We start from the raw sequence: 68155 nt of genomic DNA on the forward strand, positions 1-68155 counted from the left end.
TGGTAACTGCCGCTCCATCCAGCACTTGAGAGGCTAAGAGAGGACAGCCTGCCCGAAGTTCAAAGTTCAAAGCCTGCCTATTCTACAGTCAGTTTAAGGCCAATTTAGTGAAACACTCAAAGAGAGGGCTGGGTGTGGCTTGGTGATATAGCTGTGGCCTGGGCATGCACTGCTTGAAGGACTGTGTATATGGCTCAGAGGCAGAGCTCCTACCTAGAATCCCACAGTGAGGGGCTGGAGTGTGGTTCAGAGGTAGAGCCTCTGCCTAGAATTCCCCAGTGAGGAGCTAGGGGTGTGGCTCAGTGGTAGATCCCGTGCCTAGAAGCTCCCACGACTATTCCTAACAAGTGTAAGTCTCTGAGTTCAAGCCCCAGAACTAAACCTAAACAGGCGAGCACATGGAGCTATCCTGATAACACACACCTGAGATTCCAACACTTAGGAGGCTAAAGGCAAGCCTGGGCTACATAGCAAGATTCAAGCCAACCTGGAACAATACCAAGGCCCTATCTCACCAACAAGGTAATAAACCTAAAAATAAAGGCTATAAGAGAAAGAGAGAGTAGCGTCTCTATTCTATCCTCGGATTTAGTAAGTTCTGTGGTAATCATACCAGGAAGACTTAGAGGAGGTGCCCAGAACCACCCTCTGTTCTCAGACTCCTCGAAGTGCACTTGCTATATGGCAAAACAATCCTTGGAGCACAGCTTCCATTTCTGTGCAGTCCCTGGAGGAGCCCTTTGGCCCTTGGCCCGAAGCTTTGCCTGAGGCCCTAGACAACTACTAGCTTGGGCCCAGAGTCCCAGCCTGCCAAAGGTCTCGCTGCATGCCTGTAACCTCAGCATTAGCTGAGGTAAGAGGCTCTTGAGTCTGAAGCGAGTCTGGCTTATGTAGGAAGACCCTGACTCCACAAAGGGGTTGGCTGGCAGTGGAGAGATGACTCAAAGGTTAAGAGCACTGGCTGCTTTTTCAGAAGGCGAGGGTTCAAGTCCCAGCACCCACATGCTAGCTCCTAATTATCTGTAACTTCAGTTCTAGGCGACCCGATGTTCTCTTCGGGCCTCTGTGGTAACTGCATGCATGTATGTAGCACACAGACATACATATATTCAGATCCAACATACACATAAGATTCAAGAATAAATGAGAAAAAGTTGAGACAGGATCTCTCTGTAGCCCTGGCCGTACTAGAACTCACTCTGTACATCAGGCTGGGCTCAGAATCACAGAGATCCGCCTGACTCTGTCTCCCTAGTGCTGGGATTAAAGGTGTGCAGCACTATATCCAGTGGTGAGTCTATTTTTAAAGAGTGTTTGCCATAGGTAAGTGTTGCTCTCCCTTGGTCAGAGAAGCCTTTCTGCGGTGAGTAGCAGTTAATGCAAAGACTCAGAATTGGTTAAAGTGCTGGGATGAAGTGGTTTTTGAGTGCTCAGCCCTAAATGGGACATCGGCACCATTCCCTCTCCCCCCTGAACATCACAGAAGAGGCAGAAAGAATGTCACAGCTGGAGGAGGAAGGACGTGTTGGGAAATGCTGTCTCCTGGACGTGACGAGGTGACCGCACTCCAGAGCTCAGTGGCTGTGGTTATCCATTCGCACAGGGGTCAGTCAACAAAATCAGCCCACAGTACAGCAGGCAGGACCGGATAGAACTAGCGGGTTACAAAAATAATTAAAAAAAAAAAAAGCAGGATATGAAGATAGGATGGAGTCATATTGGAGTCAGGGTCTCACTATGTAGTTCTGTTTATGAAACTTGATATGTAGACTATGCTGGTCTTGAACTCACAGAGATCTGCCTGCCTCTGCCTCTTGCTCCCAGTTCTGGGATAATGCCTGAAAACCATCATGCCTACAAACTTCAGATCAATCAGTCAATCAGTCAGTCAATCAAAGCTACTCTCGGGTTGGAGAGAAGGCTCAAGCCGAGTGGTCACTTCCTGTTCTTGCTGGAGGCTCTGTGAGAGTTCTCTTCCCAGCACCTGTGGTTCACAGCCACCTGACTCTAACTCCAGCGGCTCCTTTACCTCTGGTTTCTAGAGGCACCTGAAGCCATACACGCACACAGAGTTACAATACAAATAATATCATCTTTAACAACAACAACAAAAGCTTTGAGGAGGGCTCCGGCAGCTTGGTGGTTTCCACAAACGAAAGATGGCTGCAGCACATGTCCAAATCACAGATTTATGAGCATACTAAGCCTAGTGCTGTTTTAAGCCATGAAACATCGGGGTGACTGATCATGCCACAACAGGCAACCTGTATTTATAACCATTGTTACTCTAATCCCACCTGATGAGCTGGAACTTTGGCTCTAAGAACATCCGCCTCAGAGCCCTGGAGTCAGAAACCAGCCAGGTGGGATTTGAACTCTAGAAGTCAGTCGTGGAACCTGTCACCTTAACTATGACATCATGCCATCCCCATGTGCTCTGGTCAGCCAGGGCAGCTTTATAAGGATGAGTGTGAAGACCTCGTCTGTGTATCTGACTGTAGGGCTCTGGCCTCTTCACCTCATCTGAGAACATTTTTTTTTTTGTATGCTTTTGTTTTTGCACTAACGAGGCCCACACTGGCTCCAAGTTCACGGTGCTCCTCCTATCTTGGCATCCCAAGCATTGGGATTTCAGTCAAAAGCCACCATGGTTGACTCGGGGTCTGAGTCTTCTGTTGCTGGGTGGGATACAGGGTCTCCTGCACGCTAGGCAAGTGCTCTGCCACTGAACGACAGCCCCAGCCCATGAGTTTTTAATATCTTATTGGTCTACTCATCCCTGAACAGACAAAAGTCTCTAGCCTCAGGCTTTGTGGGGTGCCAGTCTCAGTGGGGATCCTCGCTCGGAGACTTTAGCAAACCCTCTGCAGCCATGAGCCCCTGTCTCCCTGATATTCCTCCAGCACTCATCTGACTCCATCCTGGGAGGGTTCTCCCCACCCAGCCCTCCTCAGCCTGTACTACGGTTGCTTCTGCCAGCATCCATTCCTTTACTGTGAAGTCAATGGCTGGGATGTGACTCAAAGGCCCAGCCTCACCCTGCACCGGGCCTGTCACATGGGGGATTTAGGTAGACATTTGATGAATGAATCAAACAAGTTGTCCAAAGAATGAGGAAAGAGAGGCAGTGTCTTGGAAAGGCACAGTTTTATTGTGGAGTATCAGGGAGGGTCTCAGATCCTCCCCACCTCCTTCAGCTTGGCCACCAGGTCTTCCGTGGTCTCTACCTTTACTCCTGCTAAGCGCTGAGGGGGCTCCTCCACACTGATCACGGAGACCTTGGAGGTCAGGTCCACACCCAGGTCTCCAGCCTTGATCACTTCAATCTTCTTCTTCTTGGCTTTCTGCACACAGCAATCAGTGGCTCAGGGAGCTGCGAAGCCCTTGCCTGACCCAACCTCCTCCTGGTGAGTGGTTCATGTTTGAAGCCATGCCTGTTGCCAGAATCTCTCAGGACTTCTCTGCAGGCCGGGAGTGTGATTTCTCATAGCTAAACCTGATGCAGTCTGTCCCTTCAGGCTAGGATGCCCTAGGAGGCTCTGCTACAGCAGAAGATCTCCCTCAGTGACCCATCCTAAGCTCCTCACAGAGTCCAGGACAAACAGATGTCCTTTTGGCTGTGACGACTCCACAGACTGCAGCTGAGCTGACCTACTGAAGCTTCCCCATTGGCTGGCTTGATCCACTGAATCTTCCCACTGGCTAAGCTGATCTACTGAAGCTTCCCCATTGGCTGGCTTGACCCATTGAACCTTCCTACTAACCACGGTGGCACACTTAACCTTCCATACTGGCCAAGGTGACCTACTAACCACACATCTTGGTCAAGCTGACCGAAAGAACTCACCTTGCTCGCTGTGAGGATTTGGAATCAACTTCTTGGTGACCAAGAGACCTTAGCTCCCTCCAAGATGTTCTAAACAATGACTTCTAACTCACAAAAATGACCATGTGCCAAGACTAGATGAAGTCTTGCTATTTACCCAGAATTATCTAGTGGACTCCCACTGGCTAGGATGTCAGGAAGAAACCCTCTGCTGTATGCAGAGACTTTTTTTTTTTTTTTTCGGAGCTGGGGACCGAACCCAGGGCCTTGCGCTTCCTAGGCAAGCGCTCTACCACTGAGCTAAATCCCCAACCCCCGAGACTTCTTACCACTTGTAACCCTAATGGGTCCTCCTCTTGCTACACTAGCCCATTAACTTTTGCCACTGGTAGAGGTGACCCTTCCCTTTGGATCTATATCCCTGTGCCCTTGTCTTGTGTCATCCAATCACTGAAGAGGCCCAAAGTCGGTCCCAGTGGCTTGCCGCCAACCACTCACCATGATGTTGGGCAGTGTGGCATAGCGAGGCTCATTGAGTCTTAGGTCAGCAGTCACCACAGCTGGCAGTTTCAGGCGAATCGTCTCCAGACCCCCGTCAATTTCCCGTTCCACTTTTACCTTGTCCCCCTCCAGTGTCACCTGAGAGGCGAATGTACCCTGGAGGAGACAGCATCGGAGGAAAGTGAATTCAAACAGGCACTGAGCAGGCTTTGGGCTCCACTGCTGAGCATAGGCAGAGAAGTGAACTGAGGAGACTAAGGCACATGACGAGAGTCCTGTGATATGTAAACTCAGGGTCCCCCCCAGCACTGCAAACCCTGGTGGTAGAGAAGGAGCTCATCTTCACTTCATTCAAATGTGGCATGGGGCTAGAAAGGTGGCTTGGAGGTTGAAAGCACTTGGCTGCTCTCGCAGAGGTCCTGGTTGGTTCCCAGCATCCATATCAGGTGGCTCACAATTGCCTTGTACTCCAGCTTCAGGGATCTGATGTCCATTTCTGGCCTCTGTAGGTACCTGCACACATGTGCGCATAACCCCTCCCACCCCAATCTTACCCCTCCCACCCCACACATACACATGATTAACAATAAAATAAATCTAGAAACTAGAGAAATGGCTCAGTGGTTAAGAGCACTTACTACTTTTCCAGAAGACCTGAGTTCAATTCCAGCACCCACATAATGGCTCACACCCATCTGCAAGTCCAGTTCTAGGGAATCCAATGCCACCTTCTGGCCTCCAAGGTCGCCCTCACAAATGCACACAAGCACACACATATGTGTAAATAAAAAAAAAAAAACTTTCAGAGATAGTGGGAGAAAGGCTAGAGCACACTAGACATGTCACTTCCATGAGTCTGCTTTTTGTTTTACACTGTTTCAGCCTGTGGTCACCTCTGCTACTCTAACACTAGCTACATTTATCGTTTTCCTAACATGATTTGTATGTGTGCGCTTATAGTAAGTACAGAGCCCACATGGCCCAGAACAGGGTATTGGACCCCTTGGATCTGGAGTCTCAGGCAGCTGCCTGATATGGACACTGGGAAGGAACCGCGTTCTGACCTCTGTCAGTGCAGCCAGTGCTCTTAACTGACAAGTCATCTTTCCAGCCCTCGACATTCGTTCTCTAACCCTGAACCAAGTTTTCAATTCCGCTGTGGAATCAGGACCTTGAAGACCGAAGATGTAGTTCAGTTGGTACAATGCTTGCCTCGTATGCTCAAAGCATTCCATCCCCAGCACCACACAAACGGGGGCTATGGGTACATGCCTGTTACCACAGCACTCAAGAGGTAGAGGAGGGAGGAAGATTTAACAGTCATCTCTGAGATCAACCCTGCGGTGGTTTGCCCTGGAGTTATCTGTATTTTGATGCTAATTCTGCTGCCCTAAGAAAGGCTGCCTAGTCACCTACTCAGGACTCAGGTGACTTCACCAGAACCTTCTCCCAATTTAATTTGTAAAATACAGGTGAGGGCAGTATAGGATAGAACGAGGCCTGTCATTGGACGAGAAGGAAAGATGGGTGAGAGAAAAGTTTGAGGGAGTAGGAGGAGAGAGTAGGAGATGGCAGAGTAGCTGCAGGACAACATGGATGCTGACGTTAAGATCCTGCACTGTACCTTTACAGGTTGTGATGAATGTTCTTAGGGGATGGATGTGCACCAGGCTTTGTACGTTTAGGTGGGCCATTATATCTTATCAATTAGATCAAAGGTTACTGTGTCATGTGTTCTGTCATGTGCAGATTTAAGTGTAAGAGAGTGTGTGGTGGCCAACTCCGTCACTCGGAGTTGGGATGTGTGCTTCTGGCAAGATATCTAGCGGATATCTTGGGGCACTGCTGTGCCGGACCTAGAACGGGTAAAAAGACTGTGTTTTTTTCTTTTATATTTTTACAACAACAGAACTCAGGTGGTCAGACTTGGTAGCAAGTGCCTTTACCTGCTGAGCCATCTCACCATAACCTAATTAAATAACTGAGGTGCACTATCATGACTCTGGTGATGATTCCATAGGTCAGCCCTGTGTCAAAATGTGTCAGGCTTTGAACTCTGTGTTTGTATACATGTGCGAGCAGACTGGCGCATTTGGGATCCGCTGGACAACAGCGGTGTCTTCCTCAATCATGCTCCGTCTTATTTTTAAATTTTATACTTTGTGTGTGTGTGTGTGTGTGTGTGTGTGTGTGTGTGTGTGTGTGTGTGTGTAGAACTTGGGGGAGTTAGTTTGCTCTCAGCATGGGGGTCCAGGGGATCAAACTCAGATCAGGCCTGGCGGCCCCTTTATCCACTGAGCCATCTTTCTCTCCACCTTACTTTCTGAGGCAAGGTCTCTCATTGCATATCAGACACTTTAAGTGTGCATAGCTCACTGTAGGCTCCTGATTTCTCAGTAAAGCTGTTGCAAAAACCTTGATGGTCTAGTAACTGGCCAACATTTAAGTCTCTTCAGAACAATGTTTGATCCAGTCCCTTTGAGCAGAGACCTGAAGCACACAGCCTTGAGGAAGCCAAGAAGCAAGTTGTGGGAACAGCACCCCGGGAAGTGAAGACCGCGGGTGCAAAGGCCCCAGAGAGCAGCGAGCTTGGAGGATGAGGTCAGGAGCTCCTTACCCCAGCCTCACCTGTGGCCAGTCCAGAAGTCCGGCTGTCATCTGACCTGTCTGGTTACAGTCATCATCAATAGCCTAGCAGGAAGAGAGAGGGAGGGAGAGAGAGGAGTTTATGATGGTGGCTGGACTTATGCCAGCCCACTTAGACTTCTTATCAATGACGGTTCTCAGCAGGAAAGACTGGAAGTAATTTATTTAGCCTTTCTAAGCTGTTCCAGCAAGTCACATAGCTTTCAAGTGACAGGCGATATGTAAATGAACATCTATGGGTGTACCAATAAAACCTCATTGGCAATGCAAATGTTGCCTGGGGCTATAGATTACTGGTCTGGCATGATTTCCTCCCTGGGACCAAGAAAATAAGCAGCCTGGTGTCCCTTTTGACCTCTGTACAGTCACTCATTCACCTAACTTCCAAGGCAGCCAGGACAGGTGCCAGCTCCAGCAGGAACCCAGAGGAACAAAAGCCAAGCCAGTATGGACATTCTATCCACTCTCCCCTCCTCACTCCACTGATAGGTTCTGGGAGGGGCCCAGGACTCCAGCTGAAACTTGAAGAGGAAGCCCTGCTGTTCCTGGAGCTGCTAAATGCCAGGCTACCAACAGCTGGTTCCAGGGACACCTGGACCCCAACCCTACCAGGACCTGTCTCTTTGGTTTGTTCTTGGGTTCAGCACTTGGCCTCAGTTTAGGGAATTCTCCCATGACTGACTCTCTGGCTACTGGTAATGTGTTCTGTTATCTGATTCTACAGTGCTGGCAGGATTCCCATGTCCTGCACCCACATCCTCTCTCAGGGCTGGCCTGGTTTCCTGGGGCCCTTCCCCCGTCCCTAGGGCACCCCCGCCCCCAGCCATCTCCTTAGCCTCCTGTACCCAGCCTCTATGCCCCATTGATCTCCTCCTGTCTTGTCCTTCCTCTGTCTCCTTTCTGCCTGTGACTCTTCCTACACCCCCTCCTTCTGCCATCTCCCGTGATACCACAAAGCTTATCTTTGTGAGAAGAAGGGTGGAGGCAGCTCCCACAGGAAGGTGAATGTCCCTGGATCTCCAGAGGGGAGTGGTGAGCCAACCAGCAGCAAGACAGCCTCTGTGAGCCCTGATGTGGCCCTGTCATCAACTTGGTCCACTTCTACAAACTGCAGGCCCTTCACCCTGGCCCCAGAGGAGATCCTGCCCCTCTCCTGCTCACAGACCAGCTGTGACTCACTACTGCCTACGACAAACACGCTCAAGTAAGCTTCAAGGCCAGGCCTGTCTCCTGAATTCCTACCTTTCCCTGGCGTCTCTGCCCCTCAGACACACAGACATGTTCTTTGGTTGTCCCCAGTCTCCCCCCCACCCCCAAACACACAGTTATCAAGCCAGATGCCGCAGCACGCTCTTAACCTGTTACTGCCCCTACACTATGCCTGGCTTGGGCCAGGCCTATCTCACCCACATGAGCCTGAAGCACAGATTGTTGGATGCCTGTGTTGCCGGCTCACGCTCTGTCAGTGGAGATGGCAGGGTCCTCTGCTACTTGACCTGGTTGTGTAAATTGCTGGGCCTGAGCCTGCTGCAGTGTGGTCTCACACCCATCCTAAGCAGGGTGAGGGGTGGGTAACAGAAGGCCTGGCACACCAACCTGCTTGCCCAGGAACAAAAGGTCCACCTTCTCCTTTTCAGCCAACTTGGCCAGGACCCGGGCCACCTGCAGGGGGCCTAAGTTTTCTGCCTCTGCCCCTGGCACTTCCACGTGGATGCCTCTGTCTGCGCCCATGGCCAGAGCAGTTCGGATGGTCTCCTGAAAAGGGCAGAGCAGTTAACTATACATATATCATGACGGTGACATAGGTCGAGGCCCCAGCCCTCCTCCCTCAGACCCAGGATACAGGCTACAGCCTTCCTCCCTCAGACTGAGGGAGGTTCAGGCTCAGCCTCCTCTTTCAGACCGGGGGATGCTCAGCCTCCTCCCTCAGACTCATGTGTCCACTCAGCCTCCTCCCTCAGACTCATGTGTCCACTCAGCCTTTTCCTTCAGACTCAGGGTTCAGGCTTTCAATCCTCCTCCCTCAGACCTAGGAGTTGTGGGAGTCACACAGACTTTTCACTCACACTCAGGGTCCCTGAGCACCTGGCACTGTGAGGGGCCACAGCTGACAGCAATGATCTCCTTCACCAGCTTCTTCTCCTTTAGTCGCACAGCCTCTTCCACTGCAATCTCACAGAAGGGGTTCATGGAGTGCTTCACACCATCAGTCACCACTCCAGACTTGTCAGGCTTTACCCGAATCTGTGTAGCAGACAGGGAAGGCACAGGATCAGGGAGGAGGTTAAGGCCAGGGCCGTAGTGCTGACCCTTGCACACCCAGGTCAGCAGAAGTCCACAAATAGCCAAGGCGTTCTTGTATTAGGGTCATGGGTTCCAGAACTCACACATGATGCCAGGCCACCCTCTCATTTCTCATTCAGATTTTACTAAGCAGCAGGGACACTTGACACGGTTGTTTGGACACTGTGTCTACTCTTGGGTGTGTGTGTGTGTGTGTGTGTGTGTGTGTGTGTGTACGTTTTATATGCTTCAGTCCCAGTGAATAATACCTACCAGGATACCTCCAAAGAAGTGCATCCAACAGCCAAGTGTGGTTGCACACATCTGTAACCTAACACTACGGTGGCTGAGGTGGGAAGTTCAGAAGCTTGATGGCTGGCCAAGTAGTGAGATCAGCCCAAAACAAACAGTCATGTTTACTTGCCTGGACCTGAACTCAGGATGTGGGCACAGTGCTCCCTTCAGAGGCCCAGGGAAGAACTGGCTTATTACATTTGTGTGTTCTTTAGACTTGCTGTTCTTCCAGAGGACCGGAGTTCCACAAGTGCCTGTACCTCCAACTCCAGGGGGATCTGACGCCCTCTTCCCGGTCTCTACATGTTCTGTACTCACATGTACACAGACAGATATAATTAAAAACTACTTTAAATATTATCGTTGTGTGCTCGTGTGTGCCTTCGTGTGCCACGGTACACATGTGGAGACCGATGGACAACTCCACTTCCCTCTGACGCTAGGATTTCAGGTGTGTGTCATTAGATGCACCTTGTTCCCAGTGCCCTGAAGAAGTACATGGAGACGATACTGCCACCCACCATGAATGGAAGGTCGCCATGTAGGAGTCCTGCTCTGAGCCACTGTACTGAACATCATGCGTTATTCTAGCCTCAGAGACCAGCTCTCATCCTCTCCCATACAAACAGTGCCTGGCTGACAGTGACACAGTCCTGCAGCCCCCGAGTTACTACCCGATGGTTTCTAGGAGTTTCTAGAGTTCGGAGGAAAGGTAACAGGGGCCTGAGAAAGCTGTTAGAGAAGAGCTCAATTGGATAGTGGCCCCTAGGCTAAGATCTGAACAAGGACCGAGGCTGACCAGGTAAAGTGTGAGGAATGGTATTCCAGCGAGGTCGGTAGCAGGTGCTAAGACCCTGAAGTAGAAAGAAGCTGGGGGGGGAGGGTAGGCAGAGTCAGAGGAAGCCAGTGTGACCAGAGTAGAGCGCAGTGGCTTCACGGTAGAGAGGCCAGCAGTACTGAACTATTGTGACTGTGACAGGCACCAACGGCCTTCCAAAGGCACGTGAGACAGGGCTTGCCACGCTCCCAGCTTCTCATTGGGGATTCGAGCAGAAGTTTGTGCACACAGACATTCTGCCAGTTAGCTACATGGCAGTATCTCTTTTTACTTTGAGGTAGCGACTTACAAATTTGCCCCTACTGGCCTTGAACTTGCTCTGTGGCCCAGGCTAGCCTTAGAGTTGTGACTGTCATGAGTGTAGTAGATAACAGATATGGTTTTGAACTGTCCTGCATATCGCTAGCTGGGCAGCAGATACTTGTCCACAAGCCATCGAGAACTGTCTTACAAGGTCACAACTAAAGCCCCAGGGCATCTGCCCGTGCCCTTAGACACACCATCGCAGAACATGCAAACAAAAACCTTTGCCTTAAAAAATAAAATAAAATAAAATCCAGGCAGGGCTGAGGAGGTCGCCTCATTGGTACTTTCCCGGCATGCATGAAGCGCTGGGTTCCACCCTCAGCATTAGGTAAACCAAGCGTGGTGACATGAGTCAGACCCTACTGCAAAGCAAACAAAAAAGCACTATGTGAGATTTCCTCTTTAAGACAGAGAGGCCACTCCCTCCGCAGCAAAGGCCTGTGCTGGTGACTGGAGAGAGGCCCAGGGCTGACCTCACTTTGGCTACCCTAGGTAAAAAGGGCCTAGGAATCTGCTAGGTCACCTGCTGAGTGGGACAGACAGACCTTTTCCAGCTGCTTGCTGGGGGTTAAGTCGGAAAACAATGGTTGGCAGGTCTGCAGCGGTGTCTTAGTTTTCTCTGTGGCAGGGCTGAGGTTTCAGCCCAGCATGCCAGCAAGCACCCCACCCCTGAGTGGCGTCTCCAGCTCTCTCCCTTGCTTGTATTTTAGGTTCAGGGCAGAGCTCTGTCCAGCATCTTAAGCTTCGTTCAGTTCATGCAGGCGACTCTGCCCCAGGATCTAACTCGCTTTAACAGCCTGGCTGCTTGTAGTCTGTCCTGTAGGCCAGGGAGCTCGGTCACTGTTATTGCCCCATTGAAGCACCTGAGGCCCAGAGATGCCAAGTGCCAACCGTCACCCAGGGAGGTGGGACCAGAGGGGCGGGGCCTAACTGAAGACTGTCTTGGAAGCAGGAGGCTCTATGGAGTTAGCAAGTGTGTCTATTGCCACTACTTCCAAGATGGGGAGGGGTTTGGTTTTTGAAGGAAACTCCTGAAAATCAGCTGTGTCTGAAGGTTGTGCTGAGAATATCAGAACTGTGAAGAGATTGTAATATAGGTCCAGAGGTTAATTACCTTAACTTGGGCTAGTTCTAGTCTAGTCTTGGCCCTCCTTTGTGCCCGAACTAACGTCCGTGCTTAACAGATAAAGGCATTTAGAATCTATTACCTCAGCAGATCACTAGCTTCCATCAACCCAAAGGCTAAGAATGCCTCCGCGTAGCGTATCTTGGGCCTATAGACGCTTCCCTCATCTCAGTGCACCTGCTCTCTGCTGTAGCCAACACAAACTATCTCTTAATCCCTTTAAGAGATCGAACCCAGAGCCTGTTGGTTCACGGAACTACATCACCACCAGCAATGCGCTCCCCTGTTTAATTTTGACACAGGGTCTCAGTATGTTGCTCAGTATGGCTTTGGATTCATGGTAGCTCAGGATGGGCTTGGACGTTTGGTGTTCATGAGGAGGCTCCCTGGGTGGATGGGATTATGGTGCTGGGCGGTTTCTATTAGTAGAATGTGGGGGTGCACACCTAGAATCCCAGTATTTGGGAGTTGGAGGCGGGAGAGCAAGTTCAAGGCCAGTGTAGGACACTTAAAACTCTTGACTCAAACAAAACAAAACAAAAACAACTAAAGACAAACATAAAGGAAACAGAGGCCCAGTGGATAAAGGTGCCTCCTAATACCCTGACTTTGATCCCCATGATCTACATGTTGAAAGGAGAGGACTGATTCCTTCAATTTGTCCTCTGACCTCGGCCCATGTGCTTGCTTGTACACACACACACACACACACACACACACACACACACACACACACACACACTAATTTTTTTTTAAAAGAGAGGTTTTTAAATGCAGTTTCCTGGACCCTTGACACAGTGCATAGACTTCCCTTTGGGTCTGTGCCGCACGCTTAGCAGAGCTCGATGGGAAAGGGCACCTGTAGGGCACAGAACAAGCAGAGCAGCGAGGCCTGATGGGAGATCACACACTGGCAGCACGCACCAGTGACAGCCTGGCTACTGCGGGGTCAGAGCACTGAGCAAATAAAGAAGGTCTCCTGCTGGTAACACTAGGGTCTGGGGCTGGGGGGTGAAAACGAGGGCAGTGAAGGAAAGGTATGGGAGCCAGTGTTTCCTTAAGCACTAAAGGGGTGGGGTGGCCACTGCACAGGTGGGCACATGCTACCTGGGTTGGGAGGTTCTTTTCTGGGCCTCCAGTCTTTCCCGGTTAACTCAGAGGGCTAACCCTCATGGAAAATGTGTTCCTGGCCAGAAACAAGCACCTCACGAAGTTGCTGGATACCTATTAGCACTTTCTTTCTCCCTGCTTGGGCAAGCACTGGTTATATTTTAAGGAAGTTGCTAAAGAGACTTCCACTACCCACCACCCAAATCATTAACAGCACTCAGTGCTCACCAGGCACCGTTCCAGTGACTTCCTAAATCCAACAATCAACTGTGGTGGCACTTGCCAGTAGGCTATGGCGAAGAGGCACAGATAGGAGGATGAAGGGTTCCAAATCAGTCTGGGCTACACTTTCGAGCCGCTGAGATGGTTTGATAGATAAGGGTGTTTGCCGCCAAGCCTGATAACCTGAACTTGATCTCTGAGAGCCCACTCACTTGAGTTGGCTTCTGGTCTCCACAGTAGTGCTGTGGCATGTGCATGACCCACCTTAAATAAATAAATAAGTAAATAAATAAATAGCACAAATTAATTAACCCTCACAAAGTAGGTACTGCCACATAAGCACTACTGCCAAGAGGAAGAGAATGAGGCCCAGAGGTTAAGAGCACTGGCTCCACTTGCACCAAACTGGGGTTCAGTTCCCAGCATTCACATGGTGACTCACAACCATCTGTAACTTCAGTTCCAGGAGATCAGATGCCCTCTCCTGGCCTTCAAGAGCAGTGCGTGCAAATACCGCGCATAACATATTTACAGGCAAACATTTATGCATATAAAGCAAAAATAATTTTAAGGGCTATTTTATCACTGGGACGAACCATTCTGATGGTATGTCTGCAGCCTGAGACTGTTTCCACTGTGAACACATCAGACACTGTTTCCCCGACAAGATCTCAAACTCCGGAATGCCGATTTAAAAAGTGATGCTGGTTACATGGTAGGAGGATGGGGGTTGGAAGGGTAGGACCTCTGAGCACCATGATCTGCAGCAAAGGATCACAGAAGGCCTCAGAAAAGGTGATCTTAGAACCAACACCATGAGGGACTGGGTGATACCAGGAACGTTGAATTGAGTGAGACACGGTTCAGTCTGTAAGGAGCTGCCAGTCTGGAAGCGGGGGTGCAGGTGGCACACTGGGGTAAACGAGAGGACCACAATGTACTATGGAAAGGGCTGGTAGGACAAGACTGGGGGGCCTTCAGGAAAGAGGAGGTTCATTCGATGTTGACGTAATCAGCTGGTCATAATTGTCCAGACAGGAGAGAGATGGTAGAGGGTACAGCAGAAAGGACATCACAGCAAAAGAATCAGCTGACACAGAATACAGGCTGGAGGTCTGGAAGCGGAAAGGGGAAGAGAAGGTCCCAGGAGGGTCCCCAAATAGCCAAGGGTCCCCAGAACCAGCCTGAGGAGGTGGGACGTTGTATGGAGAGTGATGGGGAGCCAAGACAAGGTCAGCCCTGTGTGTAGGAAGTTCCCAAGGTTGGATGAGAAAGTGGTGGAGGGGAGAGCCCAAGATCTCAGGGGGAAGGGGAGAGCCCAAGATCTCAGGGGGAAGGGGAGAGCCCAAGATCTCAGGGGGAAGGGGAGAGCCCAAGATCTCAGGGGGAAGGGGAGAGCCCAAGATCTCAGGGGGAGACTGGAGCTAGGTCACAGGTGAGACGAGGGCTAATGGGGTAGGGCCTGGGGCTGGAAAGGAAACAGTGGTGCATTAGGTTTGGGGCTGAGAACGGAGAGTCCATCAGTTCTGACATTGGGTGTTAGAGGAGAAAAGGCGGTATCAAGAGTCAGGCTAGGCAGGTCTGACTCACTGCCCTTCTGAAGGAGGGTGTCATCAGACACTGGATGTGAAGGAGGAAACCCTGCATAGTATGGGAGGGAAGTGCCACTGACCCCAAGGAAATGGGGGGGTGGTTGACACCATGCTGTGTTTGCCTTTAAACTCTTGGCTCACACTGGAACACAGCCTAGATGACCATGGGCAGGCTTTGCACTAGGAGGTGCTGGGATTAGAGCTCATTCTAGGTGCTGAGGGTGCTGGGTGTGGTGTTGCAGGCCCAGCATCAAAGCCAGTTGAGAGGTTGAGGATGAAAGTGTCTGAGGCCAGCCTGGGCAATTAAACACCTCAGAATAAGATGTAGAGACCCAGGAGTGATAGTACACACTTGTAATCCCATCACTCAGGAAGTAGAGGCAGGAGGACCAGGAGTTCAAGGCCATCCTCGACCTCACAATGAGTTCCAGGCCAACCTGGACCAACTACGACTGTCTCTAGGGGCTGGAGAGTTAGCTCAGTAGTTAAGAACACTAGGCACTCTTTCAAAGTACCCAGGTTCAATCCCCAACACGCCCATCGGGCAGCTCAGGATCACCTCTAACTGTGGCTTCAGGGGCTCTGATGCTCTATTCCAGCTTTCACGGGCACCTATACTTCTATGTGCATATCCACACACACAGGCATAATTAACACTGGGGACTGGAGAGATGGCTCAGTGGGTGAGAACACTTCCAGAGGACCTGGGCTTTGGACATGGTATCTCACAACTGTCTGTAAACCCTAGCTCCAGGGTATTTGACACCTTCACACATGCATGCATGCAAGCGAAACACCAATGCACATAATAATGATAATGATAATAATAATAATAATAATTTTAAAAATAAAATGGAAAAAAGACTGGAGCTATGGCTCAGTGGTACTGGCCTGGCCTAGCATTTGGAAGGTCATGGTTTGATTCCCATCAGCACACATAAATACATACATACATACATACATACATACATACATACATACATACATACATAAATGGTGGTTGAGTTTCCCAGGAACCCACATGTATCTCAATGAGTCTGGCAGCACCATCTCTGTCATAGGCTGTTAGAAACAACCTCAAGCCAAGCTGCTTTTTCTCTAGCAAACAGGCAGACAGCCAGACTTGCCTGTACTCCTGACACTTGCTGTTTACCCAGCTGGGGGTGCAGGGAGGGGGGTGGGCATCTGGCAAGTAACAGGCCTCAAGCCTCTGTTTCTAAGAGTACAGAAGATGTACAAAGGGATCAATCTCTGTACAGGAATCGTGTCTGCTGGTGCTTTGTACCCACTTCAATCTCCGGGTCTGTCTCCTGTCTCCTGTCTCCTATCTCATTCCTCAGTTGGGGTGTGTGGATGGAGGTATTAAAATAAATGTTATAGTCAGTTTTTACCAATCCCTGAGGTCTCTTGGGTGCATCCTCCATATGCTAGGAAATTTCAAGAACCCAGAGGGAGATCTCAGGACAGTGGAGACACACAAACATGACTTGCCACCATCTTTTTCAGTTCAGGTTAGGCCAAGCACTGAGAGACTGGCCTGGGAACCCAGTCTGATTCAATGCTGGCGATAGCAGCTTCTCACTGGGGGAGAAACCAGGTCCTGGGGGATGGGGTGGGGGGTGGTGCTGCCCTCAAACAGCTCATGGACAGTGAAATGCCTGACACTCGGCTGCCTTCTTGGTCAAGCTGGCTCCTTTGAACTTGCTTCTCCAGCAAGCACAGCTCTCCTTTTCTTTCTAGATAAAAAAATTTCAAGCATCCCATGACTATATGGGGGAGGCAGTTTCTGAGTCCCATGGAACCAGATGGCTCCCCATGTAGCTGTACTTGGAGGGCAGACAATGCAGCCTGGAAGGTAAAGATGGATGGAATCGCAGGCCCCACATAGAAGTCTCTATTCTGCTTCTCTCTTGTGAAGTGACTTCTTTGTGCCTCAGTTTCTCCACGTGTTAAATTGGGACTAATACTCCTCCAGACCACAGTAATCAAGGGGCTGAGAGAGAGGGAAAGAGGGTCGTGACCTCAGAAGGATCTGATTGTCAAAAACGCACAGCCCTTGAATTTTGCTCCAGGTATGACTGACGTCGGGTCAAAGGGCAATAGAAATTGACATTTGAAAGGCTCTCTTATGTGGGGTACGCTCCTGATCTTGGGCGTTCATAGCTGCGGTCTCAGGGTGCTGGGACCTAGTGGGGGTGGGGAAAGTCACCTTCACGGCGAAGTCGATGACCCTCTTGACAGCCACGAGCGCGCGCAGCTCCGCCATCTTCACGCAGCAGTCTCTGGCCGGATCGGGTTGCGCTTAATTCAGACAGCCGCACACTCCGCCCCATATCTGTCTCTGCGCCTGCGCGCCGCAACACCGACCAATCAACCGCCGCAAAACTCAGAGAAAGCCAATAGAAAACGGAATTCAGGGGGAGAGGCGGGATCCAGGGCGGGCCGCTGGGTGGAGGGGGCGTTGCACAGAAGTAGGGGAAAGGGCATTCCTAAGAGTGAAGTCTGCTGAGGGTTTGTTCACCCTAATTTTCTCTGCAACTCCTGTTGTCTCCAGATCTGCAATTCACATCTAGGTTCCTCCTTTCTCAGCACCCCCAAGTCCCCATGTCCGCGATCCCACACTCACATCGTGCCTTTTTTCCCACGCCTTTGTTTGTTTGCCTCCGCATTCTTCCTGCGGATTCTCTCCTGTCCTAGCGTCTACACTTTCCTTCCCCGTGACTTCCCAGTGTCCGCTCGTCCCCACCTCCTCCCTGGCGCCCCCCTCCACGTCCTTTATGACTCCCCCGAGTCCGGTACTCTCTCCCTGTGCCCACATCCTCTGCGCCTACGTTCCCTAGGACTACCCGGTGTCGGTTTGTCCGCACACCCTCTCCCTACTTCCGCATCTCCTGCAAATCCCCGGGGTACACACCCCGTTCCAGAGTTCACGTCTCCGTTCCTACCCTCCCATATTCCTTCTGACCTCCTTAACTCTCTACAAGCCACTTTATCCGTGTCCCTGTAGTCTTCAAGCTTATGTCTCTACGTTCAGCAGAAAAGCACGCAGGGACGATGCTAAAAGCCATTCCTTTATTCTGCCCCAGGCAGGCCGCATTCACAGGCACACTGGGAACCCGCTGATGGCTTCGGTGCTCTGCATGATCATGTCGGCAAGCAGAAAGCAGAAGCCTGGCAGGAAGGGAGTGCAGAGCCGGGGGAGGAAGGTGGGCCACAGGGCGGATGACTTGGCCTGCCTGGCAACTAGGGATGGGGGCTCCAAGGGCGTCTCTACCGGGTGTGCTGGAGTGCAGGGACAGGGAGGTCCCTGGAAGTCATTGTGGGCTTTCCTGGGAGAATAGGTGACTGGGAAGTTTCTGGGGAGGGGAGTCCTCTAAAGGGTTAGTCTCTACCCTCTTCCCCTCGTGCTGGTTACCCGCAATAAACGAGAAGGGTAAAGCCAACCATCCGAAAAAGTAGGACCAGGAGAAGAAGACTTCTGGCTTCCAGGCATTCTTTGCAGTGTATACGGTCAATGCAATCAGCAGCAGCAGCCCTGGGCCACACCCGCCCTTCAGGTGAGTGTGACCAGGTAGGGACTACACCCAAGCCCACCCTTCAGAATCGCCCTTGTCTTTGACTTGTAAAACCACGCCCAGATTCCCTTTAGCTCCACCTTCGTGGGCTTCTTCCCCCTCCTTTTTTCTTTTTCTTTTTCCTTAAAAATAGATTCTTCCCATAGACAATATACCCAGACTACAGTTTCCTCTCCCTCAACTTTTCCCAGCTTCCCTCTCCCCAAGACCCACTCCTTCTCCTCTTCGGAAAAGAGGGGACAGTCAAACAGAGCAAAACAAGATACAATGGGACAAAAGAAAAGTCCATTGAGGATGAATAAGAGAACACAATAGGAGGAAAAGGTCCAAGAGCAGGCATAAGAGTTAGAAACATTCCCTACTCCTACTCCCTCTGTCGGCTTCCATCAGCTACAAAATCCCTCCCCCAGCACACATTTCTAACCTTGCCAGTCAGTCTTTCTAGGCCCAACTCCTTCAGAATTGTCACCACTACCACCACCACCACCACCACCACCACCACCACCACCACCACCACCCCTCCTACATGGGGGTAACTGCCTTCTCACCGCTGAGGAAAAGTAAGACAATGGTATTTTGGCTACGTAGTGACTCGGCCTCTTGACACTGAATCCTTATCCCCATCCCCAAAGCTACGATACTGAAGGCTGCTGCCAGCACCATGCAAGCTGTGGTCACTGCCAAGGTGTCTGGAGAGACAGGGTAGCATCAGCTAGACACCTTGCTGCCATGAAAGAGCTCTTCTGGCCACCCTTGCCCCACCACAGACACACACACACACACACACACACACACACACACACACACACACACGCCATGAGCATCTAGAGCTCATCTGTCTCCATTTTGAAGCAGGTGTTCAAGGATGTGGGACGGGAGAGGGCAGCAAGGCAGGTCTGGGGAGAAAGGGCCTTGAGGGTAGAAGACAGCTGGATCTGAGCCTGGGGTGGAAAGCCCATCTGGGGGTGGGGAGTGGGTGGGTAGGGGTGGGTTCTGGAGTGTGGTCTGGTGTAAAAGCAAGTGAAGGTCTCACTCTGGCAGGGCATGTTGGAGCAGACGCCATGGGTACACTCCTGCCATAGGCCACTGTGTCCCCCTTGTTGTCGGGTCCAGTAGCTGGTAGTAGTGGATAGTACTGTGAGGACGCTGCTCAAGAGATTAAGCAAATTGCCTCCAGTCTGAAGGCTCTTCTTCACCCCCATGCCAAGGAGGCAGCTGCCAAGAACACCACAGGTAGGACTGGCTCTCGCGGCTCCTCAGGAGGGAGCTCTTCCATGTCAGAAGGCCTCCCTCCCTCAAGCACTCCTACCCGGCAACCTCAAGATCCCCCCAACGCCAGCCACTTGCCTGGGTTCCTAACCTTAAGGAAGCTGAGGCAAGAGCTCAAAAGACCAAAGCCAGATCTGGGCCATATAATGAGTTCTGGGCCAGGCTGACTACAGTGTGAGAGCCTATCTCAACTAAAACAAACAAAACCAAACAATACAAAATGAAACAGGAGCTAGGAGTGTAGCTTGGTAGGAGAGTGCTTGCCCAGCATGCACAAGGCCCTAGCACAGTATAAAGCAGGCACCTGTCCTCTCAGCCCTTGTGGGGGGATAGGGGCAGAAGGATTACAAGTTCAAGGTCATTTTTCACTACATCATGAATTCAAAGCCAGTCTGGGCTATGTGAGACTCTCACAAACAAACAAAAACAAACAAACAAACAAAAAAATGTCCCAATATCCCATGACTCCAAACTACTGGCCTCTTCCTCAACCTAAGAACTTATGACCCCTCTAAAACACTCAGTTCTGCCACTGTCCCTACCCCCACCCCACACCTAGCAGCTCAGTGACTAACTTCCAGGCATTTCCTTCCTCCCTTTGAGGAAGGTGGCCCCATTGGCTCAGTGCCCTCCCCAAACTCGACCCCTACACATACACACACCAGAAAATGACTTACAGCCTGGTCCCCTGGGACAGAGAGCCCACGGGGTTGGGGGAAGGGAGGATGGTTCTCTGTGAGGCCGCAGAGATTCCAGAACCCTCTCCCCTAGCAGCCTTTTAAAGGGACACCCTCCCCCAGAAGCGTGCTCATTTTTGGTCTCTGTTCTAGACTTTCTTTCTGAGAGTTGTGTAGAGTTTCTCGCTATGTAGCTCTGGCTGTCCTGGAACTCACTCAGTAGATCATTCTGTCCCCAAACTCACAAAGATCTGCCTGCCTCTGCCTTCCAAGTGCTGAGATCAAAGACAGGGGTCACTACACCCGTCAGGATTGTTGTTCTGAAGCAGGGTTATTTAACTCTGTAGCCCATGGTGTGTTCAAACCATCTGAGTTGCCCAGGTCGCCCTTGAACTTCCGGTTCTTCAGTCTCTGTCTCCCTGGTCTTGGGATTATAGGCACGCGCGCCACCATTCCCAGCTTTTTTGTGTTCCGTTCTGTTTGGCTTTCAGTCAGCCTCCCCGTGTAGCCCTCAGCTGGCCTAGAACTCGCTATGTAGTGCAGGCCAACCTGAGACTTGCAGCAATCCTCCAGCCTCAGGCTCTCAAGTGTAAGGAGTGCACCACCAAGCCCAGCTTCCCTTTCAAAATTCCTATTTAAAACTTCCTACTTTTAAAGTAAATTGAATTTTATCTTTAGAATTTTTTTTTAAATTAATTTATTTTATGTGAGTACACTGTTGCTTTCTTCAGTCAAGCATAGCAGAGGAAGGCGCCGGATCCCATTAACGAAGGTGGTGAGCCATCCTGTGGTTGCTGGGAATTGAACTCAGGACCTCTGGAAGAGCAGTCGGTGCTCTTAACCACTGAGCTGTATCTCTAGACTGTAGAATATTATTTTTAATTGTGTGTAGTGTGTAGTGTGTAGTGTGTGTGTGTGTGTGTGTGTGTGTGTTAGAACCGATACTCCTTTGGCTTTGAGCTACCCTAATGTAGGTGCTGGGAACTGAGCCCTTAACTTCTGAGCCTAGCTCCAGAGGCTGTCTTAACAGAGTGATAGCTCAGAAAGCAAGTTTGGGACTGGGGCCTCGCTGCTCGTCTGCAGTCCTAGCACCTGGGAGGATGAAGCAGAATTGCCTTCAGCTTTGAGCCAGCTTGACCTGCGTGTGAGTTTCAGGACAAGAGGAACAGTTTGAGGAACAAGAGGAGGAAGGGGAGCGTCAAAGCTGCAATTACTGCATGGCTGACTTAAGATGTTCTAGAAGCTTCTCTTCCCTTAACCACCGTGGTATCCCATAAGCTCTCCTGGTTCCCAGTTCTCGGTCTGTGACCTTTCTTCTCCCACGAAGGCCGGGCTCAGCCTTCTTCTCCACTCCCCCTGGGAAATGCTGAACTCCTGTTGCTTCTTTCCAGTAGAGCCTTCCTCTCCTGAAGGACAGTGACTCTGCCATCTGAGAAAGTAACCGAACTGTCGCCTTTGGCCCCAGGTTCCTCATCTGATCCCAAGATGGGAACCTCACCTGCTCCTGGCTCTCCCCCATGGCCGCTCAAACACATGGACACCAAGATCATGGGCTTCCACCAAACCTGTTACGGCTCTGCCATCTCACTCTGTCAGACCGAAGCCTCCGGTGCTTTCCTGGCTTCCTTCGTGCCTCTGACCCCAAGCCCTGTCCCTTCCTAGCTGCTCTCCGACCTTCCAATGTCCCCTCCAGGTCACGGGAGGGAGACCTGTCTCACATTGGGGACACTTCTCCCTGCTTACAGTTATTGCCCAATTTGCCACCATCCTTAGGAGAAAGTTAGTTGCGGCAATGGAGGCCATAGTTCCTGTCTGCTCCTCTGTCATAAATTCCCACCACACCCCACCTTCCACATTCTAGCGACAAATCACCCCTTTCTGTACCCTCTCTGTCATCGCACTCCTGTGCTAATGAATGCTTAATCCTACTACCTGAGAGGCTGGCAGAGTAGGACTGCTGTGAGTTCAAGGACTGCCTGGCCCCTTAGTGAAACCTTGTCTCAAGAAGTCAAGAGTTGAGGACGTAGCTAGGGTGGTCGACAGCTCGCCTTAGCAGGCAGGAGGCTCTGCGTCCCATCCTCTATGTTTAACCGAAAATGACTTGCCTGGGCTTAGTTTTTCTCCCACATCCTCAGGCTGTGGCTGTCATCTGCCTGTGACAAAGGCTGGTGGTTAAGAGAGCTTGGGTGTGGTGCATATCAATGTCCCCAAGAGTGGACCCACAGAGAAGGGTGGTCATTTGGGGAAGAAAAGAGAAAGATAGAAATCAGGAGAAAGAAAGACACTAAAGACAAGAGGGAGATTATGTCCACACAGGGCAAAATAAGCTGCAGGTCTGTAGGTCTGCATGGTTCTCACCCTCCTTGAGAGCTTCTGTGTCACCCACCATAGGCTCATGTATGGTTGGCTAAGGTGCTGGGGATGCAACTTGGACTTCATTCATGCTCAGCAAATCTCTACAACTGAGCCATAACCCCAGCTCTCTTTTTAGTTGTGCACCTTGAGGCAGGGTCTCACTCTGGTGCCCTAGTGCCTTAGCCAGCCTCGAACTCACTATGTTGCCCAGGCAGTCTTTGAAGTTGTGATGCTCCTTGCTCCAGCCACCTGAGTAACTGGGGTGAGAAGCCTGGCTAGGTCTAGGTCTTGGCTAAACTGATCTTGGAACAATTAGATCTCGGCATGCTTTTATTGAGTGTGTGAAGAAAGCAATGGGGGATAAGGCAAGGTGGGAGGGACGGAAACAGAATTCTGCCTTCCTTTTATAGCTTCTGAGAGGACAAGGCTCCAAACATCCTGCTGACCCTGATGTCCTTGGCTTCTGTTCACAAGGTTTCGTACTCAGTCCGACGGGTTCTACAGTGAGCACCCAGGCTCAGGCAGCCTGGTGTGGAGACAGGGGGGAGGATGGGAAGTTAAGTACTTGAGTGCCCTGCACTTTCCTGCCCCAGCCCTCATCATGGTCCTCCCCCAGGCAAGAGGGTAGAGTAGTCACCTGCACAGAGGAAAGGGATGGAGGAGACCCAGCCTAGGTAGAAGGACCAGGAGAAGAATGTCTGGACCTGGGGAGATGGAGGCTGGCTCCATCTCTCGCTGGTGTACACTGCCATGGCCACTATGATGGAGAGAGCTGGGGACAAGAACAAGAGACAGCTGAGCTGGTTTGGCCACTGCAGGATTCACCAGCCCAGGTGTCCCAGTGCAGCCCAGATCCTATTCATACCTGCAGCAAAAGACAAGACAGTTGAGACCATAGGGCCACGGCCAGGAGCAGACAGGGATGGGATGCAAGACAGAACCAGGAAGGTCACGGACACCAGGCCCCACAGGGCAGCCAGGATACAGCAGACCTGTGTCACGTGGATATAACCTAATGCGAGACGATGATTCTGGGTGTCCATTCCCACTAGACATACCCACCGCCAAAGAGCCCGTCGCCCCTTTACCTGCTACTTGAATCCCTGGGCTTGTTGGCCAGAGGCCAGAGTGGGCAGAGAAGTTGGGGCCGATGGCCACTATCCAGAAGTCAGTGCTCAGAGCAATCAGTGAAAAAATCAGGCCCAGACAGCCAGCAAGCAGGGCCAGGGACCGGTAGGGCTCCATGGACACAGCTCTGGGTTTCCACTTCTTAGGGGACAAAGACACAGATGACCCAGAGTGTTGGCTCTTAGAAAAAGGAAAAGGCCATGCACCTGGACTTCTAGTCCACTGAGCCAGAGAAACAGCCAGCAAGCAGTGACTTTGTCAGAGAATCCTCTGTAGCCTTAGGCCTGGTGTCTGGTCAGATTCTTCTCACACTCCCTTCCTGAGTGGCTTCCCTTCCCCTCTCGGATTGGCTCCTCTCCTGTGTGGTGGGGGAGGGCCCTACTGAAGTCTTTACTTGCTGGCTGCTCTGGGGGTGTCTACCCTCGTGGTCTAGGTAGTGGTTTAGACTATTGTCACAGGTTCTCCACAGTTGGAGACAACTGATTTCCTGGAAGCCCTTAGGGAGGGACTTGGAGGGGGTGGGCAGAGGTGGGAGGTGGGCTAATCATACTAGGGTATGAATTAACTGAAAGGAGAGATGTGGCTGAGGAAACAGTTGTGTCACACTTTCCTGTGGTTTTTGCACTCCTAGACTCTAGCATTAGAGTTTACAACAGTAATGGGGCAGTGGGGTCAAATCACCAGCCCCATAGGAAGAAGGACTTGAATAAGTGTGAGCAGAGACTCCACAATCCTAGTCAAAGCTTCTGTCCAGGACAGACAGGATTCCAAAAAGCTTGAGGAGGAAAAGACCTTCCTACATTCTCATCTAACAGATATAGTGAGAAGTCACACCACCTCGGTTGGACCCTCCAGCATAGGTGTCTTAGCACCAAGATGAGGGTGAGAAGTGGAAGACAAAGTGGCACTTGGGGGCCTCTGCGTCATGTCCTCCAGTAGTGGGAAACACCTCAACAGGCAAGTGCAAAATGTTTCCGCCATCTCTTGATGTGACAGCATAGGTCTGCCTCTCCAACACTCAGGAGGTCTGAGGCTGGAGGATCATGAGTTTAAGGATAGCTTGGGCTACATGAGACCCTGACTTTCCAAAAAAATAGGTAAAATAAAATAGAGAGGGGATAGAGCTGTGTGTTGTCTCTAGTGAGGGGGCCTATCCAGGGATCAGAGGAGAGATAAATTGCCTGGAGCATAGGTGGGTGAAGAGCAGGTAAGCTTTGTTCATCCTATAATCCCACACATCCTTTTCTAGACATTAAACCATGGCTATCTCCTAGGTAAGGACCCATTTATCTTGTTCCCATCCCTGTAGAACGGAGGGATGAGGCTACCATATCAGAACACGCTGTTTCCCACCCCAGCCTGCTTTTCTCTAAATCAACCCTTAACGACTCACACTTTGACAGTTTCACATCAGTTTTATTAGATTCCCAAATGGCTCTCTAAAGGAGTTTCTGTTTTCTACCACCCCTCAGTGCAGGTGGAGGCTTATGTCTTCGTCTCAGTTCCCTCCCACTTGACCCTACTTTTCCTCCCCACACAGGACAGAGGGGTCAGGGGCTAGAATACAGGACTGCGCCCCCTCATTCCCTCAGGAACCAGGACTTCCGGCCTCTAGGTCCTCCCCTTCCTCTTCAATGTCCTCGTTGTAACTTCCGGCTGCAAGTTTCGCCCCAGGGCTCAGCGTGGGGTGGATAGGCGCCGGCACTCATGCATCCGGTAGGCACACATGTAGAAAATTCCTGTGTGGACAGACATCTCCATTGATAACCCTAAACCCTCTTGGCCTATCTTTCCAGCCCGAAAGAATCCTTATTTCCTCCCTCCGTTAAGGTCATCAGACTCCTTAGAGTCTTCCTTCAGAGCTGTGTAGGATACCTTGTCAACTCACTCTCTGAGATTGCCTGCCGTGCCCCAGGTTTCAACCTTCCCACCCCTCTGCCTCAGTACCTGCAAAGAAGGTCATGAGCAGGGCCACCCAGCCCAGGATGTAAGACCATGAAAAGCGCCAGTCCCCAAAGCGGCGGCCGAGGAAACTAACGGTGACTCCGGTGTAAATGGCCAAGGCCAACAGGACGAAAAGGGCTGGGGAGAGAGAATGGGGTGGGATGGAGTTGGGCAGGAGAATTGGAGATAAGAAAGAGGGAAGGTTGATGGGGGTGGGGGCAGTCGTATGAGTGAAGGTGATATGGGGTTCAGTAGGAATGGGATTGGGTGAGGACAAGGCTGGAAAGCACAAGAAAGCGTTTGAGTTTATTTTCTGTGGATTCTAGTAGGGGGCGGGGGGCTACGTCCTTGCAGTAGGATGTTCTGAGTTATAGTGCACCTTAATTACTCTAAAGGGCTCCTTGGATCACACTAGAGTTTGTATGAACCAACAGGTGGCTCAGGGTGCCCAGCAGAAACACCCACCAGGGGATGTTTGAAGAAACACGTCAAGCTCAGTGTCTCTCTCTTGGCCAATGCAGTACATAGTGCCCAGCTACTTCTTCAGTGTCCTGAGGGCCATCATTCTCCCCATCATGAGGAGAATGGACCAAATCTCTGAAACTGTAGGCCAGTCTCAATTAAATGCTTTCTTTCATACGAGTTGTAGTCATGGTGTCTCTTCACAGCAAAGACTAGGGCGAGCTATTAAGATGCTGGGTCTGAGATAGCAGGGCTGCCTCTGGGACAGAAGGAGCTGGGGGTTAGACACAGTTTGTGGGCAGTGACCTCATTTGTGATGGTTAGTCTTCTCTGTCAGCTCTACTAGAGTTAGAATCACCTAAGAGAACCCCCTTTGTCTCTGTCTGTCTGTCTGTCTGTCTGTCTGTCTGTCTCTCTCTCTGTCTCTCTCTCTCTCTCTCTCTCTCTCTCTCTCTCTCTCTCTCTCTGTGTGTGTGTGTGTGTGTGTGTGTGTGTGTGTGTGTGTATGCGTGCACCAGCCACAGCACTTGTGAGGAGGTCACAGAACAAATCTGTAAGATTTTGTTTTCTCTTTCCAGTACTTGGTTCTGGGGACATAAACTCAGTTTGACAGGCTTGACAAATGTCTTTAGCTACTGAGCCATCTCACCAGCCCCTCCAGAACATTTTAGCTAAGGTACAATATCCACTGTGAATGTGGACAACAGTATCTCATGGGCTGGGATTATGTACATCAAAAAAAAAAAAAAAGTGAGTTGAGTACCAGCTGTCACCTCTCTGCTTCTTGGTCATAATGGTCTGTGCCCTCAAGCTGTGAACTGAACTGTGAACACCTCCTTTAAGTTGTTTCTTGTTAAGTATTTGGTCACGGCAATGAGAGATGCCAGGAAATGTACCATTTATCATCTGTGTAATGAAATTCTGACAGGTCTTACCTTATATGTCTCTTTATTTGTTGGTCCTGAGCTGAACATCTATAAAAAGACTGTAACTGTAAGTGTAGATTTTTCTTAAGTTCTATGGGGTGTTAGTTGGTATTAGAGCCCCTGCCTAGAATCCCCGTGAGGGGGCTGGGGGCGTGGCTCAGTGGTAGAGCACATGCCTAAAATCCCCCAGTGAGGGGCTGGGGGCGTGGCTCAGTGGTAGATCCCCTGCCTAGAATCCCCATGTGAGGCTGAGTGTAATTCAGTGGTAGAGCCCCTGCCTAGAATCCCCCATGAGGCTGAGGTACCAGTGGTAGAGCCCTGCCTAGAATCCCCCAGTGAGGGGCTGAGACTGAGAGCAATGTAAATCAGTGGTAGGTGCCTGCCTTCAGTGAGCTTTTATTCTCATCCCCAGGACAAAAGAGAGAGGGGCTGGAGGCGTGGCTAGGAAAGAAAGGAGGAATTCGTGGTGATAGCTGAGCTTTTAGTCTCATCAGTGACAAAAGACAGGAAAGGGAAAAAGCCTCAAAGAAGAAAGGAAAGTCAGAGGTGTTGGGTCTGGGTCTGAGAGAGGGAATGGGGTGGAGAGAGACCAGAAGTGGGTGCTGGAATGGGATTGAGGAGCTGGAAAGCTCGGGTGGGGAATGAAGGGTGGGGTCACTCACTGGAGGCAAAAAACATGATGCCAGCAGAGAAGGGCCTGGAGAGGCGTGTGAAGGTTGATTGCTGCGCAAAGGCCAGGACACCCATGATGATGCCCGAGGTGGCACACAGGGCAGACAGGATCATGAAAGCCCGCGTGGCATTCCAGTATGCTGTGGGGACATAACACAGTCACTCCTGCGCTGCTACCTCTGGGACCATCATGCCTTGTTTCTTCCATGGATTTAATTCACCACTTCCCTCTTTGGACCTGGCACACTTCCCTGCTACACCCATACTCATCCTCCAAAGCCTCAGCTCTCAAGACCTCTTCTAGGAAGCATCGTCCTGATTGTGACCACTGTCCTCACCCTCTGCTCTGGGTTCTAACTGTCTCTTTTATTTCACCCCCCGCCACTTGACTTCTCCCTGAAAACAGGGGCTGGCTTGGTTCTTGCTGTGAACACTCCCAGCATAGGCTGCCTTACACATAGGCCTCATGAAATATTTCCCCACATGCTCTTGACAATGATCTCTATCTTACGGCTCCTTTCTGTTCCATTCATTATACTTTGCTGTATCTGAAAACTCCTGTCCTTTTAACTATATTTATGTGTCTGAAAAGACCAGGGCTGAAGTCCTCACTCTCTGTTGCATCCCAGCCCCTGATGATAGATGTTTAGTAACCATTTTGAGACTAGGTCTGTTGTAGCCCAGGTTGTCCTTGAATTCATGATGTAGCTAAGATTGACCTTGAATTCCTCATTCTCCAGCCTCCACCTTCCAAGTGCTGGAACTACAGGCTTAAGATACTATGCTTTCCTCTGTAAGACAGGCTCTCACTACATAGCCCAGGTTTTCCTGAAAGTCTGGGTCCTCCTGATTCTCCTAAGTGGTGGAATTACAAGGGTGCACCACCATGTCTGCATCTTGTCCAATCCTTACACACGGCCAAACTGCCCACCAGCATTCCTGGGAGAGAGAAGGGGCATAACCCATCGAAAGTACTTGAGCTAGGTAAGCACTGAGTCGGTTAAGCTGATTACTGTTGTTTTCAGACATAAAACTCAGTAATTATAATTAATATATATAGAAAATCTTGTGCAGTGTAACATGTATTATGATATATTAGCTTATCACATGCTGTGTGATTCGATACATTAAACAAAACATATTAGTTGTTACTAATTTCCCATGTTATAGCGAATGTACTATGTAGACTAGAGCATATTATTCATTAGTGTTATATATTCATACCTAGTATATACTATGTAATATATTTCTCCATGCCACTCCTCTTCCATCATGTGTGCCTGTGCCTGTTTATGTGGTGCATGTGTGTATGTTCAAGCTGAGTCTTCTTTCTCAGGACCTCTCCACCTTGTTCATTGAAACACAGTCTCTTGCTGGCCTGGAGTTCACCAAGTGGTCTAAGCTGGCTGACCAGTGAACCCCAAGGATCTACTTCTCTCTCTGATGCTTCAAGGTTAGAATTAATGTACCTTTTATTTATTTGTTTGGGTGACAGGCAATCCTCTTGCTTCAGCCTCCTGGTTCTGGAATTACAGGTATAAGCCATCTTACCCAGCCAGCTGGCTAGCCTGCTTGCCTGCCTACCTGTACGCCTGTCTGCCTGTCTGCCTGCCTGCCTGGTTTGAATGAGACTAGACCCCATAGACTCATATATTTGAATGTTTGTTCTCCAGTTGGTAGAACTGTTTGGGAAGGATTTGGAGGTGTGGACTTCTTGAGAGGAGGTATGCCCCTAGGAGTTTGGACTTTGAGGTTTCTAAAGTCCATGCCAGGCCCAGTGTCTCTCTCTCCCTCCTACTTGTGGATTAAGATCTGATTGCTCAGCCACTGCTGCAGCACCTGTCCTGGCTGCCTGCCACCATGCTCTCCATCATGATGGCCATGGACTCTAACGCTCTGAAGCTGTAAGCAAGCCCCAACATTCTTTGTTCATAAGTTGCCTGGGTCACAATATTTTGTCATAGAAGTAGAATAATAAGATGCTTCCTAGCTATCTATCCATCTATTCACCTATCTTTTCCTGCTATCCTATTATCTAATTTGTCCCACCCTTTCTTTCTTTCTGTATGTCAGTCTGTCTGTCTATCCATCCATCCATTCTATAGCCAATTTTTCTATCAATCAGTCTTATCCATCATATTTCTGTCCTATCTATCATCCATCCACTCTATCATGTATTTCTTATCTATGTATCTATGTGTCTATCTATGTATCTATCCAGTCACTTACCCATCTACCCATCATCTTCCTATCCTATCTATATCAATCAATCAGCCAATCAATCAGCAATTAATCAGTCTATTCATCCATCCACGGATCCATATATCTATAATTACATGACCTGGTACACAGTAGAGAGGAAAGAGTCTTTCATCTGCCATGCAGCCCATTAACAGCCTCTCTGGGCCCTGTCCCTAACACTATTTATTGGCTCATAGTATTTATTTATTTATTTGTTATTTAATTATTTGTATTTTGAAACAGGGACTATGTAACCTGAAACTCACAATCCTCCTGTCTTTACATCCAAAGTGCTGAGATGACAGGCCTATACCACCACACCCAGTTCATAGCTTATAAAAAAAATGTTTTAAAAAAAGTGAGGCGACTCAGCCTCGTTGCTGCCTCTGCCACCCCACTCACCCAACCACAAAACCTTACACCTTGTCTTTGCAACTAGAAAACAATCCAGAGATGTAAAGCCATTCCACCCCCTGCTGAGTATCCTAGAGCCAGAAACTGTGCCTCTCTGAGCTATCATGCTCTCCCTCAGAATGCCAGGGGTGATGGTGTGAGGCTGTGCTCTGGGGGAGGGCTAGACCTTAGCACCATGCAGACCCTGGTCTCAAGGCTCACCGATGCTCTCTGTCTGCAGGAAGCACTTGTTGCCCAGGCAGTAACGCCACAGGCCCTGGTGTGCGAAGGACCCTGACAGCCGGTACTGCATCCAATGGTCCGTCGCTGTGGCTACCACCAACAGGATGGTCCCCACCCAGGCACAGAAGAGGCCGCCACCCATGAAGCTGTACATGGTGATCTGTGAAAAGGGGAGAGCTGAGGTTATAAAGGGTTATCCTGGGCATGAGAGAGGAGGGTTGGTTTCTGGACCCTTGAGTGAAAGGACGGTGGGGGAATAGACTTATGGGCCTCAAGGAAGAGAGCAGGGGTGGAGACTGGACTCTTGGATCTGAGGGAAGAGGGCAGGTGCCTGAACCCCTGGGTCTGAGGGAGGAGGGCAGGTGCCTGAACCCCTGGGTCTGAGGGAGGAGAGCAGGTGTCTGAACCTCTGGGTCTGAGAGAGGAAGGCAGGTGCCTGGACCCCTGGGTCTGAGAGAGGAAGGCAGGTGCCTAGACCCCTGGGTCTGAGGGAGGAGGGCAGGTGCCTAGGCCCTGGATCTGGGTCTGAGGGGGGAGGGCAGGTACCTGCTCCTGGGTCTGAGGGAGGAGGGCAGGTGCCTGGACCCCTGGGTCTGAGGGAGGAGGGCAGGTGCCTGCCCCTGGATCTGAGGGAGGAGGGCAGGTGTCTGAATCCCTGGGTCTGAGGGAGGAGGGCAGGTGCCTGAACCCTGGGTCTGAGGGAGGAGGGCAGGTGCCTAGACCCCTGGGTCTGAGGGAGGAGGGCAGGTACCTGCCCCTGGGTCTGAGGGGGAGGGGCAGGTGCCTAGAGCCTGGATCTGAGGAGGGGGGAGGGCCAGGTGCCTGAACTCCTGGGTCTGAGGGGGAGGGAGGTGCCTGGGTCAGGTGCCTGGACCCTGGGTCTGAGGGAGGAGGGCAGGTGCCTGGACCCTGGGTCTGAGGGGGAGGAGGGCAGGTGCCTGCCCTGTCTGAGGGAAAGGGCAGGTGCCTGGACCCACTGAGGGAGGAGGGCAGGTGCCTGTACCCCTGGGTCTGAGGGAGGAGGGCAGGTGTCTGAATCCCTGGGTCTGAGGGAGGAGGGCAGGTGCCTGGACCCCTGGGTCTGAGGGAGGAGGGCAGGTGCCTGGACCCCTGGATCTGAAGGAAGAGGACTGGACATCTGGATTCTTCATCCTGACCGGAAGATGTCCATAAGCCTCTATTGGCTCTTGGAGAGGAAGGGCTGGAGCTGGGATTCAAGTTCCCAGGAGAGAAGGGCCTGGGAGCCTAGTCTTCTTGGGTAGGGGGCTGCTGGTCTCATGCTGGTGCCTACCTGAGTGGCAGAGTCTGTTCTGAGCCCTCCTTCTGCCACAGTCCCTCTGTGGATACTGAGCCGAGCCAGGTTGCTGGCATCTCCGCCTCGTGGTCCCCCCCAAATCCCTTAAGCCTCCCCACACAATGGCTCCACGGCCCAGCAGCTTCCAGCAGGCAGAAACACAGCGGCAGCAGAGGTCCCAATGGAATTTGCTGAAGCAGGGGACAAAGGGGCCCCATCAACCTCTGTCTGTGATCCTCCCCATCTCCCAGGCTTTATTCCCAGTCCCCACCCTGGGTATCCTGAACTTTGCAGAAAGCACAGCCCACACAATGAGATAAGAGTAGACATCCTTTTATTGTTCAACCTGGACTTCCCAGCTCGAGGGACAGGAAGCAGCAACGGTGGGGGTGAATACAGGTGTCTAGACATGTCAGGCCGAGGTGTTCTTTGTAGGGTAGAAGCCCTACAAAGGGTTTGTCAGAGCTGGGCTGGGACATAGCAGATACTGGGCTGGAGTTGAGCTGAGTGCTGTTGTTAAATGAAGGTGAATATGAGATATGGTGAATGCAAAGTGATAACCAGGAAGTGTGGAGTGAGCCCAGGCTAGTAGCCTAACCAATCTTAGCAGTCGACTGACAGAGAGAGAAGGACTGGTGTGACTGGTTTTAAAACAAAGCAAATGACGGGAATGACGGGAGGCCTTGTACACCAGCCCTATAATCCCAGATACCTGGAAGCTGAGACAAGAGAGTCGCAAGTTCAAGGCCAGCTTGGACACGTGTCGAGACTCTCTCTCAAGGTAAAAATAAAAGAGGATTGCAATTTACTTCAGAGTTTGACTGGCACCCTGGAGGCTAGCACTCAAAACAAAACAAAACAAACAAACAAAAAAACAGCAAATAAACAAATTAGGAATGAGAGGGGGTTTGGACTGAAAGCCAAGAAGTGAGTGTGCGTGTGTGGCGGGGGTGGTGGTGAAGATGGGCTGACTGTGGAATGGAGAGAGAAAGGGCTTCTGGGCGGGGCTTTGGTCTGGAAATGGGGTTGGAGCAGCCTTGGGAGCTGGAAGAGTAGCTAGGGTTGGGATGCTGTGGGTCTGGGCACGTGAGTTTTCTGTCTAGGACTGGTTTGGGCTTTATCAGGTAATGTGCAGGAGGCCTTCAGAGGTTGTAGTCTGGGAACTGGGGAGACTGTAGGAATGATATTTCTCAGGGCGCCTCTGTATGAAGAACGCTGGACCCTGGGAACATCCCTGCTCTTCAGTGTCCTAGTAGTCTGTCTCCCAGTCTTCCGACAGTCCTCCAGCTTCCTTCTGTCCATCCTGGGATGGTGATGTCACTGGTGGAGTACTGGGGCCAGCCCCAGGTCCCCCTGCCATGCTCCTCACCAGCTCTTCAGCTCTTCCAGGGCCCCTTTGTGACTGTGCCCGACCCCTGCCCCAGCCCCGGGAAGGCCTGCGCCGTACTTCCCAGCCCCCACGGGCCTGGCCGGATCTCCTGGGTGGCCTCCTGACTGTGTCTGGCCCGCTGTGGCTTGGCTGGGCAGAGCAGGAGCAAGGTGGTAAGGACTGCTGGAGGTTGTAGGTCCCCAGGAGAGCACTGTGTAGGAGGTAGGACAGGGTGTCTAGGCGGATGGGGACAGTGACAGAGGCCAGTTGCTCTGGGAGCCCCAGGCGGGTTGGGTCTAGGGTGCTCAGGAGTGAGGGTGGCAGGGCTGGAGTGGCTGAAGCAGGGCATGACTCAGTCCCAGCTGAAGGCGAAGGAAGGTTGTCCCTAGGAAGATAACAGGGCAGTCAGTACGTCACCATCTGCCTGGTACCTCTGCACAGTCTCCAGGAGACACAGTACCTGTGACTTCCTCCACTCGCTGTCTTATTCCCTTTGCTGATTAATCCCAGGACCCCAACATATCAGTTTCAATTTCCAGCTGCTGTGTCTCAGGCTTACCTTGGTGATTATTTTACTTATTTGAGACGAGAGCTCATGTAGCCAGGCTCTGTAGTTGAGGATGACCTCAAACTTCTGTTCCCTCTGCCCCCATATCTGGAAATAATCTTGCTCAACAGTCAGCCACCAAAATCCTTGAGAGAATTCTAGATCTTAATACCCGAATCTGTCTATTTGGTTTTCAAACGATACTTTCAGTTCAAGGCACTGCTCACTCTAATATTCTCAGCCCCCTCTTCTTAGCAAGGCTCTCTTTCCTGGAAGGTCTTTATCTCACTCACCCATTAAACAAAGCCCCGTCTTTTGGCTCGTCCATTTCCTCAGCCTCACCTGACGTCTTTTCCAGATCTTTCTAGAACTTTAACAGGAAAGGGAGGGGCAAAAGAAGGAAGAGGGCAGGGCCTACAAGTAAAGGGGGCAGTTCTGGGGCGTGGCTAGTAGCTAATAGCTTCCCACCTAGATGGAAGACAGGGGCAACCCATTTAGATCCAGAGGACCAGGGTAGGACTCAGCAGCTCTCCAACACCAACTCTTGTCTCTTGGACCTATAGTTCTAGACCAAAGACTTCCTACCTCAAGCTCAGGGATCAAGTCCCAGCCTTCCAGGAGTCCAGGCTCTAGTCGTCCTCCCTCAGACCCTCACCTTCCTCACTTAGATCCAAGGATTCAGATCCAGCCTCCTCCATCAGACCCAACCTCCTCCATCAGACCCAGGTGTGTAGACCACAGACTGCTCCCACAGACCTAGGAATCTAGGCCAAGACACTTGCGTCTCCCTCTTTATTTCTATTGTCACTCTCAGGATGTTCTTAAGACTGTGACTTTTAGACTGGGGACCCTAGGTCACGGTAAACCTAGGCATCCGATAAACTTAGTCATCCTATCACATGTGACCTCTAACTTTGCCTAGTTTCTTTGCTTCATTTCCCCATTTTAGAAATGAGGTCAATGTGATTGGTTTTGGTGAGACTCTTAATAGTATAGGTAAACACTGTCCTTGCTGCTATTATGGGTCTGGGGTCATTCAGAGTCTGGCCGTTGATAAATTTTGAACAAAGAGGAGGCTTTTATTCAGCCACTGGTACTAGGTATACATCTAGGACTTGGGATCCCCAAATACAGCCCAGCCACATCAGTCAGGGAATTGTGAAGTCAAGGAACATAAAGTTACATTCCGTTTACCTACAAGAAGAGAGTTATCTGGAGCAAAACAAGCTTTTGTTTACAGAAGCAAAAGTAGCAGTTGACCCATTATCTTGTATAAGCATCAATTTTGCTAGAAATTGTACATGACCAGGCAATTATGAGAGCAACCTTTAACAGCCCTCGACATTGGAGGTCTAATTTTCCTTCACAGCTCTCTGCAAAGCAAAAGCACAATATTTTTAAGACTTTTAAACATAAGGTGAGCCATCAACTTAGCTAATGTTAGCCAGTATTCTGCCATTCGAGATTTATGTTTATTTTCAATTATGTGTATGCCTGTGTGCATGTATGTATGTGTAAGTAGAGTAACTGCAGAGGCCTGAAGAGGGGGTCAGATTTCCTGGAGCTGAAATTACAGGGAAAACTGAACTCAGGTCCTCTGAAGAGCAGCAAGGGTCCTTAACTATTAAGTCATCCCTCAGCCCCTTGGCTGGAGACATTGCAATCCCTTTACTGCCACTGCAGTTTGTTGAGAAGCTTTTGCCCTTCTCTCTGTTTACTTAAGAAATATTTTATTGGAAGTTGGCCATGTTGCTACCATTATAGTAGTGGGATCAGGAGTTCAAGGTCATCCTCAGCCACATAGGGAATTCCAAGCCAACTTGGGCTACCTAAGACTCTGTTTCAGAAACAAAACAAAACTCAATCAATCAGAGTATCTGATGATATTAAATCAGGGTAACGAGGGCATTGAAAGGTTGCATAGAGAAGGGCGTGTAGGAAGGTTCTAGAAGACCTGGGAGTTGACGGGTCTAGTGGACAAAACAGCAGGTCTCTGGTCACAGCAAGCATAGGAATGAGGAAAGAAAAAGCTAGAATTTTTCTTTTTTCAATTTAATTAATTAATTTTTTTTGGAGGGGGCAAAGGTTTGTGTAGCTAAGGATGGTCCCACACTCACTATGTAGCTGAAGACGAATTTTGGGTCTTCCTGCTTCCACCTCCCATGCCATGTATGTTTTATGTCATGTAGGGGGTTGAATGCAGGATGTTGTACATGCTAGGGAAGTTCTCTACCTACATGCTACATGCCCAGCTGAAGATTTTGAACCTTTGAATTTTTTTATAAGTTGTTTTTGTGGTACTGGGAACAAAATTGAGACCTCTTAAAAAAAGAAAACCAAAAACACCTACTTTACAAATATGGTATTTTCCTATATTATTTGTGCAGCACATTTGTGCAGAGCCTGAGAGAGCCGGAAGACGGCATCAGATCATCAGATCCCCTGGAAGTTGGTTATAGATGATTGTGAGCTACCAGGTGGGTACTGGGACTTGAACCCAGGTCCTCTGCAAGAATAGTAAGTTCTCTTAAACACTGGGACATTTCTCTAGTTCCAAACTTTGCAGTCTCAGCAAGTGTTCACCCAATGTTCTTCTGTTCTTCCACTAGCTACCCTCCCCCATTCTGTTGCTTCCTTTCCCTATGTCCCTCTCCTTTCTTCTCTCCTCCCTTCCTCTCTCTCCTGAATCTCACATAGCTCAGGCTGTCCTCGAATTTGCTGTGTAGCTGATGATGATCTTGAGCTCCTGATCCTTCTGTCTCTTGTCTTTCCAGTGTGCATTGCAGTAAATAGTCTCTCCCTTCCTCTCTCCCTCCCTTTTCTTCCTTCTTTCCTTCCTTTTTCCTACCTTCCTTCCTCCTTTCTTTTCCTCCCTCCCTCCCTCCTTTTTTTCCTCCCTCCCTCCTCCCCCTCCTACCTTCCTCCTCCTCCTCCCTCCCCTCCCTCCCCCTTCCTTCCTTCCTTCCTTCCTTCCTTCCTTCCTTCCTTCCTTCCTTCCTTCCCTATCTGTACCATTGGGGTGGAATCTAGCTTCTGGCATGCCCAGCAAGCCCTCTACCACTGACCTGTATCCCTCAGCCCGATTTCACTGGAAGAGAATGGAAGGGCTTGGGCCGTATACAATGGTAATCCTAGCACTGGAGAAGCAGATAGAAGCAGACAGCGACAAGAGGGTTAAAAGTGACCGATGTAAGGTCTAGATCTTCCTGGGCCACACAGGCAGACTCTATCTTGATGACAGACATTTTGAGTGATTTCAAGCTCATGGCGACATCATTTGACTTATCCTTTGAGAAGGGCCCTTGCCTGTGGAGAATGAGTTTTGATGTGTAGTGAACCTGGAGGCTGAAGGCCAAGTTGGGAAGTGTTTGGGAAGCAGGCCATCCCATTGCACTGCTGGAGTGGGTACCCCCAAAACAAAGACAGCACAGTCTTTTTGTCGTTTGTCTTCTCAGTGTTAGGGATTAAATACAGGACCTGGCACATGCTGGACGGTCACTGTCCCACTGAGCGAAGCTTCAGCTCCTCTTCTGCTCCCTGCTCTGCTACTTCCCTACTGTATGAGCTTGAGCAGCTGCACAGGCTCTGGGATCCTTGTGTGCCCATCGCCAGACTGAAGGGGTTTTTCCTGGCTTATTCTTTTTTCTTCTTTTGCTACTCTCCAGGTTCAGCTCTACTTGGAACGAGGGCAACTCTCCATCTTGACTGTCTATGTACCTCGTTCTTTAAAGGCAGCTTCCTCCCCTTGGTTCTGATTCTGGCCCTGGGTAGGTGGAGGCCGTACCTCCTTGTACCCAGGAAGTAAGCTGTACTCAGTTCCTAATCTGGGTAAACCATTAAGCTTGGGTAAGTACGCCAGTAAGCAGCTCTGGGGTTTGCTGCAGACTCCAGTGACTTTTTGCTCTGTCCTTGAAAGCAGAAGCAATGTCATTGGTCAGAAGGATTTAGAAAGTTCACCTAAAAGTCATTGAGAGGGTCCCAGAGGGTTTAGAAATCAGCAGAGAAAAAGATCCTGGGGACTTGGCTGTTGTGGGTGTGACCTCCGGCCTGCTTGCTGAAGTGAAGATTCCTCTCTTCTCACTATGCAGAGCCGCGTGACCCCTGAGCCAGATTAGTTACTTCTTCAGCTTTGAAGCTCTTGCCTTATTACAAGGCAGTAATATACAGGGGGCTCAGCACGCTGCTTGCTGCTTGTTCTGGACATGGGTGTCTATTTTAACTCTTTGTCCATGCACGGGTATACACTTCTGCCGGAGGTAAAAGGATAGCCTCAGGTATCATTCTTCACTTTTTTGAGACAGGTTTCTTTTTTGACCCTTAGGACTCCAGGTTTCTCACTAGCTCCTTAAAATTTCAAATGGGCAGATTGAACATCAGAGGCCCCAGCAACCTCCATCAAGGACTCTGGGGATCTAGGTCACCCTCAGTCTCCATCTTGAAGGCTTATTACAAGGAACAGCAGCCATCTGCTTGTGTTTTTAAACTCCTTTAACGCGCGCACACACACACACACACACACACACACACACACACACACAGGGTGGGGGACGTGGGGCACACAGTTCAGACAACAGTGTCAGATCAGCATTATCTGGGACGGTGGAGGAAGCAGCTAATTCTCTCTGACATCCGGGACGGAGAATGTTCAGGAGCTCTTGATATAGGAAAAGATGGACAAGTCAAAGTTGCCACTAAGATTTTGTGTCAGGGCATCTGAGGGACAGGGAGGGGATGGTAAAGTAGGTGAGCTGTGCAGGAGAAAGTATCCTCTGGGGTGGGACTGGGGGTGGGGTTGCCCTTTGGACAGTGTTGCTGACTGGTATGTTGGGGCACGGCAACGTATGCTGTGCTGCCCTCTAGAGGCAGAGGCCATTGGTGCAGGGGTGAGAGCTCTCACTGGGGCCCAAGTCCTCATTTTTCTCTTCAGTTGTCTTCTGAATGGGACAGGGAATGGAGCCACTGTCACCTTCTCCTGCTTCAGAAGCTGTTTTTACATCCAGAAGAGAGCGTCACAAATTGCGTAACTTACAAATGGAAGATCCGTTCTGCAAAGTGCTAGAAGGTTCAACACCTGGCAAGGAACCAGCGTGAACCTGTGTTAGGTGGGTAGGGAGGTTATAGGGTTTGGAGTGAATTTGAAGTCAAGATGTGAGACCTCTTGGTATATTCATTCATTCACTTATTTTTTAGGTTTAATTTTTGTTTTGTTTTGTTTCGAGACAGGGTCTCACTATGATAACTGGATGGGCTGGAAACGCTCTCTGTAAAACGGTCTGGGCTCAAGCTCAAAGATATATGTCTCCCAAGTGCTTGCATTAGTGGTGCATGACACTACTTACTGTGCTTCATTTAGGAGAGCCTCACATAGCTTACTCTGGCCTCGAGCTTGTTATGCAGTAAAAGATGATCTTAAACTCCCCATCTTCCTTACAATAGCACACCTATCATGGCCTCTTTCTGTGACACTGGTGATCAGACCCAGGTTTGCACACATCCTAGGCAAGCACTTCCCTAACTAAGCCGTGTTCCCCACATACACCAACAAGCTATGCGCTATCATACAGTGGTGGAACTGGACAAGTTGTGCGGTGGTATTCTTTTGTTCCTGTTTTGTTTTGAGGCAGGGTTCCTGGAATTCCCTATGTGTACCAGGTTGGTCTCAAACTCACAAAAAGCCACCTGCCTCTGCCTCCCAAAGATGTGAGCCACCATGCCTAGAAAGAGGACCTTATTCTCTTATCAAGAGACAAAAGATTCTGCAATTCCCTCTTAGAGAAGCCCACACCCATGCTCTCGGGTATTTTGTCCTTCCTTCTGAGTCTCTTAATTCTAGTGATAGTGATTAAATTGAAATACCCAATGGAGGGGTTGATGAGATGGATCAGTGGTCAAGAGCCCTGGCTGCTCTTCCAAAAAACGGACAAACAAACAAACAAACCTGGGTTTAGTTCCCAGCACCCACATGGCAGCTCACCACCACCTGTAACTCCAGTTTCCGGGATCTGATGCTTTCTTCTGACTACCCCGGGCACCAGACATGCACACACCAAACTTCCAGATATGCAGGCAAAACACTCAGATCCATAAAATAGTGAATAAATCTTTATTTACAGCTCTCCCTAAGACAGAAAGATTGAGCTGAAGCCAACCATGTCTTCCTACTTTTGCTCCAAGGAAAGCCCATTTCTGGATACTTTTGACCCTTGCAGAGGGTCAAAAACCCAGCTTTCACCAAGAGAGGCTACAGTCGTGGCCGTTTGGATCAAGAATCACTTATCCCTTTAGTGGTCATTGTATCCCCCAAGACTTTGCAGAACAAGGCTAAGAAGTGGGAATGGAATAATTAAAAAGCACTTTCAGAGTCAACCAGTCTGTTCCTTCTAGGGTCAAGGGTCATGGTGAAGCAGTTTGGATGGGAGAGAGCAACTGGAATTTGAGCTGAGCTTAAACTTTTGATTTAGGACTGGTGGGCTAAGCCTTGCTGCCCGTTCTATTCATCCTATCTCAGTTAATTCTCCCCTCCCTTCACTGGGTCCCAGGGATAGAACTCAAGTCATCCACCAGCTTGGCAGCAGGCGCTTGTGCCTGCTAAATCCTCACCAGCTCTGGGCTGACTCTTAAGGATATCAGAGTTGGGTTTGGGATATGGCTCAGCCAGTAAAGCGCTTGCTTAATATGCACAAACCCCAGGCTCAGTCTCCAGTACTCCATAAACCAGGTGTGGTGGCCCATGCCTGTGAACCACCATTTGGGAGACAGAACCAGAGGGCCGGAAGTTCTGGGTTATTGTTTGGTTTTAGGCCCCAGGACAAGGGACTGAGATGCATGTCTTACGTGCCAAAGGACACCTGGCCTCCATGTTTTCCCAGCATCCTTCAGTCTCTACCTGGTAGACCCTACCTTCAACCATGAACTTTCCAGCCAGGAGGCTAGGCTGCCCTTCCCCCAGAGGCTCTTCAGTATACACTCCAGACGGTTTGGTCTCCGAGCTCTCCTCTCTTTTCTTCTCATTCTCTCCTCTCTCTGTGTATGTACACATACCCTTTCTCTCTTTTCCTTCTTGCTCCCATCCCCGTGGTGACTTCCCTGGCCTTGGTCCTTGGGGCAGGTGAACTCTTCTGAGAGCAGTTCCCAATAAACCTGCAAGTCCTCTAGTCTAGTCTAGTCTAGTCTAGTCTAGTCTAGTCTAGTCTAATCTAATCTAATCTAATCTAGTCTAGTCTAGTCTAATCTAGTCTAATCTAGTCTAGTCTAATCTGTCTTGAATTGGCTCATTTCACTGGTAGAGAAATACTTTATCAGATATCTTCTGCTACATGTGTAGCTTGAGGCCAGACTACATGTATGGCATGTACATACATACTTATTTACACACACACACACACACACACACACACACACACACACACACACATACACACACGCCAAAAAACCAGCCAGACATGGTGGCACACTCTATTAATTCTAGCACTGAGGAAGCAGACTAAGGAAGATCTCCATGAGTTCAAGGCCACCTTGGTCTATCTAGTGGGTTGCAAACCAGTGAGGGCTATACACAGGGAGCTTCTGTCTAAAAGTGCAAACCAGCCAACAAAAAGGAACTCAAAAGAAATAAATCACTGGTGAGTAAAAGACTTCATAAAAGGTGATAAAAACAGAGTCTTTAAAAATTATGTTTTGTATCTGAAGGTCAGAGGACAACTTGGGGGAGTCAGCTCTGTCCTTCCAACAGGTGGGTCCTGAGGATTGAACTCAGGCCTCTGGGCCTGGTGAGAAATAGCCTAATCTGCTAAGCCATCATGTTAGTCCAGGAAAGAGTTTTAACAGAACAAGCCTGGATCAGCCATTAGCAAAATAAAGCTATCTTGTGCTTACATGTCTTGAAGATATTGGTCCCTGATAGGCTGGTTGAAGAGGCATCATGGTGGTCCCTTGAGTTTAACCTGGGTTTCCTGACTCCTGGGCTGGTGTTCTTCTCCACCCCCACCATTAACACAACACTGCTGGTCCTGGAGAGTTCTGGGCAATAGCACTTTTCCCTCAAGTCCTAAGCCGTTATTGCAAAAGTCATGACTTTAACACATGTATTTGGAAATAACTGACCTCTGCCTAAGTCTGTTCCTTTAGTAACACAGACTTACAAACTTCAAGGCAAAAGAGACATTCAAGGGGAAGTTTCAGAGTTTCAACTAGAGTATAATAGGATCTCCCATCCTTATGTTCCTAATGGACACCCACCCTGCTTTTTGTGGAGGACCTTCCAGTGTCCACCCTACAACTTGTCATGTTCACCCACTCTAGAGTCTAGCTGAGTCTCTCCCCACACCCACTGTGTGTGTGTGTGTGTGTGTGTGTGTGTGTGTGTGTCTGTGTGTGTGTGTGTGTGTAAGAGATGATGTCAGGAATAATCTCCAAAACTCTTCTACCTGATTCAATGAGTCAGAGTGTGGTGGTTTGAATGAAAATGGTCCCTATAGGTTCATATGTTTGAATACTTGGCCCCAAGTTGGTGGAACTACTTGGGAAGAATTAAGCAATGTGGTCTTGTTGAAGAAGTTGCTGGAGGAGGTATGTTACTGGAGACAGGCTTGAAGTCTCAAAAGTCCACATCATTCTGATGTAGCTCTCTGTTTCATGTTTCATGGCAATAGAAAAATAACTAAGACACAGGGTCTCTCGATCAAAGCTAGCAGCATGCCTGCCTGCCTACCTGCCATTATCCCTGCTATTATAATTATGGACTCTTAACCCTCTGGAACCATGAGCCTCCAAATTAAATGCATTCTTTCACAGGTTGTCTTGGTCATGGTGTTTTGTTATAGTAATAGAAAACTGAGCATGCTTTTGGACCAATGTCAACTTGACACACAAGGTAGAATTATCTGAATGGACAGAACCTTAATTGGGAAGATGCCTCCATTGGATTCAGCTATATAGCATTTTCTTAATTAGTTATTGATGGGAGAGGGTCAGCCCTTGGCAGTTGATCCTGGGTTCTATAAGAAAGCAGGATGAGCACACCATGAAAAGCAAGCCAGGGGTTGGAGATTTAGCTCAGTGGTAGAGCGCTTGCCTACCAAGCGCAAGGCCCTGGGTTCGGTCCCCAGCTCCGAAAAAAAAAAAAAAAAAAGAAAAGCAAGCCAGTAAGTGGCACCTTTCCATGGCCTCTGCATCAGCTCCTGCCTCCAGGTTCCTGTGCTGTTTGAGTTCCTGTCCTGATTTCCTTTGATGATGAACAGAGATATGGAAGTGTAAGACAAATAAACCCTTTTCTCTATAACATGATTTTTGGTTCTGGTGTTTCCTTGCAGCAATTTAGAAACCCTAACTAAGACACTAAGATACGAAGAAAGAGGCTCTAATTGATCAGTGTACCTTTTATTTCAATATTTAAGATGACCGACTTCTTGCTTCATCTTCATTGAAGATGGGTTTGGGTGGGCTTTTTCTCACTGAAAGCAACAGTTGAGTGGGACTTTGAACACTTCCATAGGCTTTGATGAAGGCCTGTGCCTCCCTCCACCCTAGTATGACAGATGGCATCTCGGTGTGAGTGCGTGAGAGAGAGATAAGACATGGGAAGATCAAGAGAGCTTGGCAGCCAAACTTGTAACCTCCTGGCTTGAGAACTGGTCCACTCTGTGGGACCAGCATTGACACCTTCCAAAGGCTGTGCAATGCCCCAAGACCTAACACTTCACACATCACCTCTCCCTCTGAATGTAAGCCTTTGAGAGACACACTTAGAACATACCCAAACAGGAGCTGTCATCTTTAAAAAATTGTTTTGTACATCTATTTATTAACTTATATGTGTCTGCACGCAAGGGCGTGAGCCATAATGCTCATGTGAGGAGTCAAAAGACTGTTTGTGGGAGGTCACTTCCACCATGCGGATCCTGGGGATCAATCGAAGAGTTCATCGAGCTTGGTGGTGAGCACATTTAACAGCCCCTGCCCCCAGGTGATTTTTAAGGAGAGAATCTGCTTTCTTTTGGAGGCCCTCTCTCTTCACTCCTCTACCATTTAGGTCTCAGTCGTAAAGCCCAGAACACCCTCAATGAACTCTGACTTCTGCGTAATCAGAATAGGTGTCTTGGGGATTCTGGGTCTCCCGTAGTCTGAGGCGGGGGAAGTTGAGAGCAGCATAATGGAGTTCTTCTGGGTTATTTTCAGGGACTGGGGCCTGAGAGGATGGTCTGGGGTCTGGGAAACCAGGGGATGTAAAACGTGGGTCCTTCTGCTGCTTCTTTGGTTTAGGGGAGTGAGTGTCCAGGGGTGAAATCCCAGAAGGGGTGTCTGGTTCAGCTTTCCAATTCCGAGCCTGAGGGGATAGCAAAACATGCTTTACTACCTACTCAGTGAGCAGTTGTGCATCTACCATGTGCCAGCCACTGGCTTGGGAACTGGGGCTCTAGCTTTAGAGTAACAGGAATCAAGGAACAAACCATACACAAACAAAAATCTAATGAAGGCAAGTAATGAACGCTGGGAAGAAAATAAAGCAGGAGTTGGGGCTAGAGAGATGGCCCAGCAATTCAGAGTGCTTGCTGCACTTCCAGAGGACCCACATCACAGCAGCCTCTCCCGGCGGTCCATCCTAACCACCTAACCAGGAAATCTGAGCCCTCTTCTAGCCCCTACAAGAACTGCACCCACAATGTACACATATGCGCACATACACGTGCACTCACTTGCACACATAATTAAGAGTAAAAATAAAGCATAAAGCCGAGTGGGGTGCATGCCTTTAATGGCAGCACTCAGGAGACAGGGCCAGGTGTGTCTCTCTAAGTTTGAGGCCAGCCTGTTTTACATAGTGAGTTCCAGCCTAGCCAAACTACATAGCGAGACCTCGTCTCAACCAAACTGAAAACAAGCAAAATAAAAAGGAGAATCATAGCTATAGATTAAATAGTCTCCCCCACAGAGATACTTAATTCTGAGCTAGAGAGCATATGTGAATTACCCCAGTTCGATCAGTGTGCTGTGTGAGTAGAGTGGCACATCGTGCCCATCAATAAGCACAATGACTATATATTAATGCTAAAGTACACAATGAATGGACAGGTCGTTCTGGGCACTTAGGATGGGGTGATTATCAAGTGAAAGAGCATTGAATGAAGCAAGGAGCCAGGCAGTCTCAGGGAAAATCTCTCCCCAGGAAGGAAGCAACAAACTTAACTATTCTAAAAGAGTCTGGAGTTGTAAGCCTAAGAAAGGTCCTTCTCCACCTGTTCAGAGGAGAAGGGGATGGGGCGTGGGAGAAGGATTGTGGGAGAGGGTGACCAGGAGTGGGGCAGTGAGCGGATGTAAAGTGAATAAGTGAATAAGTAAAATGAATGAATGAATGAATGAATGAATGAATGATTAAGATCGGGCCTGGAACGATGGCTTGATGGGTAAAGGTGCTAATAGTTCAAGCTTGAAGACTTGAGTTCCATCCTTGGCATTAAAAACCGAAAGAGGTTTAACTCTTGAAAAGTAGTCCTCTGACCTTCAAATATTCACCGTGGTGTGTATGCACAACTTGCAATAATACTACTGACAAATAATACTAAATAAAGATTAAACCTTGAAATTAAAAGTACAGGGTGCTCTATGCGACTACACAGTCTTGTAAGACAAATGGAAGTGCTACTAAGAAGTCCCCCAAATGGTGTTGGAAATCTAAAGAAGCGATCACTGGGGGCAAAGGGGGAGAGGGTAGTAGGGAATTAAGGTGTTTTGATCTATGATTTTCTTCAACTCTATGTTTTGGAATGATCAGAGAGTTAAAAAAAATGTCAAGAATGGGGCCAAGAATGTAGCTCAGGGCAGAGTGTTTGCTTTGCGTGCACAAAGCCCTGGATCCTGTGTCCAGCACCACACAAATCAAGCACATGCCTCTTATGTTAGCACTCTGAGGGTGGAAACAAGAGGACCAGGAGTTCAAGGTTGTCCTTGGCTAGACAGGAAAATCCTTAGTTATGGAGAGAACTTGAGGCCAGTCTGGGCTACATGAGGGCCTCTCTGGAAAATCAAATGTCACAGAAGTAGTACCACGTTCTGTACTCTGCACATGGTCCCTGTGCCCTTACGCCAAGTCCCCACTGTTTACACCTTAATTGTGAGGCGATATTCACACGAGTGTGATTCGATATTCACACAAGGATGCTGATATCTGAACAGCACACTTTGTTGCCCACCTTCTAGGGGAGACTCCTATTTAACTCCCCTTCAAAGAGTTCCTATCCATTTTATAGGCTCGTCTGAACATGCCCACAGGCACTTCCGTCATGTTTTCTTCTTTATCTATGACCTTAAACTGAGCAGGGGCATTGCTCCTTAATGAGACTTGCTCAGGAGTGTGTGCCTTACTTGGGCACGCTGGGGTTGTGCTCCTGAGCTGGGTATGTGCAGGAATCTGATGACCTCAAGGTTGTTCCCTATGTGAATAAGTATAGGCCCAGTCCAGAGTCCTTTGTTGCTGTTCTCATTGACTAGTTAAACACATGCATGTGACTGCTACAGTCAAGATTCAGGACCCTGGGTCATCATTGAACAACTTGAGAGTCTCACTTATCACTCCCCTTTCCCTAAAGCATTTACTCACCTGTCATCTGTCTCATGGAGTCCAGATTGGCCTTAGATTTCATGTACAGTCAAGGATGACCTTATACTTCTGACCTTTCTGCCTCCACTTTCTACGTGCTTGCCATACACCACTATGCTCACTCTCGTTCTGGGCTGGGGATTTGTGCATGCCAGATCTCTACCCACTGAGCTATATTTCCAGCCTTGTCTCTGTAATTTGTGACCTGGTCAGTGGGATACACATGGAATCACATAGTATGTAACATTCAGACACTCTCCATCTGTGTCTTCCTAAGACTCAAGTTAATTGTCTTATGCATCAAGACTTTGCTCCTTTTGCTGGCTGAGTAGTATTCCAGAGGAAAGGTGTGCTTGTGTGGTTGCTACAGGATGTTACATGCAGAGAAACGGAGTGGAAAAGACAAGAGCAGAATCAGAGGAGGTAACGAAGAAAGCAGCTGTGGTATCCGGCTGAGAGACGAAGCATGAACTGCACAGTTGAGGAAAGACTAGGGTGCAGCAGTTTGGGTGAGTTTTGAAGGGAATCTGGCGATGGATCAGTTGTGGAAAACAGGGCCAAAAGATTATGCTAAGGCTTTAGCTTGTGTGGGGAAGGCCGTTACTGTTTGCTGAGAAAGAGATGAATGCATGAGGAGAACAAAGGGCCAGGCTGGTCAGATGTTTTTGCACAGGCTCAGGTAAGAAATGCCCAAGATGTCTGAGTGTAGATGCTGCCTGGCGGGTTCCATAAGGGTCTGGAGTGCAGGGAAGAAGCTGTAGGACAGATGTTCGTTTGGGTCATCATTAGATAGCTATGATCTCATGGTTGTAACTAGTTTACTGAGCTCTCAATTAGGGCCACAGATTCCTCTGATATTTTACAGATGCAATATATAAAAATATATAATATATTATATAATAATTATTAAATAACAATATAATGTTATGTTATTATTTAATATATTACATTATATATTATTATCCCACTATTGGCCCATTATTATAGTTGAGGCACAGAGGAGTTCAGTGACTGCTCAAAAGCATGGGTGATGAACAAAAAGGGGAGGGGCAAGGCATATAAGCCCAGCCATCGGACTTTGAGTCCTGTATTTAATCAGTAGGATGTACCATTTCACAAGATTAATAATTATTCTTTAGGGCTAAAGTGTAGTTCAGTGGTACAGCGCTTGTCTGGCATCCACCAAAAAGGGACTGGAAATGTGGCTCAATGGTAGAGTACCTACTTAGAATCCCCCAGTGAGAGGTCAGTAGTAGAGTACCTGCCTAGAATCCCCCAGTGAGGGGATGAGTATACCAGGCATGCACATGGCTCCAGGTTCTATCCCCAGCACAGCAACTACAGATCAAGTAGTTACACATGTCATGTCCTTGCTGGTGACAATAATGGAAGAAATATAAGCAGAGTCCTGGAGAGAGTTCCTCAGACTTGAAGACAGAAGAGGGGAAGACTTAGGGGGAGCCAGGGTTTGGATTTCATCTTAGATGTTTTTTCTCCTTCCTGTCTCTAAAGCATGGGGGTAGGAGGGTTAGGGAAGGGATGTGTGCAGAATTGGCGGGGAATGTTAGTTTGAAAGCACAGCTGGCCACTCACCGGGGACCTGGTCTTGGGGACCACATTGATGTAATCCAGGATTGTGCTGCCCCGTGAGATTTTGGGCCTTGAGGTTTCCTCTTGGGTTCCTTTCTTCTGTAGGGTCTTCATGCTGAGGGGATAGTCTCCAACTTGTTATACACTGTTCCATCTCCCTCTCCCAGGAGGTCCATATCCCAGCCCCCTTATTAGCTCCTTCCAACTCACATGATCACGACGAGGCAGAGGGCAAGGAGGGCTGTAATGCCAAAGCCCAAAGCTGCTCCCTTGGAAAATGCTGCGGAACTGTCTTTATCTGAAAAAGAATGAGCGTATCTCATGTGTATGTGGTCTTACACACACTACGGAGCAATCTGGACTCCATTTTCTATTACACACCACACCTAAGCTTCTTCTTCTTCCCTTCTAGAAAGTATGACTGCATCCTCGGCCTTCCCTTCTGCCCTCTTGACACACACTTAGGCCATGGGTCCTTACTCTCCCAGACTTTGCACCAACCACAGAGCCCTGCAGCCTACCCTACTGAGCTCCTCCACAGTGAATCTAAGTCCCAAAGGGTCCTTACCAGGTAGCAGCAGGACAGAGGTGGTCTGGGCCCCATGGGTGTTCCAGGCCTCACAGCTGAGCCAGAGGCTGGGTCTCAGCTCCTGAAGGAGGCTCAGGGAGCTGTTGACCCAGGGTCCAAGTGAGCTAGAGGTGACCTTGAAGGAAGCATTGCTGCTGTTTCCCTCCAGCAACCCCTCCCCCAGTCGCCAGTGTAAGGAGGGGGCAGGCCAGGCTCTGGAGGAGCAGCTGCAGTGCAGACCCTCAGAATCCCAGGAGCAGGAGGGTCTGGACATCTGGGGTGGATCTGTGGAGAAGGAGGAGAAGGAGGAGAAGGAGGAGAAGGAGGAGGAGGAGAAGGAGGAGAAGGAGGAGAAGGAGGAGAAGGGTCAGCAGCTGGGCTCTCATCACAGGTCCCCAATGTCCTTTCCCCCCACTCACAGTGCACAGAGAGGCTCAGAGAGATGCGCTGGGTGCCCAGTGGGCTCTGTGCAGCACAGGTGAGTTCTCCTTCATGTTCTTTCTGGACCAGAGGCAGCTCCAGCACCCCAGGCTCTGAAGACTGGGTTGGGATCAGGGTCTGTGTCGCCCCAACCCAGCTCACACTGGCTGGGGGATTGCTATAGGTGACACACACTAGGCACAGGCTTTGGCCCTCCAGGACTGGGAGGGAGGTGCCATTCCTGAGGATTTCCAACACTGGGAAGGAGAGAAGGCAGAGTTGCCAAGTGGTCCATCAGCTGGGATGCCTCCCACCCCCAACCCGGATGCCCAGCTTCCTCTGCCCATTCTTTCTACCTGTTCTGTTTTCTTGTGAAACAGTCACTCTCAGGTCCTCTGGTGGATCTGCAATGAAGACGGGGAACTGGCTCCAGGCAGGCCAGGGCCTTCTCCCTGGGCAGAGCATCCCTCCCAGAGATGGAAGCTGTGGGTGGGTGAATCACTCATTGGGTCCCCAACACAAGCTGCCCAGTGGTCTGACTGCCATAGCCTGATGTTATTCCCTTCCCCTTCTCAGAACCAGGAGCCTTTGGTAGAGCATACTCACACAGCACAGAGAGGTCCAGGGTTTGTTGCTGGGAACCTAGCCTGTTCTCTGCTTGGCAGGTGTAGTGTCCAGAGTCCCCAGCTTTCACCCAGGGCATCTCCAGTGCCAGGGTTCTAGACCCCACAGGGCTGGACCAAGAAAGGACTCGATCCTCTAGAACCCAGCTCAGGGTAGCAGGGGGCTGGCTGTCAGCAGTACAGAGGAGACGTAGAGACTGGCCTTGTTGAACTTCCAGATATGAAGGATTCCTATTCAGTTCTGGGACTAAAGAGACGTACACAGAGAAGAGAGGATGAGATGAGCAATGATAGAGAGACAGAGAAGGATGAAGAGAGAAACAGACAAAAATAGAGACAGAGATACAGAGACAGAGGAAGGATAGGCATAGAGACAGATAGAGATGGTTACAGACATAGAGATAGATACAAAGTCAGAGACATACATGCAGACAGACAGATGGACAGACAGAGAGAGACAAAGACAAAGAGATGGATAAAGAGGGGCAGAGAGACAGACATAAGGAAAGGAAGAGGGAGCAAGATGGAGGGTAGGAGGAAGCAGTAGAAGGAGTTCAGGCCTCCTCTCTTCCCCACTCCCCAGACTTTTCATTTCCCAAAGAGGACTGGAACAGTCTTCCACAACCCCAGGAGACCATCGTACCTGATACATTGTCACGGAAAATGCTGATAGCAAGGGATCTGGGGGCATCTGGGAGAAGATTGTGAGCCAACTTCAGAGGGGAGTGCTTTGTTCCTCATGAGAAGTCCCTCAGGGAGAGAAAAGCACCACCATCCCAGAGAAGGCACATGACCAACCATTGCCTCCCGGGGTACAGGCACACCCAGGATGGTGTGCCCTCCTCTGCTTCATTTTGAATGTTTGTGGTGAACATGCCATATGTTTATGGATGCCCATGTGTGCACATAAGTGTGTGTGTGAGTCAAGTATTGATGTAGGGTGCCTTCCTGAATCACTGTACACACTATTTACAGAGGCAAGGTCTTTCATTGAATTCAGAGCTTGCCAACTGGGTAGCCAATCAAGCTAGCAGTCACCAGTGGGGCTACCATGCCTGACCAGCGTTTATATATGCTCTGAGGATTCAAAATCCATTCACCATACTTGTGTGTCAAACTCTTTATCAGCTGAGCCATCTCCCCAGCAACCCTTTGTCTCCTTTTATACAAGATCGTGTGGATTCTAGCATATCTATATGCTATGTAGCCAAGGATAATCTGGAACTCCTGATCCTCTTGCCTCCCCCTCCTAAGGGCTGGAACACAGATGTGCAACCACCACTTCTCATATATGTGCTGCTGGAGATGGAACCCAGGGCCTTGTGCATGCTAGGCAAGCACTCTACCAACTGAGTGACATTCCCAGCCCTCCTCCACGAACTCTCCTGAGCATGAAGTTGGGGGATTCTCTACCTCCCATCACTAGGACTCTGCATAGCCCAAAGCATCATATCATACTCACAGGCCACTCTTAGTTGGACAGTCCTTTGTGTGCTCTTCCTAGAGAAGTCCAGCTGACATGTGAGCTCAGTCCCATTGTGTTGAAGTCCTGGGGTAAAGCTCAGCACTGAGTAATAGGAGGTGTGTGGTCTGGTTTCTTGGAAGGAGGCAGCAGCCCCCGTCCAGGAGAAAGAAGGAGCTGGGCATTGCTCGAAGTTCCAGGAAAACAAGCAGACAATGGTCACTGGCTGCCCAGGCTCCAGGATCTCAGGAATGAAGATGTCTGGCTTCTGAGTCAGGGCTAAGGGGGAGGATGCCAATCTTGTGACTCCAGCTGCCCCTCCCAGAAGTAGTTTTCTTTGCATCATAGTTTATTTCCCACTGTCCTTCCTCCAGTGAGAGACAGGGGTTCCCTGCTATGTTCACAACTCTTACCTTCCACTTGCAGCATGAACGTCTCCTTAAAATTGTATTTCTCATATCCTTTCTCTATCCGGAAGAAATACTTTGTTGAGTCGTCCCACTGAACATCTTTGATTAGCAAAGAACACTTCTTTTGGGAGAGATCCCCTAAGAGCTGGAATCGCCCTTGGGCTCCCCATTCTAATCTTTTATCTTTGTTATTTGTGGCCACTGGATATTGAAGTGATTGTTTTCTGATCTCTTTGAACCAGTAGCCATATTCTGGGGACAAGTTAAACCAACGATTCTCAGGGGAGATGAAGGAGCAGGGCACGAAGATACACAAACCCTCCTGTGCCTTCACAATTCTCTGCACCTGTAGGAAGTATTTCTCCATCTGACCTTGAGACCCTATAGGAAACAGAGGCATATTCTGTAGCCCCAGCCCCAGCTCCAGCCCCAATCTGGGTCACTCTGGCTTCCAGCCCACTCACCATCCAACAGCAAAGATAGCAGAAACATCAGCAGTGACATCGTGGCCTTAGGAGGATCTTGGACTTGTACAAGTTGGCCTCTTTCCCCAGCTGGTCTGTTTTAGATTGGGGTGAGAGAGAAAGGGAAATGTAGGCGGAAGCTAAACCCTGAGTACTGGTGCAAGACAAGATGTTGGTGGCAGGCTCTGAGCCCATTGTATTTCCCTTTCCACTCCCCCTCCTCCATACCCACCTGCCTACTCCACATTTTGTGGAGCATTTGGCCCTTGGACTTTTGGAACTGATCCTTCCCAGCTATCTCCAGTGGCTAGGAGGGAGAGACAGAGCTATGTCTGGCCTGGAAACCTTGCTGTGGGTGAATATGCTTGTTGTGGGGCTTTTCTTTAGGTGCTAGGTCAGTAAGAAAGCAGAAGTAAGAGTTTTGGTTGGTACCTCTTGAAGTGAGTCCTGGTGGGTGCAGGAGAGTGAGACCTCTTGACTTAACTGATGTTCAAATATAAAAACAAATGGATAATCACTATATTTCTTGGTATTGAAAATGTCCCAAATACCTTATGAGTCCTACTTACACTTAGAAGAAGAGGAAGAAGAAGAGGAGGAGGATTTGGAAGAAGAGGAGGAGGATTTGGAAGAGGAAGAGGAGGAAGAGGAGGAGGAGGAAGAGAAGAAAAAAGTTCAGTTTGAATGATGTTCAAATGTAACTGGATATTTCTCACCATGCTTTTTTTTTCTTTGCTCCATGCTAAATCACATAAATATAGACTGGTCTTAGTCCTACCCCTTCATCCTCCTTTGTGAGCTACTGACACTTTGACCTCTAAAAGTACCCACAGCTTTCAATACATTTCAACCCAGTTCCCCACTTTTCCTTCCTCTTCAGTCAGAAAACTGAATTTCCCACTTGTAATTTATGCATTGATGAGGTTTTCCATATCTGGGGCTGACAATGGTACTAGGAATCAAGAAACCTAAAGAATGCAGTGTGTGTGTGTGTGTGTATGTGTGTGTGTGTGTGTGTGTGTGTGTGTGTAAAACTTGAAGTATTTCCACAGGCTCCTGTGTTTGAAGCTTGACTCATTGTGGTACTTCTTTGCAAGTTCATGGGATTTTTGGTTTGGGAGTGAAGGCTAATAGAGGAGGGTCACTGTATGGGAGTGGGGAGACCTCTGAGGGCCAACACTCTGCTCTGACTCCTTCCCACCCCTTGAGTTATGGCCAGCTGCTTCATGCTTTCTTACCCCAGTCAGTCCCCATGCCATGTGTTTCTTACCACAGTGGACTATACTCTCTGACCTGTGAGTCAAAAATGCTTCTTCCTTCAGTTTCTAGTATTAGGAATCTGCTCACAGCAAGGAGAAGAGAAACTAACATTTTCTCCAAGATGCTGTCCTCTTACCTGGTCTTTTTCTTTTACTTATGTGTGTGATTGTGTGTGGTTTTCACGCACGTGTGTGTGTGCGTGTGTGTGTGTGTGTGTGTGTGTGTGTGTGAGTATAGCTGTGCTGTCCTTGGAAGCCAGATGTGTTAGATCCTCTGGAGCCAGAGTTATAGGCAGTTGTGCGGTGCCTGACATGGGTTCTGGGAACCAAATTCAGGTCTCTGGGAGAACACTATGAGCTCTTAACCACTGAGCCTTCTCTCTAGCTTCCCTTACCTGATCCTTCCCAAAATGACTCTGAGTTATGTACGACATGCACTCATTATCAGTCTCTATGCATCCATGAACTGGGCACAATGCTTCATGGGAAAGAAGGGTAATGGTGAATTCCACAAGATGTCTGATATCAGGGATCTCTGGCTTGATAAATGAAGAACTTGTAAAATTCAAAAGCTCATAATCTGGGGATACAAGGGTAAGCATTCATGGCAGGATCTTATGGAAGGAGTGGTCATTTACTCTGGGTAGAAGGAAATTACAGTAGATGTCTTGGAGGAAGTGATCATTAGATGTTCCTGCCTGCATCCCTGTAAAATTAACGTTTAACTATTTGTAAAAAAAAAAACTTTTGATTATTTGAAAGAAATATATTTATATAATGTATACTGATCATATCTATTTATCACTACTTACCTCCAAATACCTCCTAGGGTTCCCCATCCTCCCACGTTATGTAGCTGATAAAATTCTCCACCTCCTTGGGGAGCTCATTAGAGAATAGGGTATTCTAAGGAGAGATGAAACATTCCACTTTGTAACAAAGCATGTTAAATTTGGGAAAGAAACTACTCAGAGACTTCAGGAAGTCTCTGAAACTGAGCAGATTCATTAGATCTCTTCTTCTCCACGCATATATAAGCAGTAAGGACTTCTGAGAGATACTCTCAGACAAACTGGGTAGCCTAGAAGAGGCTCAGATCAGCTGATCCACCCACAAAAAACAGAGACAGGGTGAATCGCTTGGAAGAGACACTTTCCAACCTGCTGAGCTGCCTGCAAGTTGTGCAGTTTACTCTAGGTTTCACTTTGGTGAGTTGTTATCCATGCTAGTGTGGGCTTTGATGATGAAGCTATGTTCAAGTCATTTTGTTCCTCTTACACACACACATACACACACACACAGCTCGCGTGTGTGTGTATGTGTGTGTGTGTGTGTATCATGTCATATGAAGAGTGTCATGCTACATTTCTCAACTTCATGTCCTTATTTTTAAAAACAGACATTGAGTCCAATTAGTGCTGCCCATGTGAACATTCGGCCATTTCCTAGAGCAGAGACAACTTACTGGGTTTGCATTTCCAAAGGTTAGTGACTCTCCCTTTGGAGCCATCAGCTGCTAAGAGCTCCTCTACTAGGGATAAAGCCCTGGGACCTTCCCCAGTCCTTGTTGGGTTGGGAATTTTACTGGGTTGGTCTTTGCACCATGTTTTGTTCTCATGTCTGCTAGATTAGCCTGCATGAAGTGTGGTAGGAAAACACAGTGGTCTCTGAGTTTTCCTCCAGAGATATAACCAATCATGGACTAACAGTATAAATAATGTGTCTATCCTGAGTAGATGTAGTCCTGACCAATACTCCTCAAATACTAGAGCATGCATAGAGTTTACACTGTGCCAGGGATCATATATACTTCAGAAATGAGTTAAAGTGCGTGGGAGGATGTACAGAGGATGGTTGGCAGCACTAAATCTATTTTCTACTATTTGTATAGTGTTATCATCCATCCATCCACCCATCCATCTGTCCGTCCGTCCACCTATCCATCCATCCATTCATCCACCCACCCATCCATCCATCCATCCACCCACCCGCCCATCCATCCATCCATCTATCATCCATCCATCCATCCATCCATCCATCCATCCATCCATCCATCCATCCATCCATCCTTGTAATGTTGCTATGAATGTAGCCCACACCAACTGGGAACTTACTATTTAGCTCAAATTGGTCTTGAACTCGGGATTCTTCTGTCTCAGCCTCCTGAGTATTAGGGTTATAGGCATGTACATCCCTATCCACAGTGTCATTGTTAGCTTTAGTTGTTACTTGACACGCCTGGGAAATTCTAAGGAATTCTCTCCATTGAATTGATTTGTGGGCATGTCTATGGAGCATTTTTTAAAGTGCTGATTAATGTAGGAGGGCCCAGGCCATGGTGGGCAGTACTATTTCTGAGTTGGTGATCCTGGGCTATATAAGAAAGCAAGCTGTATAAGACAGAGGGAGCAAGCCAACAAGCAGCATTCCTTGTACTCTCAGCATCAGTTCCCTCCACCTTCCTGCCTTGACTTCCCTAAGTGAGGGACTGTGACAAAACTGCAAGCTGAACATACACTTTCCTCCCCCAAGTTGTTTTGGTCAGTGTTTTATCACAGCAACATAAAGAAACTAGGATATATAGTATTACCTATTTTTTTAATTAAATTTATTCTTTGATAATTTCACAGATGTATATGATAAATTGATTACTGTCTCTGCCGTCCTCTGTATATCCATACCATCCCTGCCAACCTTCCTTCTACCGGAAGACATTCATATCTTTTTGTTTTGTTTTGTGGCCCACTGACTTAACCAGGGCCATCTGTGTGACCATGAGTTTGGAACTGACCATTGTAGTCTGGTGGCTTACCAGTATGTCCACAACTGAAGGCAGAATCAGTCAACAGCTTATCCACACGGTAGCAGTCAAAGAACAACTCGTGGTGAACAGTGCCTTGGGGCACTGTAAGAAAGACTATGAGAGAAACGGCTGCCATCCAGCATGGTCTTGGTAGGGGAGAGAAGGACATGGGTTCTGCCCCTGGGACCAGGCCAGCAGGCATGGGTGTCTATGAGTGTCAATGACTGCTGTGGGTGTAGGGCTTGTTTGTATTATATTCCTTTGAAGAATATCCTCCCTGTTAAAGTTAATGACTTTGTGATAATTTGAGACAGCACGAGTCTGGGAGGCAGTAGTGTGTATTAGCAAGATGGTAAGTGCTAAGTGCTGGGACTCTCAGGATAGCCCTTGAGGCTGTGGAAAAGAACTCTAGAAACATGAGTTTGAACATATATAACCTCTCAACTGAAAGAACCTAGCTCGAGTCTCAGGATGGCGTGTCCCAGGAAACACCGATCCCGGATGAGCCCCCAAATGAAAGATCCCCGAAGAGAGACCCTTACTGAAGTCTTGGGAAATCGTGGACCCCAGACACAGAGAGACCATTTTGGATGTAATAAGCAAAGGCGAGGTTTATTACGGAGATCTATTACGGGGATCTCCGGGCCAACACGTATCCTGCGCAGGAGACAGAGGTGTCGACCCCGAAACTCAAAAGTCAGGGGTTTATATAGGGAAGGCTAGGGGGTTTGGCAAGGTTTCACACAATTGGCTATTTCAAACAGTGGCGGCTAATTTTTGGCTCGGCTGTAAGTGATTGGCTCATTCAAACATAGCAGTGAGATTAGAGCACAGCAGAAGAGTACGTGCTGACTGGGGCGTTCAGGATTTTAGAAGCCAGGGGCTTATCAGGGTTTGAAGGACATCTGGTTAAGGTGTGACTCTGAGTAAGCTGGGGGAGGTGCCCTCCTGCCAAATGGTTTACAAGTCAATCCCGATAACTCGGGCTGGTTCCTACATTCTTTTTCTTTATCTTTATGGTCTGTTAGTCCGGGCGGGGCTGCCTGGACTTGCTTTTTACAGTGTTTAGCCCTGTGTCTGTGAATTTTGAAACTTACTCTTTCAATTTATATTTTTAAACCTTAAATCTGTATAATTTTCCTTTCACAACTACACAAAAATATAAGGATGCAATATGAATTGTATAAGGGGCTTCACAGATCTAAAGGAACAGGCACTTATACTATGAGTCACCTTGTCAGAAAGATAGTAAAGAAAGAGATAAGGAGATTTAGGGAGTGGTGATCAAAAGGAGATCCCACCCAGCTAAATTTTGTTGTTGTTGTTGTTGTTGTTGTTGTTGTTGTTTATGCTTACAAAGGCAGACAAATTCCTGAGTTCAGGATCAGCCTGGAATAGAGCTAGCTTATTGTCTGTGCTTAACAAAGGCAAGCAAATCTCTGAATTCTTTTGTAATGTTTAAAGAAAATGTGTGCTTGCTGTCTCCTAAGGGAAGAGGCTGGGGTCACAGGATGCTGATTCATAGGATAATCAAAAGGAAACTGGGAGTAAATGACTTGATTGATGTGTAAAATAAAAGACTGGACTTAATGATCTTCAAGAGAAGAGCTATCCTGAGAATTTTTTTGTAATAGCAAGAACTGCTTGGAGAACTGTCTCAAGCAGAACATAGAGAAAGAGCTCTTGAGAAAGCAGGTCCGAGAGAAAGAAAGCAGAAGAGAGAAAGCAGAAAGAAAACAGAGAGAAAGCAATCTGGAAATCTGTCTCCTGCAGAACATAGGCTGCCAGCTTGGACTCATAATTTGACTTCAAGTTGTTTGTTTTGCTGCTCCCAAATACTCCTTCTGAAAGACCACCGGGGTGGGGAAGACCCCCACTCAAATCTCGAGATGACACAACCCCCAAGAACTCATGAGAAACCAGTCTTGATGTAATAAACAAGAGGTGTATTTGAGGAACCAGAGCTCTGGGGACGACACGTATCTCACACAGGAGACAGAGGAGTCGACCCCGAGCCCAATTAGGGGAAGGGATTTATAGGGAAAATTACATAGGTAGTTGGCAACAGTCACACAAGGCAATTTCATTCGTTTGTAACTTGGGCTCAGTTCAACTCTAGGCAGCCCTGCTTCTGGGGCAAGCTGACCCTAGTTCTCGTTTTTCTCAGGACTGTTGAGTCAGGCCTTATCGAGGCCAGATGGTTTGTGGTGGCTATAGCCAGGCTACATCCCCAAAATATGTTATGTTATTCTTTGCTGTGAGGTGCACTTGTCCTCACAGCAGGGTCAGTGGGGGATAGTTTAAAATCTTTATTCTTTCACTTCCTCAGAACCCCTTTCCAAACCAAGGCTGGTCCTTGGCAAACAGCAGCAGACCTTCTACCTCAGGTGATTTTGTTCCCTAGATTGTTCGTGAATGTGACTTTATCCCTCCTGTGGCAAACATTTACATTCAGTTTATTTTTTTATTCTTCTTAGATGTCAGAACCCAATCTGATCAAGGTACCCTGAATCTGGATACGGCCTTGTATGAATGAAAGTAGCAGAAATAAACTCCATTTTGTTTTTAAGAGTCTGTTTTAAATTCAGCTGCCCTTAGAGAGGCATGGCCCCCACCCTTGAGGTCTGAGAAAAATCACAAGATGACCCTGGCAGTTGCAAAATAGACACAGCAGCTACAGCTAGCTGATAACAACAGAGTGGGATAAAGAAACTTAAGTCATTCCTAGGTCAAGGTTTTTTTTTTTTTTTTTTTTTTTTAATGTATGTTCCCTCCTTGTGGTTTAACTAGGTGCTATAAATCAATTAGCTGGGCTGGAGAGATGGCTCAGTGGTTAAGAGCACCGACTGCTCTTCCAGAGGTCCTGAGTTCAAATCCCAGCAACCACATGGTGGCTCACAACCATCTGTAATGGGATCCAATGCCCTCTTCTGGTGTGTCTGAAGACAGCTACAGTGTACTCATATACAAAATAAAATAAATAAATCTTTAAACCAACTATCTTAAAGGCCAACACTCCTTTACCCTCTCATGTAATGCCAAGGCTTAGAACACCCCCATTCTCCCCATACCCACTTGCATTTTTTCCTTTATAAACCCCCCTTATCCTAGACCTTGGGGCTACTCTCTTATCCTGCTGTATCAGGAAGGTTTGTGGCCCAAATTCAACCTTGAATAAAGACTCTCGTGTGCTTGCATCGGAGTCATGGTTCCTGGTGGTCTCTCTGGGATTTTCGAAATCTGGGTATAACAGCCTTCTGCCTTGTTTTTGTGCCTTCTCAAATATAATCTGTAGTACATGCCAGGAAAAAATGTGTTTAAATTGGCTTGTCCTGAGAAAGTTCTGGGAAAGGACTACTTTGTTAACATTTCTTATGAGCTTGCTGACATTTATTTACATGTTTCTCTGAACTCAACCTTCCTTGGATTGTTACTTTCTTTGTTACATTGGTTTATAAAAGTACACTAAAACTGAAGTAAGGTTGCTTATAGGTTTAAACTGTAGTCCTCCCATTCTTTCAGGGCCTCAGAATCCAGGTCTCACAGACACAGTGGCCAACACTTCACCAGGGAAGGGCAGGACACCATGAGCCTCTCTGCCATTCATGACTGTTAAGTCAGCCCACTGCGAGTAGCCTCAGCTGCTGGGAGTCCCTGAGTGTCATGGCTGAGTTGCATTCAGAAGATAACATTTCTCTCTATTGTCTGGGTTCTTTCATTCTTTCCATAATGTTCCTTCAGTGTGGTGAGAATTCTGGAGTTTTGGTTTCTTTGGAAAACACAGAAATACTATGGGAATGTATTTTTGTTTTAATCCCAGGTGTGGGGATGTGGGGCTACTTCAGATTTTCCACAGCAGGTGACTATGATTTACCTCATGCTCTAGGAGGGGGTGTGATTTTGCCAGCTGCAGATAGTTTTTGTGATTTTGTAATGTTTGGAATGCTGGAGACTTTTTAGAGGGTCTACAAATGCTAGGACTTGAGGGGTAATATGGGTTGTTGGTTGTTAGTAGTTGTGGTTTATTGTTGGTATTTGTTGGTTGTTTTTGGTCATGGTTTCTTAAGTGGTCATGCACAAATTAAAAACAAGAAGAAGAAATTAGATATCCTGATGGTGAAGATCAAACTTGCCCTAAGGAACTTGTTGATCCTAATTAGCAGGAAGTAGTCTAACAATAATGTCACCACCTCTTTTCTGATACCTGACTTTATTTAGGAATCTCTTTTCTTTTATCTCTATCCATTTTCTATCTTATGTAGTGTTGGTGGGGGGGAGTTGAAAGGGTAGAAGAAAGATGAACCCACAAAGTAGCCAACGACAGCTATACTTGAGCCTTAGAGGGGGTGGTATAAATGCTTTGTTCAGGTCTAAGGCTTAAATTCACTATGTATCTGAGAATGATCACAAACTTCTGCCTCCTGCTTTTACCTCTGAAGTTCTGAAATGACAGGTATATACTACCACAGCCAATTTATGAGTAAGTGTGTATTGAACGCAGGGCTTTGTGAAGGCTAGGCAAGCACTTTACATTACAGCCTTAGATCACTACCCATTCTATATGAGACATTTATACATGGTCCTGGGACCACTATCCCATGGATACAGAGAGATGAGCAAACCATAAACCATGTATCGGGAACCATAAACATTTACTGCCTCTCAGCCCTTGGAGTTGGACATCTGAGTTTAAGGAGGTTGGTGGCAAGAGTTGGTTTCTTCAGAGGGTATCCTTTCTTGGCATGTAGGCAGTCAGTCATCTCCTTGTGTTGTCACATGGTATTGTGGTTGGAATATGCTTGGCCCAGGGAGTGGCACTATTAGGAGGTGTGGCCTTGTTGAAAGAAGTGTATCATTGTTGGGGTAGGCTCTGAGAGAGCTTCCACATAGCTGTCTGAGAATGCCAGTCTTCTCCTAGCAGCCTTCAGATGAAGATTCTCTGTTCCTCCTGCACCATGCCTGCCTGGATGGTGCCATGTTCCTGCCTTGATGATAATGGACTGAACCCCTGAACCTGTAAGCCAGCCCCCCAATTAAATGTTGTACTTGTAAGAGTTGCCTTGGTCATGATGTCTGTTCATAACAGTAGAACCCTACCTAACTGAGGCACATGGCTCTCTCTCTCTCTCTCTCTCTCTCTCTCTCTCTGTGTGTATGTGTGTGTACATGTGTGTGTTCATGTTGGAATAAGGATTAAGGATTGGAATGTGAAATGGAAGGCTTATGTGTTGAATGATTGACTGCCTTTGTCCTCCCACTCTTGGCTGGCCCTTCTCCTGTATAATTGCTGGCTTGACATGAGATATAAGTCAGATCTCTAAGATATTGTATTGGCTGGTTTTATGTGTCAACTTCACACAAGCTAGAGCCATCAGAGAGAAAGATGCCCCAATTGAGAAAACGCCTCCATAAGATTTGTCTGTAAAGTATTTTAGTGATCAGTGGGGGAGAACCCTGCCCTGGAGACATAGCCTGGGCACTGATAGAAATGGCTGATGATTACTAAGCACAGCCACTTCCTGTTGCTGGCCCATTTTCTGGCTCTGATTAACTGCATCCTTAGCCCCCACAGTGCCACCTCCTCACCTTCCTTTCTCTCTTCAGTTATTGGCAATAAGAAGGCTTTCTTCCCACCTAGATCCTAGACATTTGAATAGCAAGATCACCTTGGTCCTCTTAGTTAAATATTAGTCTCACTCCAGTATGCTGCATCTGTCAGCATCTGAGGCTGACTCTCAGTCCCCACCTTGACACCTCATCATCATCTGTGACCACAGGACACATCTCTGGACTCTCCTGATAGGCTCTGCTCAGTAGCTTCTTCTCACAGCTTTCTTGCTTCTTCTACCTCATGCCTCTGACTCTGAAAGATTGAGAGTTTAGTGTATTTTCTATGGGCTTTTCTTGTATTTATTGTTTTGACTGCATTAAACCTTGGTGTGCAGAGTCTCCAAACTCCATTCCACTTGGACCCTTCCCCTGACTCCAGGCTCTGGTATCCACTGTCCACCTCCACCTTATATATCAGAGACTCCTCAACCCTGAAGGAACTAGAGTGGTGATGCTTCTCACGGTTTTCTCCATCTGCAGGGCTGGCTGTGTGAGTCATTGGCAGCCCGATTCTTTAAATTACTCATGGCAACCACAGAATTGTGATGTGCGTGACCGCTATGGTCACCAATGACACCTAGAAATGCCCATGAGTTATTTCCAACAGCTATGACACATATGAGATGGAGACAGCTCGCTGTTTTGGTAAATGACACAGACATTCATTTACTTATTGAGTCTTTCTTCAGAAGTATGTAGAAGCAATCTCATCCAGAGCCATCATTTGGACCTGAGCTATGTCAATATCTTTGTTGTTGAGTTTTATTTTGTTCTTTTTTATTTTTATTTATTTATTTATTTTTTATTTTTGGCTTTTTTGACCAAAGTCAGAAAACTTGCTAGACAAATTCTATTTTGTTTGTAAAGACAGAATCTCATCATGTACCCCAGACTGGCCTTGAACTCATTATCCCCTGACCTCACCCTCCAGGTATTGGCACTACAAGCTATATTCAAAAATATCACAGACATTATTTGTGACATACTGGAGAGAAGGATTTGATAGGAGATGGGAGGCACAAGAGCTGGGTCCTGATTGGGTAGGGGACACAAATAACATTATAGAGATAAAGATATATCAAGAAAAGCATGTTCAGGCATGTTGCTGACTGTGTCTGTGATATTCTGATCTGGAATCATGGAGGTGCTGCTTCTCTAGGGAAGACAGTTTCTAGGGACAATGAAAGACCTGGCTGCATGGGCACCTTTCCTATGCATACCCCAAACTTAAATCCAACCCAACCACATCCTTTAGGGAGCTCCAACACAATGGATCTCTGTCCTTTTACCCCACAGTCCCAGGTTCATTTTCCAGGTGATTAAATCGATTTGATAGAGTGGCTGATCTAACCTGCCAAGTCTGCTTACCCTGTTCCACTCATTCCTCGCTGTCAACTCCATAGTCAGGACTCCTGTCTATGTTGTTCCCTTACACATACAGTCAGCATATGCCTGAACATGCTTTTTCTTGATATATCTTTATCTCTGTAATGGTACTGATGATAAACAGACCTGACATTTCACCTCATGTGACCTTACATGTCCCAGCAAGCCCATCCTTCCTAGAAAGTGATTTCAATTCTCTCTTCCCACCCCATGGCAGAGGTCTGGTAATTGTCAGGCTAAAGCTGACAATTTCTTTGCCTAAGGCTACACATATATTATGCAGCAAGGGGAAGCAATAAGCTTACATCTGTGTATGCTTAATGGGATGACACCATGTGCTTTCCCAACCCCTGATAAGGAAGTGTCCGAAGGGCTGATGGAGTCTGGGATTCCTGTTGGTGACCCAACTGCAGGGTGCATGTGGCTTATGGCCACTACAGTCCTGCCTGCTTTCTTTCTGTGTATCTTCACTCTGGTGAAAGATAAAAAAGACTCAGCCTGGTTTCTTCAAACTGGAGGTCACAGTCATGATCTTAGACTATATGAAGACGACAGGTCTAAAGAGCACTTGTCCAGGATTCCTCATGACATGACACTGTGACAAGGACGACAATTACTTCCTAGACATCTAGATAGGGAACAGATCTGTGCTTGCTGGTGGCTACCACCTAGGTTTTCAATATCCCATAGCCAGTGTCCTGGCCACAGTTTCTCATGGTCCTGTAAGGCCCTTCATCTTCACTTCTTCACTCACCTGTCCCTCACTCTAAGCTGAGGCTGACATGCAGAAGATGAGACAGACACTGACGGTGAACAGGACTGTGACACCAGTGTCCCTGGTGGCTCTCAGAACCACTCCTAAAGCTACTTTTCCCCTTGGTTCCCTGCTGAAGGAAAAGACTTGAGTGAGCTCTGATCTTGATGAGCCTTTCCACAGTCATCATCACTGGGATGGGGTCCAGATACTGTCTCTTTCCACTACAGGATCCCTACTTTTTCTAGAATTTCAAATAAAGCATACAGTCCACCTGAGCCCTTTTGTCCAGGCCATATTCCTGTCCACCAAACTCCATCTTTCCCAGGACCCAAATTTCCCTCTACCCAGAATCTCTGTATCAAACAAAGTCAAATAATGAGGAGGGAAGTTCTCCCTCAGAGCACTGGGCAGATGCTGAGCACCGGTGGTGAATTGTTGAAGTCTGAAAGTTCTATGAGTGTTAATGTTCCATTCTTTACGATCTTGTTTTAAGACTTCCTTCTAAACTTTTTTTTTCTTGTAAGCAAGCAAAGATATTGGGATATGGGGCAATCTGACTTCCTAATTAGTAGCCATTGGACTGTCTCTTGCTCTTCTGGCTCATTTGAGCAAAAGCACTGTCAGTTAAGCAGTCAGCTAGCTAGTCTATGTTTATGCAAACACCAGAGAACTGGAACACTTCTGAGGCACACAGATGATTGTCTTGGTTCCTGAGAGGGTCTTTGGAATAATTTGAAGGAGACATTTTGCTTTTACAATTTTCAAAGAACTCCAAAGACTCTGAAACCAATTTTTACTGGAACCAGAGTTGGGGCATATTCCCCAGTGGCAAAAAAGGAGAGGGGGCGGGGCACATGTGAGGAGGTGAGGCTGTGATTGGACCAAATAACCTTTTATGTTATAGACATAGGCTGTCCTGGCTTTCTTCAGAGTAGTCTTGGAAACATACATATCACGGTATTAGGTCCAATGAAATGCTTCTTTTGAATTTTCTTTCTGCTCTTCTTTCAGTAGCATAGGGCTGAGCTAGTACCAAGAATAAAGAAGCAGAAGAAAACATAGTAAGGGTATAGGCAGCTGAGAGAAAGTAAAAGAACTATTGACCAGTCAGCATACAATGTGGAAGGGACAAGGCAGCTAAACTTCTGAGAGTTGGACACTTTTGGAATATCCAAAAGGGGAAGAAGAGGCCATCAGAGGATGAGATAACAAAAGAGGGTAGAGAGCTCAAAGTAGGCTGAGAAGAAAGTTAAGAATCTGTGAGGAGTCAGAAGACAATTTAGCCCAAGACCCCAGAAGGTCTGTCTTCAGAGAGCTTTCAAGGCAGACACATTCCAACATCCTAAGCCTAGAAAACAATACTTTTGTAGGGCTAATAGTTTTGACACTGGTGGCTTGCAGGAGAACTATAATGCGAGAGTGTATACATGCCTCTGCTCCACCTGCCTCTGCTCCACCTGCCTCTGCTCCACCTGCCTCTGCTCCACCTGCCTCTGCTCCACCTGCCTCTGCTCCACCTGCCTCTGCTCCACCTGCCTCTGCTCCTGCCATCCACACTGTCTGCTACCAAACACCCAGGGAACAGAGATCAGGAAATCATGAAGACCATTAAAAGCTTATTGGCCAACTACAGTTTCTCAGCAGAGCAAAAAGATCATTCCCAACTGTGTGCTGGTAACAGCAGGACCAGAATCCTACTCTCCAAATCATTCAGCTATAGACAGACTCTCCCTTTTCTTCTTCCCAAAGATGCTGAGTCCCTCTCCTGGTCTCTTCTGCTCATCTCTCAGGATCACTGTGGACATTTGTGCCTACTGAAGAGGCTAGATGAGAGTTGTTAGGGGAGTAGTTGTTTGAGCTTAGAATCAGACCCAGAGAACCCTCAAGGTACTATATGGCAGTGCCTCCTAGAATTCTACTATCCAGAATCAGGTACCTATTTTAGCATCTCTTGACTGTTGCTGAAGGAAACTCCCTGCTCTGATAGACTCTCTGTCCAGTAAAGAACACATGCCATTAACAGTGTGAACAGGGTAGTGAGGGCTGATGGTTGGGCAGAGGTCAGGATTAAGAGCATGAGGATTGGCAGCAAATAAAAACAATAAAGCATCCCCAAGAGACTTTTAGAGTTAACTTTCTATTTGACTCCACGGTGGGAAAGCCCATCATACACATGTCAAACCCAAGTACATATGACACAAATAGTGGACCCTGATGAGACCTGTGGTCTCTAGGTGAGAGTGACATGTCTGTGAATGTTCATTCTTGGTGACAAAGGTACATATTATGGTAACACAGGAGGCTCTATATACAGGCGAGGGCAGTAGGTATGTAGGAAATCTTGGTATTCACCACTTAGTTCTACCGTGGAACTTAAGCCAATCTGAAAACTAAAGATAATTTTTAAAAAATTCTCCAGGAGGTTCACCAACTGGAGGTAAGATATCTGCATAGAGAGACAGGGAAGAAATTGCTGGTCATTCATGAATATCCCTGCGAGTACCAAAGATCACTGAGGAGGAGGCTTAATGAGTGGTTCATACTGAATTTTCTACATTGAGTCTGAGCAAAGCTGGTTCAGCTGAGTCCCCAGCAAGGACCCATCTTGAGAGGCATGGATTAAAAGTTCTCTGTAGCATATGCAGAGTGGAATTCTCTTCTCACTTGGAGTGAGCATGAGGTAAGGCAGAAATTTCTGACACCATCCCAGAAATCAGTCTAGAAGGATTCAGTTTGTGCCCTTCTGTGTCTTTAGTTCAGCAGGTCTTCAAGATTCACTCATCATAGTTGTCCAGTTCCACCTTCCTGTCTCTTTATCATGGACAGATTGTTCTGCCTTTACTCACAGGTTACACTGAGATGGATGACCCTCTCTACAGTGTACTAGCTTCAAGAAAGGTCACCTGGTAGATGAGATAGGTGTCAGGGGCCTGGGGCCTGGGGCCTAGGCATGAGTGTCAGCACTGAGGAGAAGGTGATCCTGGGGCCCAGGGAGGTGAGGGCAAGTGACATCCAGGAGAAGATAGGGATGTCCCCCTCTCACTGGCACAGAGCACAGAGCAGGCTTCTGGGACAGTCAGGCTCCAGGGTTCCAAACAGGTGTGTGTGTGTGTGTGTGTGTGTGTGTGTGTGTGTGTGTGTGTGTGTGTGTGTGTATGCTGGTGAGGAAAGGGGATCCATGTAAGATCAGGTAGTGTGTGAGGTGCAGCTGTGAGGAAAGCCCTGGCTCTGATGTAGCTTCTGTCAGAGTCCTGATGCTCCAGCCCCAGCCCCAGCCACGTCCAGAATGGGGTCCCATTCCAATCCTGTGGTTCCCATCATCTTCTGGAATAGCTAGAGCCCACAACTTATCTGTCACACGCACAGACACTCACTTCTCATAATAACTCCATTGTGAGCTTCCTTTCTCTCCCAGACAGAAGTAGGAACCGTTGTCACCTATTTGCGCATCTCAGATATCCAGAGAGCAGTTGTTCTGCCTGTCTCTAGTTAGATGGAATCGGCCCTGGGAGTCCTTCAACCCTTGCCATTCTGGCTTGTTTGTGGCCACTGGAGACTCTTGACTTGTATTAGCACCTGTGTGGCCATAAACCTGAGGAGAGAGGTGCAGGGCACGAGGACACAGAGACCATCCTGCACTGTCACCACCACCAACACTTCCAGCTTATGTTTATCAACATCCTTTTGCACTCTGTGGCAATAGGAGGCTTGGCTCTGAGTTTCCAGTCACCACCCACACCAAGAGCAGTAAGCAGATGCTACTGTATTGAGAAGGATTCCCAAGCTTCTGTTAGTGAGCGGAGATGGGAGGTGAGGTGCAAGAGAAAGTGTTACCAGAGCCAGCCCAAGTTGGAAAGAAGCCAGAAACTTCCATTGACAGAGATCAACCACAGAGAACTGGAGTTCCTACCCTCTGCATGCAGCAGATGCAAACCCTGAGGCCAAGGCTCTAACAGCCATTTGAGAGGCACCTAAAGGAGAGAGAGGAAGGAGGGAGGGAGGGGATCCTGTCACTGAACTGGAACCAGACACAGGGGACATATTAGTTCCTCTTACTCTGAGTCACCATTTTTCATTTCTTGCAATGCTGTGGACCCAAGCCTGGTCCTTTCATTAGCACCTTGTCGCTGAATTCATCACTGGCCCTTGCTATTCTGGTACTTGACACCCTTATGTAGATCAGGCTGGCCTTGAACTAGTTTTCCCTCTCCATTGCTGAGATTGCAGTACCTGTCATCCCTGTTTCATGTTGTTATTAAGCTGTTCCTTGGCTTACATATGTATAGTGCATCATATTACTCCCACCCTCTCATCTACCTCTCATCCAGTTGTCCCTCTCCCTACAGAGCCTTTCCCCACATTAATGTCT

The 68155-nt window shown here is 48.4% G+C and overlaps 6 protein-coding genes across 7 annotated transcripts; all 6 read right to left on the minus strand.

The window, feature by feature from the left end:
* Nucleotides 1-3130: 3130 nt before the first annotated feature.
* On the minus strand, nucleotides 3131-17080 carry Etfb (electron transfer flavoprotein subunit beta). Its single transcript, XM_032893806.1, has 6 exons — nucleotides 16954-17080; nucleotides 9059-9217; nucleotides 8570-8728; nucleotides 6956-7018; nucleotides 4325-4483; nucleotides 3131-3344 (listed from the first exon to the last, which is right to left on the minus strand). The coding sequence occupies exons 1-6, from the start codon at nucleotides 17008-17010 to the stop codon at nucleotides 3174-3176; spliced, it is 768 nt and encodes a 255-aa protein (XP_032749697.1). The 5' UTR covers nucleotides 17011-17080; the 3' UTR covers nucleotides 3131-3173.
* Nucleotides 17081-17718: 638 nt separating this feature from the next.
* Cldnd2 (claudin domain containing 2) lies at nucleotides 17719-20364 on the minus strand. Its single transcript, XM_032896070.1, has 5 exons — nucleotides 20266-20364; nucleotides 19353-19534; nucleotides 18868-19008; nucleotides 18160-18279; nucleotides 17719-17915 (listed from the first exon to the last, which is right to left on the minus strand). Exons 2-5 carry the CDS (start codon nucleotides 19519-19521, stop codon nucleotides 17842-17844), a joined length of 504 nt encoding a protein of 167 aa, XP_032751961.1. The 5' UTR covers nucleotides 19522-19534; nucleotides 20266-20364; the 3' UTR covers nucleotides 17719-17841.
* Nucleotides 20365-22932: 2568 nt separating this feature from the next.
* On the minus strand, nucleotides 22933-24072 carry Nkg7 (natural killer cell granule protein 7). The gene is made up of 4 exons (XM_032896071.1): nucleotides 23709-24072; nucleotides 23486-23632; nucleotides 23258-23392; nucleotides 22933-23146 (listed from the first exon to the last, which is right to left on the minus strand). The coding sequence occupies exons 1-4, from the start codon at nucleotides 23863-23865 to the stop codon at nucleotides 23088-23090; spliced, it is 498 nt and encodes a 165-aa protein (XP_032751962.1). The 5' UTR covers nucleotides 23866-24072; the 3' UTR covers nucleotides 22933-23087.
* Nucleotides 24073-25151: 1079 nt separating this feature from the next.
* On the minus strand, nucleotides 25152-31940 carry Lim2 (lens intrinsic membrane protein 2). The gene is made up of 5 exons (XM_032896073.1): nucleotides 31921-31940; nucleotides 30609-30789; nucleotides 27743-27892; nucleotides 25696-25830; nucleotides 25152-25487 (listed from the first exon to the last, which is right to left on the minus strand). The coding sequence occupies exons 2-5, from the start codon at nucleotides 30781-30783 to the stop codon at nucleotides 25426-25428; spliced, it is 522 nt and encodes a 173-aa protein (XP_032751964.1). The 5' UTR covers nucleotides 30784-30789; nucleotides 31921-31940; the 3' UTR covers nucleotides 25152-25425.
* Nucleotides 31941-33172: 1232 nt separating this feature from the next.
* Nucleotides 33173-34167, minus strand: C2H19orf84 (chromosome 2 C19orf84 homolog). The gene is made up of 2 exons (XM_032896074.1): nucleotides 34133-34167; nucleotides 33173-33677 (listed from the first exon to the last, which is right to left on the minus strand). Exons 1-2 carry the CDS (start codon nucleotides 34165-34167, stop codon nucleotides 33173-33175), a joined length of 540 nt encoding a protein of 179 aa, XP_032751965.1.
* A 9729-nt stretch (nucleotides 34168-43896) lies between these two features.
* Nucleotides 43897-52042, minus strand: Siglec10 (sialic acid binding Ig like lectin 10). Of its 2 annotated transcripts, XM_032896076.1 has the most exons (12): nucleotides 51972-52042; nucleotides 51511-51888; nucleotides 51098-51376; nucleotides 50279-50326; nucleotides 49619-49882; nucleotides 49369-49416; nucleotides 49012-49269; nucleotides 48593-48877; nucleotides 48235-48322; nucleotides 48028-48139; nucleotides 46200-46208; nucleotides 43897-44163 (listed from the first exon to the last, which is right to left on the minus strand). In XM_032896076.1, exons 1-12 carry the CDS (start codon nucleotides 52009-52011, stop codon nucleotides 43897-43899), a joined length of 2076 nt encoding a protein of 691 aa, XP_032751967.1. In that variant the 5' UTR covers nucleotides 52012-52042. The 2 variants fall into 2 exon arrangements, with proteins under 2 accessions (XP_032751967.1, XP_032751966.1); XM_032896075.1 differs by lacking the exon at nucleotides 46200-46208.
* Between the last annotated feature and the right edge of the window lie 16113 nt (nucleotides 52043-68155).

This window comes from Rattus rattus, chromosome 2 (assembly GCF_011064425.1).
Source record: "Rattus rattus isolate New Zealand chromosome 2, Rrattus_CSIRO_v1, whole genome shotgun sequence".
NCBI classification, from domain to species: Eukaryota; Metazoa; Chordata; class Mammalia; order Rodentia; family Muridae; genus Rattus; species Rattus rattus.

Excerpts from the sequence above, each read along its gene's own strand:
- Etfb (XM_032893806.1), bottom strand. The coding sequence starts at position 17,010 with ATGGCGGAGCTGCGCGCGCTCGTGGCTGTCAAGAGGGTCATCGACTTC. Across the intron at positions 8,729-9,058 it reads GTGGCCCCTCACAGTGCCAG|GAGACCATCCGAACTGCTCT; the intron begins GTGCTCAGGGAC and ends TGCCCTTTTCAG. Across the intron at positions 7,019-8,569 it reads TTTTGTTCCTGGGCAAGCAG|GCTATTGATGATGACTGTAA; the intron begins GTTGGTGTGCCA and ends TCTTCCTGCTAG.
- Cldnd2 (XM_032896070.1), bottom strand. The coding sequence starts at position 19,521 with ATGGGGGTGAAGAAGAGCCTTCAGACTGGAGGCAATTTGCTTAATCTC. Across the intron at positions 19,009-19,352 it reads CTCCAACATGCCCTGCCAGA|ACACCTTGGCAGTGACCACA; the intron begins GTGAGACCTTCA and ends CTGTCTCTCCAG. Across the intron at positions 17,916-18,159 it reads ACCCTTCTCGTTTATTGCGG|GCTTCTGCTTTCTGCTTGCC; the intron begins GTAACCAGCACG and ends CCTTCCTGCCAG.
- Nkg7 (XM_032896071.1), bottom strand. The coding sequence starts at position 23,865 with ATGGAGCCCTACCGGTCCCTGGCCCTGCTTGCTGGCTGTCTGGGCCTG. Across the intron at positions 23,393-23,485 it reads TGTCTTGTCTTTTGCTGCAG|CTCTCTCCATCATAGTGGCC; the intron begins GTATGAATAGGA and ends TCTTGTCCCCAG. Across the intron at positions 23,147-23,257 it reads CATCCCTTTCCTCTGTGCAG|GCTGCCTGAGCCTGGGTGCT; the intron begins GTGACTACTCTA and ends TCTCCACACCAG.
- Lim2 (XM_032896073.1), bottom strand. The coding sequence starts at position 30,783 with ATGTACAGCTTCATGGGTGGCGGCCTCTTCTGTGCCTGGGTGGGGACC. Across the intron at positions 27,893-30,608 it reads CCTGCAGACAGAGAGCATCG|CATACTGGAATGCCACGCGG; the intron begins GTGAGCCTTGAG and ends ATGTCCCCACAG. Across the intron at positions 25,831-27,742 it reads CATCATGTTTTTTGCCTCCA|CCCTTTTCGTCCTGTTGGCC; the intron begins GTGAGTGACCCC and ends CTCTCTCCCCAG.
- C2H19orf84 (XM_032896074.1), bottom strand. The coding sequence starts at position 34,167 with ATGGACGAGCCAAAAGACGGGGCTTTGTTTAATGG. Across the intron at positions 33,678-34,132 it reads GACGGGGCTTTGTTTAATGG|GGACAACCTTCCTTCGCCTT; the intron begins GTGAGTGAGATA and ends TTATCTTCCTAG.
- Siglec10 (XM_032896076.1), bottom strand. The coding sequence starts at position 52,011 with ATGTCACTGCTGATGTTTCTGCTATCTTTGCTGTTGGATG. Across the intron at positions 49,883-50,278 it reads TTTCCGTGACAATGTATCAG|TCCCAGAACTGAATAGGAAT; the intron begins GTACGATGGTCT and ends ACGTCTCTTTAG. Across the intron at positions 48,878-49,011 it reads TCTGAGCCTCTCTGTGCACT|ATCCACCCCAGATGTCCAGA; the intron begins GTGAGTGGGGGG and ends CCTTCTCCACAG.